General features: G+C 41.0%; 1 protein-coding gene across 6 annotated transcripts; it reads right to left on the minus strand.

The window, feature by feature from the left end:
- Positions 1 to 8528: 8528 nt before the first annotated feature.
- Positions 8529 to 50087, minus strand: SLC35B3 (solute carrier family 35 member B3). Of its 6 annotated transcripts, XR_007772564.1 has the most exons (12): positions 49902 to 49965; positions 38463 to 38744; positions 36350 to 36471; positions 33915 to 34069; positions 30753 to 30860; positions 21480 to 21577; positions 16817 to 16909; positions 16298 to 16409; positions 15985 to 16139; positions 12976 to 13114; positions 10786 to 10855; positions 9535 to 9550 (listed from the first exon to the last, which is right to left on the minus strand). XR_007772564.1 is itself a non-coding variant. In XM_050940148.1 (11 exons), the coding sequence occupies exons 3-11, from the start codon at positions 38661 to 38663 to the stop codon at positions 9400 to 9402; spliced, it is 1110 nt and encodes a 369-aa protein (XP_050796105.1). In that variant the 5' UTR covers positions 38664 to 38744; positions 41302 to 41370; positions 50008 to 50074; the 3' UTR covers positions 8529 to 9399. The 6 variants fall into 6 exon arrangements, 4 of the variants coding, with proteins under 4 accessions (XP_050796105.1, XP_050796107.1, XP_050796104.1 ...); XM_050940148.1 differs by lacking the exons at positions 12976 to 13114; positions 15985 to 16139; positions 49902 to 49965 and adding exons at positions 41302 to 41370; positions 50008 to 50074 and having other exon boundaries at positions 8529 to 9550; XR_007772562.1 differs by lacking the exon at positions 12976 to 13114 and having other exon boundaries at positions 9525 to 9550.
- Between the last annotated feature and the right edge of the window lie 22002 nt (positions 50088 to 72089).

Here is a 72089-nt window from a genome sequence, read left to right on the forward strand (position 1 = left end):
ACAGATTTGTTTCCCCATACAGCGATCAGATCCAGTATCTCCCGTACGGTCCATGCTGGAGCTCTTTTTGGATTTGGGACTGCATTGCCACCCGTGCTGATCAGAGCGCCACGCTGGGCAAACAGGAAATGAAAATCAAAATTTCGCAGGGCTTTTCCTGTTTACCTGGCCACTGCATCCGAGTTCAGATTGCTGTCCAGAGTGGTCACAGTGGTGCACTGTGGGATACCACCCAGAGGCCAATATTGTCGATTTGTGGCCACACTAACCCTAATCTGATATGGTAATACCGATTTTAGCGCTACTCCTCTTGTCGGGGAGGAGTAGAGAAATCGGTTTAAAGAGCCCTTTATATCGATATAAAGGGCCTCGTAGTGTGGACGGGTACAGCGTTAAATCTGTTTAACGCTGCTAAAATCGGTTTAAACGCGTAGTGTAGACCAAGCCTAAGTAGATAACACAGTAGGTGATGACAGACTAAATCTATGACGGTGTCTCAAAATGCTGAATGTGTGATATTTTGGAAGTTAACTTTTATAGATTTATACACACACACAAATGTTAGACTAATTAATACCGTGGCAGAACTGACATAGGAAGATGATGGAAGAAACAATTTAATGGTTATCAGTTACTTTAATACTTTTGACATATGAAGGTGCCCAGGAAATGCAGTAATTCAACCTCACATGGGAAAGCCATAGCAGATGTAATCTCTTTTGAGAGAATTGGACCCCAGTCCTGCAGTGGTGTCTGAGTGGACCTGTCTGCCTGGACTGTGCACAATCATATCAGATCTGATTGTAGAACCCAGGCCACCTGAGGTTTAGAATTTACTTTAATCCCATTTTATCTAGATGTAGTTTTTTAGGATTTGTCCATGTGTCTCAGATCTCCTCTACAGGGAAGTTCTGTGGTGAGAAGGTGGGAAATAGTTTCACTCATTTTATGCTTTGATTGTAAGCTTTTTCAGATAGGGGCCATCTTTGTTCTGTTTGTACATTGCTGCGCCCAATGCGGTTCTGCACCATGACTAAGGTGGTAGGTGCTAATGCAATACAAATAATAACCAGCTTTACTGACCTGAGATAAAATGCCATTTGATGAGTAGCATGCACATATGGGGGAATGTTCTAAAAAATAAGCCTTATATAAAGAACACTTGAAGGTGTGTAAATTTCTTTTCTCCACTTGCATTATAAAGCTCATTATAAAATAGTAATTCACTGAAGTGAATATTCTCTTAATGTCACTACACCATAGTATAAGTAGCATTCTGACTACAAGCCATGGAATTGAAACAGACCATGACTGGTGGCAAATTATGGGTTTCTCTCACTTTTGTGAAGTTTGCCCTTGCATAACTCAGTTATATACAGGGGATTAGTGAGTATTAAAACTTACATCTATGAAAATACCACCCCCCACCCAAACTCTTTAACTTGCTCTAGCAACTCTAAACGCATAACAAGATTAGTCTAAGAGAAAGTATTGCAAATTCCAGAACACCTATAATATAAAGCAAGCAATTCTTTAAAAAAAATTGACATTTTCTAATGTGCAGTCCACTAGCTCAATCTTGTATGAAACAGAGGAGAAAATTATTTACTTTGATTAATTCCATTAACACTACAAACCGTTACCAAATGGTGAAATTTCAGACAAAATGCTGATTATAAGAACATTAGTCACTGCAATCTATATCTTTTAATTTCAGTTAGAAATTGTGATTGGACTGATTTAAGATGTAGGAATGTATTGAGGATACAATTAATACTTGTACAGTAACTTTCATTTGAGGGCTCTTCTGACCTTTGTTAAAATTTCTTTATTATTCACATTTTACAGATGGAAAAATTGAGGCACAGATATAGAACCCAGTAAATCAGTAACACTAACCACCAGATTATAGTGAGGCAGAGAACACTACAGTTAAGATTTTATTAGCCTGGTTTCACTTACTAAAAAATTGCCTGAGAAATTCCTTTGGGACTCACCTCTTCCACTCTTGGTCTCCACCTAAAGGTTAAACATTTTCATCAAATCTGAGGGGAATCTATTCACCTGTTCTTGAGTTAAGGAAGACTGAAAACTTTTTTTTCAGAACTGGTAAAAAATTAAATACCTGGAAACTTCCCCTCTCCTTCACAAACTTGGCATGTGACTTGCCTTCATTGGGAAATAGCTGCTTAAGGCTGATGTAGAGAGGAAGGAAAAAGAGCTGTGACTGGAGGAAAAAATAATGCATCTGAACTTATTTCAAATCCTCTGATTGGCTCTTAATCACTATTCCATTAAATTTAAGATTGTCACCATCTCTAGGCTCCTTCTCTGTCCCACCCTGCTTATCCCTTGTCAATTTTCATGTTGCCTTCTACTCTCTCCTCTCTGCCACTGTTTCAGTCTCATCCACCTGTTTGTTAGCTCCTCAGGGCTTGTCTACATGATCACTTAGTTTGTGACAAACTGGGATGTAAATCAAAGTGGGGTAGATCAAAGCACACTAAGGAACTGTTAGTGTGCAGCAGCAGGGTCCACACAGATACTTAGTGCCCGGCAGATTTACATCCCAGTTTGCCACAAACTAAGTGTTCATGTAGACAAGCCCACATACGATCACCTCCATACCTTCTTTCATCCAGCCCCCTATGTATGACACAACCAGTCAATGTTGCGAGTCGAGTAGCTGGGAGTTTAAGAGAAACATCAAATATTGTGAGACTCTCAATAAAATTGAGAATTAGCAACAATATGACATATTTTTTTTTCCAGAGTGTTAACAAGCACGTGGACAAGGTTGATCCAGTTGATATGGTGTACTTAGACTGTCAGAAAGCCTTTGACAAGGTCGCACATCAAAGACTCTTATTAAAAGTAAGCAGTCATGGGATGAGAGGGAAGGTCCTCTCATGGATCACTAACTGGTTAAAAGATAAGTGTAGGAATAAATGGTCAGTTTTTTCATAATGGAAAGAGGTAAATAGCAGAGTCCCTCAAGGATCTGTACTGGGACCTATGCTCTTCAACATATTCATAAATGATCTGAGAAAGGGGATGAACAGGGAGGTGGCAAAGGTTGCAGATGATATAAAATTATTCAAGATAGCTAAGTCCAAAGCTGACTGTGAAAAGTTACAATGGGATCTCAACCCTAGGTGGACCAGCACGGCCTCCAAGACCACCCAACAGAACCTTGCTCCTAAAAGCTCTCTCACTGCATTTAAAAACAGCAACAAAAAAAAAAAACAAAAAGCCAGACAGAACTCATCCACAGAAGGACCAGCATAGTTCCAGAAACTTCCACACAAGACCACATCCCTAAAAAGGCCAGCACTGATACCTCCAAAACTGTCCTTTCTAAAAAGACCTGTGCTGTCCTAAAATCTGTAAGGGAAGACACTGTTATCGTACCGGAGATCACGCCTCAAGATCTGGCCGAAAGGAGTTCTCAACACTGGGAAGAAATGAAGCAACAGGCTAATTCCGCAACAATTTCTCAGCATGAGCCTGTGGAGATTGAGCAGTCAGAGGAACAACAGCCTTTGGCAAGGGCTGCTGCACCATGGCAAGCCACTTGGATGGAGATTTGGCAACAACAGCCTCCTTTGACTTAGACCTCCTTGTAGACTGACTCACTAAAAATCTGTCTGCAGAAATTGTATCTACGAGGAAGGGAACTCAGGAGAACACACTGACTGCTCACAGAACTCCTGCGCTGGGCCATCACATCATCATCATCAGAGAATCCAGGAGAAGGAACATCAGTTGCTGCTATGATCAAGCATTATCATCTAGCATCCAGAAACTCTACCGGTCAAACTGCCCTAAGGTTATGAGAGAGATCCTTGAGATGAGTCCTCATCTTGCTGCGGAATCCCGTCCGAGACACTATTCTTGTACTTCAAGGGTGTGTTTGACCGTGTAGCTCAGAATGAAGGGCAGCATCCAGGGTGCCTTCATCCTCTACCTTGAGTTGGCTACGCAGGGGACCTGGAACAAGACTTTACATCACGGGAAGAAATGACCAGACTTACAAAGATCAAAAACAGCCCCAGAAAAAGATGGCATTCACTATTATTTCCTTAAAAAATGAGATCTTGGTTGCCTGGTATTAATGCCATTTTCAACAAATGCAAACAGTTCTGCTGTACTTCCAGCTCCTGGAAGAAGTCTATGATGGTGTTCGTCTACAAGATAGGTGAGCAAGACGACCCTAGCAACTGGAGACCCATCTCTCTCTGTTCCACCATGTACAAACTGTACACCAACCAGCTGCCTAGCGGCTAGGACCAAGACTGGTCAGTGAATGGAGGGGCCATCAGCTCCATCCAGAAAGGCTTCATCTCATGCAAAGGCTGTTATGAACACAACTTTGTCCTTCTGACTGCCATTCACATGGCCAAGAGGGCACGGAAGCAATGTGCCATAGTGTAGCTCAACCTGGCTAATGCTTTTGGATCAATGCCCCACCAGCACACTTTTGCCATGCTGTGAGAGTTCGGGATGCCCTGAAAACTTTTGCCAACCTGTCCGGGAACTAGATGTCTGAAATGTCTATCTATAGTGGCATGAAGCAAGGCTGTCCCCTCAGCCCCATCATTTTCAACTTAGCCATGGAGCTGCTCATTCGAGCCATCTACAGCGGTCTAGGTGGTTTCAAACTCCTATGGCAATAGAGTGAATATCCTGGCCTATGCAATCTGATCCTGATTGCGGATGACCCTGAGAGTCTCCAACAAATGTGCAATGTCACGAGCGAGGCTGCCAACTGGATGAGATTCTGCTTCAATGCCAGGAAGTGTGTATTTCTGAATATCTGATAGTAGAAGGGACTCGGTCCAGGCAACACCGTTTCGGATGCAGGGTGAACCCATGATCTTCCTCGAGGATTAGCAAGCAAACCAACATCTCAGCATGCTCATGGGTTTCCGTGTCCAGCAGACACCAGAGGATACCATCGCAGAAATCCTACAAGATGTGGCAAGGATGGACTCCTCCCTAAGTTGGCAGAAGATCAATGCCTTGAACACCTTTCTGATCCCCCGTATTTCATTCATCTTAAGGGGATCTGCCATGGGGAAGGTACCTCTTAACAAAGCAGACAACACCATCAGGAAGCTAGTGAAGAAGTAGATATTTCTTCCTCAGAGGACCAGCAATGAACTGGTATACATCTCACACAGGCAGCGTGGCACCAATGTGCCTCATATGGGTGATGTGTGACATTGTAGTGATCATTCACGCCTTCTGACGTGCCCAGACACCACGGTTAGGAACACCGCGGAAAGTGCTATGCAAGATGCCACCAAGAGGCGAGTTGCAAGGATCTCCTCCAAGCAAGATATTGCCTCCTACCTGAGCGTCTCCCTGGAAGATGAATTTGGAAGGGGGAGGGGGACTTTGCTTCGCTCTGGACTCGTGCCCGCAATGCTCTGCGACGACTGGAGAAGCGTATCAGCTGCCACTGAATGTGGTGTGAGGAACGCCAGGAGCTAAGTCCTGGTGCCACTGGCACAAGTGAAGAACATGTAGCACACAATGATCACTCCAAGAACTAGAATCATGCTAGGGAGGACCTTTGAAAGATTCCATCCACTGCAGGACATAGAAAATCTGAAACAGAAGCCAGACCATGGGAAGGCTTTTGAGGTGACATGCAAGTGGGACGTCAGCAACCACTTTCTCCCCAGGGGCAGCTTCACCCGATTTTCCGACTGGAGGTTCATCCCCAGGGTTCAGCTCAACTGCATTCCACTCAACGGACCTGTCCGCCAAGGGAATCAGGACAAGCGATGCAGGAAGTGTGGCTATGTCAATGAGACACTACCCCATGTCCTGTGTAGCTGCAAGCTCCATTCCAGAGCCTGGCAGCTGTGCCACACCACCATCCAAGATTGCCTGCTCAGAGCCAGCCTGCCACCTGCAGGGAAAGTGGCTGTGAACTCTGCCATCCCCAGAATGGCCAGCCAATTGCGACAGGACATCATCATAATCACCAACGAGGACTGGAAGATCATGATGGATGTTACAGTTCCCTCTGAAAACAGGCCCACTGCCTTCTGCAATGCCTAATCTCAAAAGCTGGAAATACAGGCTCCTCTGGATGAAATCTTGAGAGCTGGGGCTATGAGGTTCAAACTCACGTGCTGATCATTGGAGCCCTGAACATACTGGACTCCAGTAAGGAGTCAGTGTTGAGAGACTGTGGAATTGGTCAATGCTAAGTTCAGCTGATGGGGCAACTCATGATGTTGGACACCATCAGGTGGTCAAGGGACATCTACCTAGAACATATCACTAGATGTCGGCAACACCAGGAGGGATGAGCTAGAGTGCTGTTGAGAAGCGCAGTCTGTAAAGTAACTCAAATACTTCCCGGATGGATTGTATTTTCTAATGGACAATCTACCCTAAATTCTCAATTATTGAGGGACAATCTTTACTCATTGATATATTTGCTTTCCACAAACAACTCTGTATAACTTTTCATTAGTAACTGGAGGCTAATATCTAAACTATTAAATTTATTCACCTACATTTGGGTTATTGCTGATTATGTACTATATGTATCTTATGACTCTTAAAACAAACATTGCATTGTGTATAATCTAAGCACTATACCCAGATGTGGAGAGACACAGGTTAAGAAAACAGTATTCTATAACTTTGACATTAACTGTAATATTTTTATATCTCAATATAGTCCGATTAGCAGAGTTGCAGCAAATCATCATAGTAGTTCCATGGTGAGAACTAGTGTACAGCAGTGATTGCCATTTTACGATGTACTAATGTTTACATCACAAACCCAAAAGATTTTGGAACAGTTCAATCTCTGCCCAAATTTTTTCTTTCATCCAATATATTTTTCCATCACAAATGAGAGTAGCCAGTACTGAGCAAGGGCATGCTTAACTGCTGAAAAGACTTTCCAGGACCTGATTTTTACATGACTGCATCCAATTTTTGTGGGTGCAAGTTTGGGCAAGTGAACATGCATGCAAAAAATGGAGACATAGCTTGAAAACGCCCCTTCGTGTCTCGGGGTCGGGGGGGCAGGGAGAAGGAAATGACAGGACCACAGCAAGGGGATGGCCAGCTCCTGGGAGAGGGAGGGGACAGCTAATGACCTTAAATGCTGGAGCTTAGCCCCTCCTTGTGCCTTCAAGTGCATGTGGGGGAGTGCCTCAGGAAAGGGACTTCTCTGCCATGCATTGGCCATTTGGGGAAGACAGGGGAGGGTTAGGGGAGCTGATGGGACATTAGACATTAATTTAAAGCCTCCCCAGACATCCAGGGGCCATCCTTCTGTGACTTCTGCACCATATTTCCTCCCTCTACTTGAGGTATATATTGAGATGTGTTTCCAAGATGCTGTGGGTCTAACACAGGGATCTCAAACTCAAATCACCACAAGGGCCACATGAGGACTAGTACATCGGCCCGAGGGCTGCAACACTGACACCTTTTCATACAACGATACAAAAGTATAGTAAAGAATGAAGAGTAATGTAGTCTGCTATTAAATGTCAATGTATTAACTTTATAAAAACTGTAATGTGAAGAGGGGTTTTAATAAAATAAACACCTATAACTATTCCTTACGTGGTCAGTAACACTGATGATGATCTACACTAACAGTCTATCAACATAGCTGTAATGGCAGGAACTTTTTAAAGTAACTATTCATACAAAACACGTTGCCACTTTTAACAAACATTCTTTCCAGCTACTCACAGCAAAGAATCATACATACTGAACTTCATACCTCAGACTGCTCATCTAGTCCATTAGGCCCTGCCTCTTCCCACCCCTATTCCAACTCCTTCTTCAAATCCCTGCCCCTGCCTCTTCCCAAGTGTGCCACACATCCCCACTCTTCCCGTCAGTGGGGGACGTGGTGTGCTCGGAGGGAGGAGGAAATGGGAGCTTGGCTGCCGGTGGAGTTGGCACCTATGGCAGGCTGCAGGAAATAACTCCGGGCCATGTGTTTGAGACCCCTGGCCTAACACATCACCTATTTTGGAGATCAGGAAGGAATTTTTCCTATTGGGCCAAACTGGTGGGGTCCAGAGGTGTTTTTTTTTCCTCTCATAGCTTTGTGGAGGCACAGTCCAGCATAAAAGGAATAAGAATAGGAATTTTAGTGTTTAGAAGGTAATAGGACTTTTTAGCTTATTGCAATGTATGACTAGTAAGAACCTTTTGCTGTAAGGACAAAGAGAGACCTGAAGTCTTTGCTGGGGGAGGGTGAGTGCGGGAAGGGAGGAAGAGAGGTGAGAGGATTCAGAAGTGAGGTGAATTATTGGTTTTATGGTGGGATCCTTTTAACTCCACTCTGGTCCCAATTTAACACTTGCTATGAGAGAGGGGATGGGCAGACAGCAATGGGTAGGGGTGTTGTTAGTTAAGTTTGTAGCTTGCCCCTTGAATCCAACCCTGTGCCTCTCATTTACCCACACCTCCTGATCAATAAGACCCTGTGTGTGCACTCTGTCCACTGAAAGAAAAATCTCACTGTCATCCACTCATGTTTGGAGTTAAAGCTTTAATTTGAGGACAGTAAAGAGAAATAATGTTTAATATATTAACCTGTGTGCTGTTAGAGAACTTACACTCACTGTTTTACACCAGTATAGTAAGCAGCAAACAACTCCTCTGATGGTGAGATAGTACTGCAAGCAGACACAGATCTTGGTACTTTTTTTCCCCCACATTGGGTTTAACAGCAATGTCTATGTGCACTTTTTAATAATTTTTAAAGCTGGATGATGGGGGAAAAATGGAAAAAAATCATGATTCTTTCAATCTCAAATTTAAAACATTAATCAGATTTTGGTTTCAACAGAAATGCCAATTACATTAACAAATGTATAATGTTGAGAATCTCATCAAGAACTTAAACTGAATTTTTATCTAAAATGAAAAATCATGACATACCTTATTCTCTCTCTTCCAACTTTAAAATTTCAATTTGGTCAATCAGTAACTGATTAGCTTCCATTAAGTGTTAATACAGTATTACTTTTAAATAATCCCAACCCAACAATAAAAACAAACAACCACTCATCTCAAATCAGCCAAATCTGACATGATAAAAATGCCCAAATTAATATGCCACTGTTCCCCATTTGGAGCATAGTTTTTCAGCAGTCTGCCAGGAGTTCCTTTCCTTCATTGGCTTGATAATGCCTTCTGACAATGGTATATAACACCTATGACGAATTCAAGTGCTCTGAAGAGAAGGCTCACAAAAAACTGTTCATGTCAAATCATCTGCAAGCAGACAATATGCCTTCAGCTCCTTTGGTTTTAGTAATGTTCCCTGTGGAAAGTGAACCAGTTGAAGACTGTTCCAATAAAAGAAGTCAGATTCAAAACATGGCATAAAACCACTGTCTACACAGTTTGTGACAACGTCCTTGTCTTTCTTTCTTCCACAGTTTTGTTCCAAAGACCTCGTAGTGAAGGCAGCTTGATTTTATCCATATTCTTACTGTAAACATTCAGAAATATACCCAGGACAACTAATAAACCTGACCAGACGTACCTGAATGGGGGAAAAGAGGAAAATAATCATAGTATTAACAGTTTATCTGTAGTGTGCCAATGATGTGCCTCACATTCTACAAAAAAATAAAGTCTCTGCCTCAAGAAATTGACAATCTAAAAGACGGTCTCCAGTGAGAGAGAAGTAAGTGGTAGGACCCAGCCAAGGTATTAGCTTAGCTCTTTATTATCCTCTCTCCTTCCTCTTAGCTAAGTAGACTGGAGAAGGACATTTATTTGACATAACCTGTCCACATATACTAAGCTATAATTAATTGTAATGGTTCTTAGCTATATGAATAAAATACCCTCAATCCGCAGTACATTCCCATGTTTACAGGAGCTATATTTTATGACTACTGCTCCTATATAGGGCTCTTTTCTCCATCATTACCTTGGATTGCCTGATTTCAGCACCTTTTTTTTGTTCCACTCATCAAAGTTGTTTGTTTACCATTAGGCTTTGTGATTTTTGTTTTTTTTTAATAAAGACTTCACCTCTTTCAGAGGGACTAAATTACATGTAAATATTTTGGGCATTCTTTGCTTTGCTTACATTCCTCCAATACAACTTGTTACAAAGTACAATGGCAATAAAGTTAAATGCTATTTTGTTTCAATCCAGAAGTAATTAGACTTGATGTAAATCATTTAGCCTTATTTATCAACATAAATCCTTTGGAAAGTATTCTAAAACCTTTTATTAAAAAGCTATGTCAATATTGCCAACAAACTTACAAGTTAATGGTCAAGATAATAGAAGGTTAGTTATAAAAAAGTATATTGGGTAAGATTTCAAAGTTGAACCTTATACAAGGAGAAAACTACATCATTTTATTGGAAAAAGTATAGTTCTTTAGCCTAAGTTTTCTCTACAGAGTAAGCCCCCAAGCAGCTAATTAACAAGTAAATGATAGATGTTACATAAGATTTTCTTAGACTACCAAATTCCTCCCCATCCCCCCAAAAACAACAAAAAACAAAACCATCACTTTCCGCCCACCCCCAATACGTACAAGGGATCTGTCCTCTAATGTTTTTGAGAAAAAATGAAATTATTCTCTCTGGCATAACAATCAACAAACCAGTCAATATTTACAACAACTTTCAAACATTTGTAGCAGAAAATCTTACTCAAATATTTTGATGGTGAACTGGTAATGTTGTTCAATTTCAGTGATCAAGAACCTGATTTTATGAAATACACAAGCCATAAAAGGAAAATTAGATACTTACTGGAATGTGAATGGCTTTGCAAAGAACAAAAAAGAAAGCACAATGGTCATTGCTTTTCTTCCTGTTGTTACTGCAGAAGAAAAACAATGGTTAACTCTAATTTGGATCTAGTTATAATCCAACTAAAGTTGTTATTAGGAGATATTAATAAACTAGGTAATTAAGGGCCTATCTATAGCAGGGATATTTGTAGTGGTAAGCTTCACCGGTGCAAACTGGTAGATGACTTGACCAGTGTCAAATAGTGTCAAGTATCAGAGGGGTAGCCGTGTTAGTCTGGATCTGTAAAAGCAGCAAAGAATCCTGTGGCACCTTATTTGACACCATCAGCTCAGGACTGAACAAAGACTGTGAATGGCTTGCCAACTACAGAACCAGTTTCTCCTCTCTTGGTTTTCACACCTCAACTTCTAGAACAGGGCCTCATCCTCCCTGATTGAACTGACCTCGTTATCTCTAGCTTGCTTGCTAGCATATATATACTGCCCCTGGAAATTTCCACCACATGCATCTGAAGAAGTGGGTATTCACCCACAAAAGCTCATGCTCCAAAACGTCTGTTAGTCTATAAGGTGCCACAGGATTCTTTGCTGCTTTTACAGTGTCAAATAGTGTTTGCACTGGGGGGTGTGGCTTCTCCTGGTTTGAAACTGGTGCACCACATCCACAGTGAGGTTTGCAATGATGCAGCAAAGCCAGTAAAGATATTCCTAGTACAGACACTCCCAAAGTAACCAGATTCATTTATCCCAATGCTCACTTTATTCTCACCAGATCATGGGCATCACGGGAATGTGATAAACCATCTTTGAAACTGTTGCCAGGAGAAATTGTGAACTAGATTATGTACATTTTTAAAACAAAATGAGGAGTTTAAACATGTTAATAAGATTTAGATATACTGTAACACTTACTATTACAATCTTACTTTATTTTGGACAGACTCTACCGACATAGATCCATGCTTTTGGTTTTATTTTGAAGGGCATAGGTATTTGCATCTTAACTTTTTTTGAAGATATTTAAAGTCTTATTTACATAACAGCAGGCCTCAGTACAGAGAAATAACTGGTCAGGACACCGAACGTGACAATGGATTTCAGAAGGTCACATGTACTACTTCACTAATCTCTGCCTACCTGCGATCTTGTCATTAAAGAAAATCTGAATTGTAGTTCATGTGGACATAATCCAATTAACAGATTTAGGTAAAGTTATAACCTGCTGGATTATGCCAAAATTAAACCCCAACTTCCATAAACTGCATTGAAATATCATATGAATTATCTGGTCTACATGGTCATGCTCTGACTGCATAACTGTTTATATAGTAGTCAAATATGAAACTACTCAACAATAACACTCATAGATGGTCTTAAATTTTTCCACAAGTGTTCTCTTAAAACTAGGATTAACATGGGCAGAATTATTCTCTTGTACCTTTGCTTTATCTTTACCTGATCTCAACTTTTTTTAGTAATTATCTTTACATTTTACGAAGTTTATGCGTATCAAATAAAATCATTTTCAATTAAGTGAAAAATGAAGGGAATAAAAAAGAAAATTGAGTTTTAATTAGAAAATAATTTAGATGAATAATTTAAAAATGGTTAAATTACACAAGTTTCTCAGTACTATTATTTCTGTTCTTTCACCAAATCAGTTATTAATTAAAATATTTATGTAACCATTTCCTTCTACATTAAGTGCCTTCTCTTTTTTCCAATTAAGTCTGATAATTTCTCATTCTGCTAATATAAATACAATTTTCATTAAATTCTTTTTTCCCCTCTTGCTCAATATGGGGGCAATCGGGGGGCAGTAACGAATGTGATGCTCTTCCAAGGCATGGTAAACATTTCCCCATTGCTACAGGCAAAGTAGAAAGGGCTAGGGTACTAAGACTGTCAAGGTCAGGCACAGGAATTCCTAGGAAGGTTTTACTATTCCACAGCATTCTTTAACATAGTAAAATACACTTTTAAAAAACTGTTTCAAGGCATGAAACAACTCTTCTCATCTGTGCTCATTTGAAATCAATGCATATAGCGAACTTGGTTAAAAAAGCAAAACTCAAACTACGACAGTGGCAAACTTGATTAAAATGCTTTACAATAAATTAGACAATTAATATTTTAGGTCAAAACTGTCCATAGTCTCCCTTCCACTACGGTAAATGAAGAACATTACCTTACAGAAACCAGCTTTTGAGGCAAGGGGAAGCAATAGCTCAGTGGTTTGAGCATTCGCCTGCTAAACCCAGGGTTGTGAGTTCAATCCTTGAGGGGGCCACTTAGGGATCTGGGGCAAAAATCAGTACTTGGTCCTGCTACTGAAGACAGAGGGCTGGACACAATGACCTTTCAAGGTCCCTTCCAGTTCCAGGAGATAGGTATATCTCCAATTATGTATTTATTAAGTTCCCTCGCATTCTCCTGCTTCCCCTTCCACCCCCACTTCCTTGTGACTGATGTTTGTATTTATAAAAAGGGGTAACCTAAGGAAGAAATGAGCCTGACAACTGTTTTTGACACACAGCTATTACAGCTATATAAACTACAGGAGGATCAGGGACACAATTTAGTCTTGTGAAATATATCCAAATGAAATTTTACCCTCTCGAAGTCTAACAATTCCCTTGTTTTAAACAGCTCTGGGTATGTCTGTGTCATAGTCAACTATGATAAGGAGCATTAATTTAAAAAGGATTTTGGAAATAAGGACATAGAAAGAGAAAAACCTGACTCTCTCCTGACTTCTTGAGTTGGAAACAACTTGATAAAGTCATTTCGAGACACCTTAATAAGGTCCTTTCTCCTCTTCCCATTCAAAACCAGAGACAACCTTGATATGCAAGCAGCTTCTATGATTGCTGACTTGCAAGGTCACAATAATACAGATTAATAATGTTCACTTAGAGATGTAATTTTGCTGTAGCTAGTTTTTTACATTAAAGTAACACTATGTGCTAAAATATTATGACCAGCTCCATGATGATGGCTGAATGAACACAGATGTAAACCACAGTAAATTAGTACAGATAATCACTAAATCATGGTCTGTCATACTTGCCATTATGGTAATACATTTGATTTTAGAAACAATGTAAAGCTTAAACAAATTATTGATAAGTAAATATACTACTCCTGACAGTGGAATCATCCTCCATTAAGTATGTTACGGAGACAAAACATTAATAGACTAAATCAGTGGTGTTCAACCTTTTTTTCATTTGCAGACCCCTAAAAAAAATTCCAAAATCAGGGGAGGACCCCTTTGGAAATCTGAAACATACTCTGTGGACCACAGGTTGAAAATCACTGGAATAAATTAATATTTCCCTATTGGAAAAAGTACTGGTGTCCAGTGTTTCATATAGGATCTGTTTAGCACTGATCATTTTTCATTAAACTGCAGTTCCTCTTCTCTGAGCAAGGGGAGGAAAAAAATTCATTGCTAGCACATTCCCTATGTCAGTTCCAAGACTGAGTTAAGACTGAACTATTTTTAGTGTGCACAACACCCTGTTCCCCTGCAAAGTTAATGCATAAGCAGGTGAGGTTCCTTGCTGCTGAGACACTAAGGGCTTAGTAACTTCAATATTTATGTAGATGGCAAATCTTCTGAGCTGGCTCAAGATTTTCATGCTCACCACACAACTATCTCAGATGGTTGACTACTCAACATATGTAGCTGGGCATATTCTTGATTATATTACTTGGGATGAAATCAGTGGTTGAGAGACTGGAATTTCTATCTAGGTCATGGATGTCTCATTGCCACAGATCCACTTGATACTTGTCAATCTGGGCACTGACCTGCGTATGGACACAGACTGCATGGGTGCTGCTAATATAGCTTCTCTTGCCAATGAGTGGAAGTGTCCATGCCATCTACAGATGATACTTTCAATACTACTGATTAATACTGTTGATGCTACAGATCATAAGATGTTGTGCCTTCGTACCTCGACAGGACAAGGGGGCCCTAGGGTGACTTTTTTTTCCTTTCTTGTGGAGCATTCCCAGAGAATGGTATTGGGTATCTTCTTTCCTGGGAACACTCCCTTCTTGAGTCCCACAGGATTCCATCTTGTCACCTCTCCTGTTCTTTGCATATATGTTACTCTTAGAAGCATTAGTAATTACTTAAGTACTTTCAGAATACTGATGACACAGCACAGTATAACAATGTCTTCTGATGTACCGGGTGCAGGCATGTGCCATACTAAGCATCTGGTAGTCCTTATATATGCTCCATTTTCTTTCTGGAACAAGATGGGAGTAACACTGCAAGGTTGGGCAAAGCATCTGCAAGACTAGACAAAGAGTTTATTTGCATCTTTGATAGAAGGTGGTGTCTGATACCTCCCAACACAGGTTGCATTCTAAATATACAGTAAGATTTCCATCTGCTATTAAGAAATCAAATAGCAACTTCCTTGGTTTGGAAGAGAGTGAACTGGTGGCAGGGTATTCAGCTTTGGAATTCACACACTCCCTTGGTTAAAAATAGCTTTTATCTGTTGACCAGCAGGGCATGCTACAAAGCCCAACTGTTCACACAGGCTTTTGTGGTGGATGTAGTAAGATGGAACTGATGAAGGTTGAAAGTTGAGTTGGTGTTGTGGGAAGGGAAGATATTGTTCTGACTTCTGCTTCTACCTGACTGCTTGCTGTTTAAATTTCTGAATGAAGGAGATGGACTGTTGGAATTATATTTATAGATGGCATTTTTAATGGCTGTCAAGGGTGCCTAGAGCACAGGACCAGCACTTATTTTGTATTTATAAAAAAAAAAAAAGCTACAAATCAAAGCTAATATAATAAAAGTTAGATAGGATAAGATGCCCTGTATCTCTGATCTAAATCCAGACATGTACAATTCAACATATCTTGTTATCCTAGTCAGATGACCAAGCAAGATTTCAGGGGTTGAAAATACATTTTTTTTTTCCCCACCAAACCTGCAATGTACAGCTACTATTGCCTTAACAGCATCTAATTATAAATGTCTGCAGGTTCAAGGCCTTAAACAGAGTGCACTACATAAATCTATTGAGAATATATGTAGAAAGGCTTCCTGGAATTTCTCAGAGGCTGTGATTTTATGTCTGGAAAGCATGATACTGCCTTTTGCACATCTGTGCCCCTTTTTATTTTAACACTTTTTTTCCTCCCTGTCCCAAATAAGTCTTACCTTTTTGCTTATATTTTGGTGTGTATTTCTGATTCCACAGATCTGTCAAGTGTATTGTTTATGTATCTAGCAGGGCTCCTGGTGTTCATATATTTGTGCACAAGCCCTTCTAGGTGAAGGCACTGGGTTAGAAAGAACCTTGGTTTCCAAATATACTGCAATAGAGAAGTCATGCTACATGAACTCAGGTAAATCAGCTCACAGAGTAGAAGCAAGAGAGAGCAAGAACAATTCTCACAAGCTTTGTCCTAAATGGGAAAGTAGGAGTAGATTGTTTTTATATTAATATACTAAATATGTAATTTGTTCATACCTGTTACAGCCAGAAGGGCACCGAAGATTTTAATCAACGCTAGAACAAAAGATATTCCAAAATATCCAGTCAGGGAAAAAAAGAATGCATAACCATAAGTCTGAACTGGATGCTGCAACAACAAAAAACCTGTTAGGACAATGCAAAACAAACCCTGAGGTGCTGAAAAATGAAATAAAATGATAGACTTTAATCAACTGCGTGAGCAATAATAAGATGTTCAACAATGCATTCATGCAGAGGTTCTTATTTAATTTTCATTAAATAATGGAAAAATAAGATTATGAACTCAGTTATGGCACTTTTTAAAATTCAGCTACTTTATTGATCAAGGACTAAAAAAAAAGATTAATTTGCAAGTTGGACAAGTTTACCTGTACTCCAGATCAGACAGTTATGTTAAGAGAACAGCAAGACTCGTCACACTATATTAACAATAATCTTTATAGTGAGGAGTCCTCAGTACATAGAAAACTATTTAAACGTTTTTATTTTAAAATGAGATTAATCAGTGTTTACCTTTGAACAAAATGTTACTGCAGGACTTAATCCGCTAGTGCATGTCAATCCCAATAAAATGTACACAAAACCTATTGAATAGGAATACAGAACCTGGAATAGTTAAAATAAAAATATTAGTTAGTCCTACTAAACAATTAAAGTAGGAAATTAAATGCTTTCCAATATATGGCTGTGTTAATATACTCCATTAATTCTAAATGCAGCACATAATATCCTCAAACATTAGTATTTAAGTAAATATATGAAAAGTGAGAGTGGGTAACAGGATCACGATTTTCCATTTTACCACTACCCCACACAAAATAAAATCTCTCAGATGCAGAAAGTCAGTTACTAATATCCTCAGACCAGCCCTAAAAGAGAAAGCGGATACTTCGAACTCAGAATTTCGTTGCTTAAGTAAAACTTTGAACAATTATAAATACATGCAGTTGTTTTAACTATTTTTAATTTACAAAACTCCAAGTAAATACACTTATAAATTACATAAACAAAACTACATTGTTAGCAAAAGCCAAGCATTCATAAATTTGGAAATGCCATAATTAAGGTTGCCCGTGCAACCTTAATTCAGTCTGCTTGAGCATGTTCATCATGACAGTCTTTAATTTACATGACCACATACTATTTTTTGTCCACAGAACCCATGCCTCATTCAGTGAGAAGGACAGTGATCACTAATATTTTTTTATTTTCGTCATTTGGGGTGTAGCACTTTGTACTCACTGCACATCGTCCGAACACTGCACTGAATATAGAATTAACTTACTCATGAGCTTTTCTACTATAATCTCATAGTATCTCGGATATTTACTGACATTAATAAGTTATCTTCACAAAACCCCTGTGAGATGAGATGGCATTTCCGCCCCCCTCTGCCCAGATCAGGAAACGAGAGACAGAGACTAAAGACCAAAATTATCAGAAGTGTCCACTAATTTTGGGAGATGGATTTCAGACACCAAGATCCTGATTTTTTCAGAGTACTTAATATTTTATGCATTTATAACACAGCTCCTACTTCTATTACAGTTGTGAGAGCTCAAACACTCCTTCAGATCTGGCCCTACACGTCTCCTGCTGGGCATCGAGAAAACATGTGACACACAATTAGTGGCCACTTGTGAATAGTTTGGTTTAAGCAACTTGCCCAGCATCATATAGGAACTATGTGGTGGAACTTGCAGTGGGAGGGTTACTATCTCCACAATGGAAATATTTCAATAAATTCGTGTATGTGTGGGAGGGCAGAGGCAACAACAGGAACTGGAGGGGCTGTGGTGCCCAGGATAGGCACCAAGGAGCAGGTCGGAACTTTCAGCATTCATATTCTCAATCTGGAGCCGGCTCCTTCCCTGTCCTGCCACGCCCCTGCCCACCAGGTGACAGATGCAGGGACAGAATCCAATTCTCCAGGGCAGCCTTAATCTGCCTTGACCATGAGACAATCCTTTCTCTTCCCACAATAATCCCCTGCTTCCTCAATGAATGAGGCAAATGTCCTACAGACAACCAATTCATACATTACACAATCTCAAACAATTCCCAAAGCATCGTCCAGTGTGTGCATAGAACAAGGCAGATGTCCTGTGGAAAAAACTAAATGCAATCAAAAAGATTTTATTATAATGTATACGTACTAAGAGGTTAGGTAAACTTAATTCTTGCATTTCCTAATTTTTGAGTACTTGACTTTGCAACCTTAATGTTCTTTTAACATCTTTTTTGGATGCCTCATCCTAAATTCTTTAAAAACTTAAAACATTAGAAAAACAAATTTCATCAGCATGTACAACCATATTGACCCCTTCCCCACAGTAAGACATCAGCACAATCCTCTACCACTGTAGCTAATGAAGGCTGTTATTTTGTATGTGGATCTACCACTACAAGCATCTATAGACATATATTTTGCCAGTGGGTTTCACAGCTATTTGTTAGACAGCAAAACAATGTGGAGACTATGGAATAATAGGTTCTATTCCAGATTTTGTAGGGAAGTGTGCTCTAGTAATTAGACCACTGCTACTATGACAAAGTATTAGGGAATCTTAACTATAGGCATCATTATCTTCACTGAATACAATTTGAAAAAACAAATGTAATTGAAGAAAAAAGGTTTTGCTTTATAAAATACGTATGGCAATATGTTATTGCAGCAAAACCGAAAAGTATACTAATTACAATGTCAAAGTCACAAAATTTTAATGATCAGTTTGAATAAAATGCATCAAACAGCAATATATTTTTTTAATGCGGTTAACTCCAAAAAAAGTGTCCATTTACTCTGGCCTTGTTCTCTACTATGAAAATTTTATTAATTCCACTAAGGGAAGAAAGCCTACAAGAGTTCTCAGAACCATATTTAATTAACATTTTCAATTTGACTTACAGATTAATGGGTTGGCTATTAATGTGTATTTATTGCCAACAAACATCAACTCTTTTTTTGAGCTCACGGGCATCAAAGTTACTTCACACTTTCACTTCACTAGTACTAGACATTTGTTGTTTTGATTAGCTGCAGATTCTTTCACTTGGTAGAACTTGTTCATATCCCTGGTGATTTTGTTTCCCCCTTTCTGCCATGGTCTTCCTATGTAGCAATAAGACAGTAAGTATATAAAATGGTAAAATTATTTGATTCTCAATACAAAACATTGGTAAAAATTATTCTTTCCTCAAATCTTGTTGGCACTTAGGAGGACAAGGATTTTAAAAAGAGCTGATTACTGCTTCAAAAAGCGATGAAGAGCTTCTGGGCTTCATATGCATTTCGAAATCCCATACTGCTCATTATTATAAAGGCATTTAATTTTCAAGCTCTGATTATTTTCTAAAGTAATTTCTAATGGGGTTAGTCACAGTGCCTCTGTTCTGTACTGAGGATAGACTACTAAACTCTGATGAGGTAAAGTTTTAATGGATGTGCTTCTATTGATATCTGCATATAATGTAAATTTTACCAAAGTTCAGAGGAGTTCTCCAATCATTTTAAACTTTTCAGTTGCATCTCCTGGTTCTTTTATTCTAAGCTTTGTGCATCCCAATTTGTATCTTTTGGGACTGAATAACATTTGTCAAGTCAATCTGAAGATTTTGTCACTGCTCTTTAGAAAATTAGCTCCATTTCAGAAGTTTTTTTTTGTTTTTTTTGTTTTTAAATAAAAAGGGTGTCAGTACCTTTGTGACAAGTCTCTTCTAACCCTGGTATTCTATGACAGGTTTCAGAGTAGCAGCCGTGTTAGTCTGTATCCGCAAAAACAACACGAGTACTTGTGGCACCTTAGAGACTAACACATTTATTTGAGCATGAAGTGGGCTGTAGCCCACGAAAGCTTATGCTCAAATAAATGTGTTAGTCTCTAAGGTGCCACAAGTACTCCTGTTCTTTTTGCAGTACCTTTGTGGTCTGTCACTTTTGATGTTTAGTCTGTTTTTTTACACTGCTTATGGAAAAGGTAGTTTAATTCAAAGTTCTGGATTTTTTTAAAATCAATTACAATGTTAAGTCCATTAGGATTCTGTCAAGTTTTTAGCAGCTCTGGACCAAACTGATTACAGCAGGTGTTACAAACTGCTTGTCTATATATGCGATACAAACATCAAATGTTGGACTGCTTTCCCATATTATCTGGGGCAATTATTCAGTAGTGTCAACTCACTGCCTAGTGTTTTTTTAGGGTTGATCTCTCCTATCTACATGCTCTCCCCATAAATGTAATTTGCCAATACAATTTCAGATTTCACTATTATGCTACTAGTCCCACAGTTGTGTTTTTCTTAGGTATATCTACAGCACTATAATATGGATGGTCACTAATGGCCAGATTTTTAAAGGTACAAGCTGCTGAATGAGATTTTTAAAAACATTAAAATGAATGGACAAAATACAAAATAATTCAAGCTATTGATTTCAGTTATACAGGAAGGATGCATAAACAAAGGATATGCTTCCTGTCTATACAAACATTAGACAAAAATAGGATAGAATTACTGCAACTTCAAAACTTGTTTCATTTAATAATGTACACAAATGTGTACCTTTGAAGGTAAAGAGTACAGCAGCACAAGCACTTTCTTTTTATATGCATGATAAAACAGATTAAGTTTTGGTTTGCCATTACATTATCAGTATATCCTGACTTTCGTAGAATCTCTCTTAAAAATAGGAGAAAATTCCAACTCCGTATGTATTGGTATAGTCTATGTCAGTGGTTCTCAACAGATGTAAGTGTACTCCTGGGGCTATGCAGAGGTCCTCCAGAGGGTACATCAACTCATCTAGATAGCTGCCTAATTTTACAACAGACTACATAAAAAGCACTAGCGAAGTCAATACAAACTAAAATTTCATACAATTTGTTTACACTGATCTATATAATACATTTCAGTGTATAAGTGCAATATTTATATTCCAATTGATTTATATTATAATTATATGGTAAAAAGGGGAAAGTAAGCGATTTTTCAGTAATAGTGTGCTGAGATGCCTTTGTATTTTTATCTCACATTTTGTAAGCAAGTAGTTTTTAAGTGCGGTGAAACTTGGGAGATAAACAAGACAAATCAGACTTCTGAAAGGAGTACAGGAGTCTGGAAAAGTTGAGAGCCACTGGTCTGCATGACAGAACACTAGATTAAAGAGTCATGTATTTACCATTTCTGAATTGGAACCATTGTGTAACTTCATAGCTTTTTCCTGCACATTTCCTATAACTGCATCTGCACAGAGAGCAAGGGATATAAGGACCACACCTTCAAAGAAAAGAAAAAAGGGAAAAACAAACAGTATTAATTAATAAGACAAACGCCATTCTACACTCACCCTATAGTGATAAGTGTAGTGTAGGATGCTAACTCAAACAATTTTCACTTTGCTTATACTGGTTTAGACCATAAGTTTTGGAAGGCAGGAATTGTCTTATTTTACACAGACCGGTACCACGGGGCAGCAAACCCTGATATAGGCATCTGGGCTCTCATGCATTACAAATAAGTAATAATGATTAAACTTTCAGATCAAATTGAATCTGAATATTTTTCATGTAAAATATAGTATGTCTTGTTGGAAAGAAAAGAAAAAGCAATGTCCAGTATATTTAATAAACACACAAAAAAGGGAAAACATGGAAATATTGACCAAACAACAAAAGCAAGAGGATTCACAGTGAAAGGTTTTCAGTTTTCTGAACTTACTTTATTTGCCTACGTGCTGTTCAGGTACAAGATGAATGCGTGTTTATGTATATGCTGCACTACTTGGCCACAACAAACTCACTGCATGGCAGGTAATGTTATCAGCTTAACAATAACAAAAATTAATAATTCTTTATCCATCACAAGTCAACTGATTTCCAAACTGATTCTTTCACTATTTTACCAACTAATATCTCTGACATTCCAGGAGTTAGGATTAATGCTGGATATTGTATGAAAACATGATGGAATCCCAGCTTTCATAAAAGTATAACATTAAATTAACTAGCAGCACACAAGATGTCAATAGTTAGTAATGTCTATATTCTATTGTTTCTCATACCATGACCATCATAATTGAATGGTGAGGGCAAAAACAGCAAACAAGTAGGTTAATCAGCATGACATTACTTAAGATTTCATATTTCACTGGCAGACATTTTGTTGGACCAGTACAAATACTTTAAGGAAGGAATAAACTTTTCCTATCAGAAAAATTATTGATCCTTGGGACTGTTTGAATTGGAAAACTTTTTAAGTTCCTAACTTCCTTAAAAATTTAGTTATAAAGTTGCCTCCATGCTACAATTTTGGGTCTTTGCCATTTTCTAACCACCAAGAAGCAAGCAGAAGGAGATGAATCTATAATCTATTTAATCAGGTATCTAGGGGCACTGTTACAACAATGGCACTGTATATGCGAAAAAACTTCTTTATAATTAGCAGCAGAAGCCAGAACAGGAGTAATAAGCCTGAAGAAACATCTGATGCCTGAGTGAAATACACTGATGGAAAAACAGGCCCTATGGGACTTACTTCATTAGTTTGTTTATAACTTATTGTTTTTGGGTTTTGTTTTTTTTTAAATAAAAACCACTTCTTTCTCCCTTAGCGAGAGGAGCACGTAGTATCTGGTCAAGGAAGTTTTGCGTCGGTCATATTTCCTACATTTTTACATCACTACCCATTATATGACTTTTAAACTATACTTATTCATATACTTTATTAGTCTGTAGCTTGAATCCGTTACAATGCCAATATGGGTGTACCACTATAAAATAAGATGATAGTGCATACTAGCCAGTTTAATCTAATAATTCAACAGTTTTATTTAAAGGCACAAAAGTCCAATCCATACTGACAGAATCTGAAAAAAGTTTTCTGAAAAAAACCCCAAACACCATAAAAGTGTTTTGATCTCACTTTACATTAATATAAATCAGCAATAACTGAAAGCAATGATGGTAAAACAGTAAGATCTGAACCTGGTCCAAAACCTTAAGACACAGCAGGGTACACACAATTTGAATCAAATGGACCATTTCCTTTGTACTTCACAGTTTTTTTTGTGGGGGTGGGTGGGGAGAGGAAATTTTGCGCACACACAAAAAATAAAAGAAGATTCTTTGCTATGTTAATCCATGCAAAGTTTCTAAACCACACATCTTGCATTTAAGAAAAAACACACACTCTTCCAAAACGGGTTATTTAAAGCTAATGAATAACTAACAAAATTATCTCCCAATTCAAATACTTTATAATGTATTTTAAAAGTCCACACTGCAGGTGATCAGCAGAACACACTAAAGTTACTCAGCCAAACACAATTATTGTAACATTAATTAAGCTATGGGCTAAACTGTGTCTCCCGCTGCAGATGTAGGCTTGAGGGGATGTGTGTGCAGGAAATTTTTATCCCATACTCCTTCCATGCAGAGACCAACCAGGATAAGGTTCCCATCACTGGAGATTGGATAGATAGTACTGCCAGTAGAGTGGCCAGAGGAGGAACAGTTTCTGTTGCACATAGGGGCGGCTCCAGGCACCAGCACATCAAGTGCGTGCTTGGGACAGCAAGCCATGGGCGGTGGTCTTCTGGTCTCTGTGAGGGCGGCAGTCAGGCTGCCTTCGGTGGCATGCCTGCGAGAGGTCTGCCGGTCCTGCGACTTCAGCGGAAATTCGGTGGCGGGTATGACGAAGGCGCGGGACCAGTGGACCTCCTGCAGGCATGCCACCACATCTGCGTTACCAGTGGACCTCCCGCAGGCGTGCCGCCGAAAACCACCTGACTGCTGTGCCTGGAACTCCACCAGAGAGGTCCTTTGGGGCCATCTGCCTGTCCCAAGACAGGATAAAGGAGGAGGGTTGGGCGTGGGGCTAGCAACTCCATCCCGTAAAAAATCAACCTGCTACAGAAACGCCAACAATAGAGACAACAGAGACTTTTACCCTGGAAAAAGAAGGGTCTTCAACTCAAAGATGCATGACGCTGGGTGGTAAATGCCGTGAGGAAGCCACTAAGCCGATTACCCTTCTTGCAACCAGGAGGATTACCATAGGCACATGGAACGTGAGGACCATGTACGAGTCAGGAAAGATGGCGCAGGTTGCAGCAGAGATGAGGAGCAACAACCTGACCCTATTAGGCATTAGCGAGACAAGATGGACGCAAGCGGGGCAGAGACGACTGTTGACAGGAGAGCTGTTGCTGTATTCAGGACATGAAGAGAGCGACGCACCCCACACACAGGGAGTAGGCTTCATGTTGTCCAAGCAGGCACAGAGAGCACTGATTGGTTGGGAGGCACATGGTCCCAGGATCATCACAGCATCCTTCAGAACTAAAATGAAGAGGATTAAGATGAATGTTGTTCAGTGCTACGCTCCAACTAATGACAGCGAAGAGGAGGACAAAGATTATTTTTACAACAGACTCCAGAAAATATTAGAGATTCTCCCAGACAAAGACATCATCATCCTTCTGGGAGACTTTAATGCCAAAATTGGACCTGACAACACAGGATATGAACAAGTCATGGGGACCCACGCTCTGGGAGAGATGACTGAGAATGGAGAGAGATTTGTGGATCTGTGTGCACTTAACAACCTGGTCATAGGAGGTAGCATCTTTCCTCACAAGCGGATCCACAAGAGTACCTGGGTATCACCAGCAGGCATGACAGAAAATCAGATCGATCATGTCTGCATTAGCAAGAAGTTCAGAAGATCCTTGCAGGACGTTAGAGTTAGAAGAGGAGCAGACGCGGCGTCCAACCATCACTTAGTGGTGGCCAGATTGAAGCTGAAGCTGAAAAAGAACTGAATAGACGCGTCAGACAGAAGAGTGAAGTACAACGTCAGCCTTCTGAAGGACCATAAGACCAAGGAAGTTTTGGACTGATGCTGAAGAATAAGTTTTCAGTATTACAGGATCGGTCTGAGGAAGAGGAAGACAGTGTACTAAACAGATGGCAGAAAGTGAGAGAGACACTTAGGTCAGTATGCCAGGAAGTGCTTGGAATTAAGAAACACCAGCAGAAAGAGTGGATCACTGCAGAGACCTTGATCAAGATAGACGACAGAAAGAAGAAGGCAGCAGTCAATAACAGCAGGACTAGAGCAGCAAAGGCCAAAGCTCAAAAAGAGTATGCTGAAGCCCATAGAGCAGTGAAGAGGAATATCAGGAAGGACAAGAGAGAGTATGTGAATGAACTGGCAGCAGAAGCAGAGCAGGCAGCATATAGCGGTAATATGAAACAGCTGTATGATACTACCAAGCGACTGTCTGGAAAGTTCAGCAAGCCAGAACGTCCCGTTAAAGACAAGCAGGGAAAGTCTATAACAGGAATAGAACAACAGATGAACAGATGGGCGGAGCACTTTGAGGACCTCCTGAACAGACCAGCACCACCAAATCCACCAGATATCAACCCAGCCAATGAGGACCTCCCAATTAATTGCAATAAACCAACCAGAGATGAGATCAGAAAAGCCATCACCATGATGAAGAACAGGAAGGCCGCTGGACCTGATGACATCCCAGCAGAGACCCTGAAAGCAGACCTGGATGCTTCAGTGGAAATGCTCTACCCCCTCTTTGAGAAGATATGGGAAGAAGAAGTGATTCCGGCAGACTGGAAAGAGGGGTATCTCATCAAAATCCCCAAGAAAGGAGATCTTAGCAACTGTGCCAATTATAGAGGAATCACACTCCTGTCGGTGCCAAGGAAGGTCTTCAACCGAGTCCTCTTAGAGAGAATGAAGGATGCTATCGATCCACAGCTACGAGATGAACAGGCAGGTTTCCGGCAGAATAGATCATGCACAGACCAGACAGTAACGCTTCGCATCATAGTCGAGCAGTCTATGGAGTGGAACTCCTCGTTGTACATCAACTTTGTTGATTATGAGAAAGCATTCGATAGTGTGGATCGAGAGACCCTCTGGAAGCTCCTTCGGCACTACGGCATCCCAGCAAAGGTGGTCAACCTGATCAAGAAGTCATATGACGGTATACACTGTAGAGTGATCCATGGAGGGCAGCTTACTAACAGCTTCCAGGTGCAAACTGGAGTCAGGCAAGGATGCTTGTTGTCACCATTTCTCTTTCTCCTCGTCATTGATTGGATTATGAGGACATCCACTTATGAGCGTAGGAACGGAATCCAGTGGACGTTGTGGACCCAGCTTGATGACCTGGACTTTGCTGACGACCTTGCACTCCTTTCGCCCAGTAAACAGCAGATGCAAGAGAAGACCAACGTAGTGGCAGCCACGTCATCACAGGTTGGCCTCAACATTCACAAGGACAAGACCAAGATCCTTAGGATTAACTCCATCAGCAATGACCAAGTCACACTGAATGGAAGCCCCCTGGAAGAAGTGCAGTCCTTCACCTACCTAGGTAGCATCATCGACCAGCAGGGTGGCACAGACGCAGACATCAAAGTAAGGATTGGTAAGGCAAGAGCAGCCTTCTTACAGCTCAAGAACATCTGGAGCTCCAGAGAGCTGTCTTTGGCAATAAAAATTCGACTGTTCAACTCCAATGTGAAATCAGTCCTACTGTATGGAGCTGAAACCTGGAGGACAACCAAAACCACCATCAGGAAGATCCATACCTTCATTAATAGCTGCCTCAGAAGGATTCTCAGATCCGCTGGCCAGACACCATCAGTAATATCCACCACCTGTCAACTCCCAGCAGAGGAAGAAATCAGAAGGAGAAGGTGGGGTTGGATAGGACATACACTACGTAAGCAGCCAGCTATCACCACCAGACAGGCACTGCGGTGGAATCCCCAAGGCAAGCGGAAAAGAGGCCGTCCAAGAAACACCTGGTGACGTGACCTTCAGGCTGATAGCAAAAAAATGGGCTATACCTGGAACCAGCTAGAGCGAATGGCCCAGGATAGAGGACTCTAGAGATCTGTGGTTGGCGGCTCATACCCTGATTGGGGTGACGGGCATGAGTGAGTGCTGTGCCTGGAGTGGCAAAATACATAGAGCCGCCCCTGACTGCACAGATGTATCATGATGTACCTCTTCCATGCATCCTCCCAGCCAGTCGCTCCAGAGATAAGACCTTTAAAAGGCACGATACTTCCAAGTGCTACTCAGTCAGACAATGCCAAGAGCCATTACTGAGCCCTAAATATCAATTCTACTTTTAAAATTTATTTCCTTTCTTGGTACAAGACTGCACTGGCAAAAGTCAACGTCCGTTTCCTTTGCTAACATCTTTAGTACATGAATGGAACACTGAGTGGGGTATGTTTCATTAAGTCTATTTGCTGCTTTTGCACAGCAATGCTTATCCTGGATTCCACTACTATTGAAGAGCCTTAAATCTAATATAAAAAATTCTGATGGCACAATATGGGCAAAATTGTTCATCCAGCTGATGCTTTAAATCCACTCAGGTTTTATGTTTGTAACGTTCATATCAGCAAAGACAGCAAAGATTACTTGTTCCGTTTAACCTCTCAGCATAGTTTTGCTTCCTTACGCAAGACTGTGACATGTAAATAGATTTGCCCTTCACAATGCGCACATTTAAAGAATTTTGATTAAATCCTGAATGTGAAAAGAAAAAAAGCTCCAGCCAGAATCATACTAGTTTGTGTGTAAATGCTTCTAACAAGTGCATTATAATAAACCACCAGGAGATAATGTGACATTATTATTTAGTGACTAGCAACTAGGCGATGTCATAAGACAAATGAATTCTTAGGAATTTGTCATTTTAAAGTTTCACTGCAGAGTAAAAAGTTAACATTGTTTTGAAAGCCTCAAGAGACTTAAGTCTATAGTTCACTTTTCTTTTCACTCTGATTGCATACATTTCAAATATCAATATATAGTCTGTTTCATAGAGGCACCTTTACAGTGCTTTTCTTCAGTTTGCTGTCCCTTTGCAGAGGAAAAAAAATTACATAAAATTATTCAAGGACAGGGTACATCAAATTACATAGTGAGAAAATTCTTAGGTTAATTCCACTGGCTTCAGTGGAGTTACTCTTGATTTATACTGGTGTAATTTCAAAAGTAAGCCCTTTTTAGGAAATATACTAAGCTGCCTCCTACCTCCATCTTTCAGCTAATAAAATAAAATATCCAGCTTCTAAACTGCAGAAACCCCACTTCATAGCTTCTATGACCTGGACAGATACAGGGTGGGAGGAAGGTGCAGAGAGGTAACTTGCTCAACTGACATAGCAGGTAAACAGCAAAGCAGGAAAGAACTCAGACCCAGTCTTCTGAAAGAAGACTCTCTTTTGAGCCCCAGTCCTGTGCCCTAGCCCTTCAAACTTGCCTTTCTTTATCCTTTTGTATTGTGTGTGTCAAGATAGATCTTTGGTTGAAATGGGTCCTAAATGCCTTAAAAAGGAAAAAAGAAGTGCTGTTTGTCGTCCTATATTGACAATACTCAAGGACTATATACAGAAGATGTATTTACATCAAATTACTGAAGGTGTTAGGACCAACATGGTCCTCAGTCCTTCAGTTTGTAGAGAGAGATTTTCACACAAATTCAAAAATAAAAATCTGACATTTTAAAATCTGATTTTAAAGAGTGCCATTTAAAAATAGCTTTTAATCATTAAAACTTCAGTAAGAACATATGCCCAGATGTGTTTTTCCTGGGATATACTTATTTGGTGGGTGCAAAAAGAACATACCCATATGTTGTAACCAAAACACATCTCTTTGTTCAACTACACATTTTGTCTCTTGTTCCACTATGTAGATGTATACAGTAGATCCTATAATTTAGATAGATAGCAAGTCATTTTTTTCCAGTTGTAACACCACTAAAGTGACACACATTATAAAGCCAACATAGCAAAACTATGACAAGACTAAATAACAATCTGAGTTCAGACATAAATCATAATCATAATCATAAATCATTACTTTTTGAGCACCGCTCAACACTAGATAGATAATATTTCTGAAAAGATAAGGTTTCTTCCCTAAAAAAGGGATCATTTTGTTTTGGGATCAACCAATGCTGGTATGAATGAAGGTTCCACAATGAATTGTCAAACAATTACTATGTCTCATCTGAATCTCCTGAAACAAAAACAGTTTCAAAATGGACAGCCCTAAATTTCTTCATTGTACATACATGTTACTATTACATTAACTCCAATGCCTTATTATATAGCACATAATTCATGGTTACTGCATGAAACACTTGAAATTTCATGATGTGGGCGTTAACTATGTGTAACATCAAACAGTCTTGCACTAGAACTGTTTTAATGTAATTGTTAAATTAGTAAAATATGAAGCAGTGTGTTTACATAATCCTGAGAACATATGTGCAGTTCCACTGTGAGGTATGCTTTTCACAGCTGTACTTTCTAGAAACTATGTGCAGTTTTAAGGTAGCAGCATGGAGGGTAACAGAAAGGCTGACAGACTTGCTGCACTCAAGGGATTTTAATGGTGATGGATATCAAAGTCTATAGTCCCATCCACTTTAAGATAGAATTTGAAGAGGCCCTACCTTTCTGTTGGAGATTGGTAATGCTGATTTCAAAGTTTGAAGCCCTGTAATACACCAGATGCAAACTAAAATGACTGCTTATTCAAATACATATATTCGAGATATTGTAGCTGAAGCACTGAATTAAAGTTGACTGTTTCCATTTAAAGAGCCTTTTTCAGTCACTTATAACTTTGTCAAACTTTCAACTTTCAGGGTGAAATTTTCCAGTTTGAGTGTCAGTGCAAAAATGGTTAAGCCATTTTTGCACTGAAAATAAACAAATTTGTCTTTATTTTAAAAAACTGATTTTTTTGTACAGTTCTAGTACCTCAGGGGAAAGAGGCAGAAACTTGAAGTTAGTCCCAAGGTTAGACCTGCTGTGCTTTTTGATGGTCCAGTGAAAGAAAGTTCCTTTTGATTTCGCTACTTTATACAAAAATGAATGCATGTGATGTTTTTCTTTTTAATTTTAGATAGGAATTTATGAATTATCATACCAGTTAAAGTATCTTCTGCTATTTCTAACTTACATGAAGAAATTTTATGTCAAGAACACTAGTTCTCACTGAGGACTAAATCTATAGCAAAGGTGAGGTAAAGAAAAAAGTTTCAATTACCAGCTGCAAGTAAGTCAGTCTGAAAGTTAACAAAACCCACTTTTTATTCTATTTAAAGTATTTCAAAACTGGTCAAATGGAATGTTATTAAACTTCTCAAGATATATTTACTTCTGTACTGAGATCCACCAGAGATATTTCAGATCCAGTGGTAATATCTGGGGAAGTTTTAAGTGCTTGAGAGCAAAGGCTTAGAATGATAGTCTCTCTTCTATTATAGCTGTAGTGCTGCTGGTAAAATGATATAACAAAATCTACCACCAAAGGCTCCCACTTGTATGCAATGCTCATTCTAGGCAAAATAACAATTATTAAACCATAAAGTCAAATGCTTCTTTACCTGTCAAGTTGAAATTTGGTGCGATTGTGCTGTCAGCTAAAGTAAACCATATTAGGCCAAGACTCATACACATTGCAGCAGACACATCTGCAATGTTATAACGTTTCCCTATACAAAAATACAAACAACAAAAAAATAAGGCCATGTAATAGTCTTAATTTTAACTCCCCTTTATTTAGGAGGGAATGGCAGACAAAGGAGAAAAAACTCCCATTCAGTATGCCACCAAAACATAGGGACCCAATGTTCTCCCTCCCAATAGCTGAGTAAAAGGACTGGCTGCAACTCTCTACGACAGCAGTTCTCAAAAACTTTTTCATAGAACACACCACATCTCCTCTGAGAAATCTTGTGGGCAATAGCTGTTACCATTCACAATGGCACAGGCCACATCTTCTCCCCTAAAGTGATTACACATCTCTTTGACAACTACAGTAACTCCCCACTTAACGTCCTCTCATTTAACATTATTTCAATCTTTATATTACAGAACATTACATTACAGAACATGCTCGTTTAAAGTTGTGCAATGCTCCGCTATAATGTCATCTGACCGCCGGCTTTGTCCACAGCTGGCAACCCCCACAACAGTTCCCCTACGCCCCTCCACCCCCAGCACCTCCCGCCTCCTGCTAGCGGCAATCAGCTGATTTGCGGCGTTCAGGAGGCTGGGGGGAGAGAGGAGGAGCAAGGATGCGGCACGCAGGCTCCCCCTCTCTTCCCTGCCTCCTGAATGCCGCAGGAGGCGGGGGGACAGGAGGAAGGTGCTGAGGCACGAGGTGCTAGGGGGAGGGGGCTGCCAGCCTGTTTAATACCTGTATTAAATTGCTTGTTTAAAACGTACATAATGCCTTTTGTCTGACAAAAAAAAAAAAAAAATTCCCTGGAACCTAATCCCTCCCCCAATTTACATTAATTCTTACGGGGACATTGGATTCGCTTAACATCGTTTTGCTTGAAGTCACATTTTTCAGGACCTTAACTACAACATTAAGTGAGAAGTTACTATACAACAATTACTTACATGGAAAAATAGATTTACAGATGTATTTTAGTTATCTTTAATGTAACATCACAGAGGGGAAAAAAGGAGAGCCAGTACCATCTGGTCAGACAGCTATCTGTAGAGCCCAGCAAAGGCTCAGACACTATTTCACTAGGAGGGTACTGAAGCACTGGAATGGGTTACTTAGGGAGATGGAGGAATCTCCATCCTTAGAGGTTTTTAAGGCCCGGCTTGACAAAGTCTTGGCTGGGATAATTTTAGCTGGGGTTGGTCCTGCTTTCAGCAGGGGGTTGGACTAGATGACCTCCTGAGGTCTCTTCCAATCCTGATATTCTATGAGTCTATGATTTGGGAACTGTTGCTCTAGAACTTAGCAATGCAGCCAGCTCTATTTTTGGGGGTCCTGAGAATAGCATTTGAATAACATATTCCACTCCTTCCCAGGGAGCTATGTGTACCATGTAAGCTGCCAGAAAAAAATTGTTTAACTCCCATTTTAAACTATGTTCTTAGCTTTCAAGAACCTAGCACTATATAATCCAAAGGCATTACAAAAACATTACCTACAGAGACCTGAATGCTCCAAATTTAAACAAGATTTAATCAGCGACAGACCTGAGCTGTTAATTGCACATACAATATTTTCTTTTTAGTATAAATTTGTATATTTGATCTTCTTTAAAAACTGTTTTTTTATTATTATTGCTTCAGTCTCAATACTGAAAAGTGTAAAGGTTCCACAGTAACTACAAGATAGAACTACAGTAATAGGATTATTACATTCTGGGCTCAGTTCTGTAGTCCTTTGCCACGTGGAGAATCTTAGGGTACATCTACACTGTGAGTGCCAGCAAGTGTCAGGACCCAAGTCAACAGATTTGGGTTTGCATAACAGCACTAAAAATAGCTGTGCAGAAACCCTCCCCCCTAGCCTTCAGAGCCTGAGCCACATCATCTACACAGTTACTAATTAGGAATGGCAATATACAAAAACCTGTAGGAGAGCACTTCAACCTCCCTGGCCACACTATAGCAGACCTTAGGGTGGCCATCCTGCAGCAAAAAAACTTCAGGACCAGACTTCAAAGAGAAACTGCTGAGCTTCAGTTCATTGCAAATTTGACACCATCAGCTCAGGATTGAACAAAGACTGTGAATGGCTTGCCAACTACAGAACCAGTTTCTCCTCTCTTAATTTTCACACCTCAACTGCTAGAACAGGGCCTCATCCTCCCTGATTGAACTGACCTCGTTATCTCTAGCTTGCTTGCTAGCATATATATACCTGCCCCTGGATATTTCCACCACATGCATCTGAAGAAGTGGGTATTCACCCACGAAAGCTCATGCTCCAAAACGTCTTTTAGTCTATAAGGTGCCACAGGATTCTTTGCTGCTTTTACAGATCCAGACTAACATGGCTACCCCTCTGATACAGTTACTTTAGTACCATAGTGTGAGCCTGAATCTGTTGACTCAGGCTTGCTGGCGCTTGCTGTACAGATGTACCCTTACTAACTTTGAATAGCAACAAATCTACAGATACAAGTGAGAATTTTTCATTCTATATTATGAGGATTATCAAAATATTAAAATATGCTGTGTATTTTATTTACATGCTCAGAGTTATGAGCTTCAGTCAGATTCATCATCCGGAACCTCTTCTGGTATATCATAGCATTAAATACAATTTTAGAGGCTAACCCTGTATTCTCTGAGCAACCTAAACCAGAGCTGGTTGGGAATTTCATTTTTTTTTGGGTCAAAATTGCTGATTTGTTGAAACCGAAACTTTCTGCAGGAAAAGGTCTCTTTTCACAAATTTCCCATTTCAAAAGATTTTTTAAATTTGTCAAAATATCCTATTTAGACATTTTCATCATGAGAAGTTCTGTTTTTTTGGGTTCAAAATTACACTGTTTAGAAATTTAAGTTAATTTATAGTAAAATATTTTGTTTAAAAAGGTCAATATTGAAATAAACTATTTTGATCCAAATCCAAGCCATATTTTATGGTCATTCCCCCCCGGACAGGAAAACTGTTTCCTGCCCAGCTCTAATGGAAGTTTTGGGTAAAGTCAATGGAATACAGGATTTGGCCCTTATGTGGTTATCTTCTAATAAGAAAAACATTTAATAGTAAGAACAGTGCATACCTTGTATAAAGACTCCTCCTATCATAACAGGAATCAGTTTACAGCACTTAAAGATGACTTGAGTAGGATAATTCAGATATCCTAGGGAGGTATTTGATAAACCCATAGTCCCTACAGTTAGAAAGGCTATTATCATGTAGGTTTTGCCTGGGATTCTGCAAAATATAAATGTATGAATCTTGGTATTATGAGCATATTGTATTTTTAATAAGTGAGACTTTCATACTGGGAGAAGCTAGAAGAAAGGATACACTAATAATAGAACTGGTGGAAAAATGGGTCAAACTTTCACTAAAATTTCATCTCTTCACTGAAATTAACAATTACTATAAAAACTGTTGCTTTAGTCTTCTATAGTGCCGTCAATTTAAGGATTACAAAGCATATCACAACTGTTAAAGGACTTAACACAGCCCGTCAGGAATTATCCCTATTTCACAGAAAAGAAACAGTCACAAAGGCGTTAAGAGTAGCAGCCGTGTTAGTCTGTATCCAGGGGGAAAAAAAGGAGGGGGGGAGTTAAGTGACTTATAAAAGAACACACTGGAAGCTGGGAACAATATCATATCTCCTGAATCTGTTTGTTCTTTAATTACCTTTCTCTCATGACTGTGTAACAATTCTTCTACCAACCACCTCCATTTTTAGTTGCTTGTAACTTTTTGAAATCTCTCTGTTTGATTATGAATTTCTTTGTGAAGTTTAAACAAAAAGCTTTCCCATTTCTGTGCAGAAAATGGGGAAAAAATACATACCCTGTTTCTTAAGTAATTCTGGTGCATTTTTATAACTCTGGAGAAATGGATGAAGACAGAAAGTTGAGATTTGGCCTTGAAATACCCTAACTGAGAAGTATTGAGAACTTTGAGTATTGTAGTGAATACTGCTTTTGATGTGGTGCGTTATCACCTGCTGACAATTACACTTTGTACATGCACATTTTAAACCATTATAGCATTAAGTTTGAAGTGAGCACCTAAAGCCATGCTGCACATACGCACGCAGCTAACTTAGCTGCATACAAAAAATTCAGTAAAGGGGAGCAGTGAATAAAGAGTAGTCTTGCTGGAACCCCTGCCTTATTCACAATATATTCTGTACCATTGTTATACGGACATTCCACCAGTTTTTACAGGTGGTTACTTTTTTTGTCAAAGATATTATTCTCTCTCTAAAAATAAGCTTAACAAATTAACAGTTCTGTGTAACCTGATAAATCTGACTTCATTTTAGAAATACCTCTAATTTAGAATGTCAGCATTTAAAATATAATGCATGTTTAATTGAAAAGTGTACCGTGAACAAAAATTTTATAGGATCTCAGCTGAGGATCACTATTGGTGGGAAGAACTGGGGAGGAAAATAACTCCTTTTTACTTTTAAAATTAAACAAGTGGACTGTTCTGAGATATATGAGAGAGAGAGAGAGAGAGTGTGTGTGTGTGTACATGCCAAATTTGGAGACTCAGTTCAGTCAGAAAATTGTGAAACAGATTTCAGTCCTGCTTTAAGTGCAAATTTCAACATAAATAACTATGGAGTCACTATCAATGCTTCCATAAATCGTATTTCATGAATTATTGGAAATAATTTGTGTAATGTGCATCTGAAAAAAAGGAAAAGTACCACGAAAAAAATTAAAGGTAAGCTAAATGAAAGGGGCTGGACTAAACAGCTGCATCTCCAACCAACCTCAAAGTTCCTAAGGTCCTGATCCTATAGAGACTTAAGCATCTGCTTAGCTTTAAGCATTGTGTGTTCTCCCACTGACTTCAACAGGAGTACTTACAGTTCTTAAAATTAAGCATATGCATGTCCATACTTTTTTACAGCATCAAGATCTAAACCTGAAACACTAGCCTTTTGCTTACATAGTATGGTATAGTACATACAATATAATACTAATGTACTTGTTTTGCAACCTCTGAAATAAATATATAAGCACAATAACGTAGTATATTAACCTGTACACTCAAATATGTAGCATCATATCCTGATATTCATTAACAGGGGAGTGTCAATTTAAAAGGTTCCTAACAAAGCATCAAGAATTAATAAAACTTTTCAACGTGAGAGAGAGTGAGTGAGTGTGTGTGTGTGTGTGTGTGTGTGTGTTTTAAGTCAACCATTGGTGCTTGTGTTCCATTTCACTATTACAACAGAAGTCAGGCATAATAAATAGGAACGAAGGACATGAGTATATGGTTGAAAACAAATAGTGATGTATATCTTCAATTGCAAATCCACTCTTCAAATCATACAACATTTTATCTTATCACTATTCATACAAATCTACTCAATTATCTGTGAAATAACAGCAAATATTCATATACGAATTATGGAAGTCAGATTTATCAAACTGATTGCCTCATCAAAACTTTCTAACTTAGCATAACTTAAATGTGTTAAAGGATACATCACTGAAAAATACATACCGTCTCCTTTTATCCTGAATAAGCTGCAGTTCTATTAGTCCAAAAATGGAATAAAATCCAAATTGCACTAAAGTAAGGTACCAACCAAAGGGCTTAAAACCCTCCACTGAAAATATCAGTTCCTATAAAAACAAAACACACACACATACTAACTGTTAAATAAAACTTAATTAGCAGACCTATTTTCTCAGTGTGAATATGCAATTCTCATGCTTTTAAGTTACAAAGCAATAAGTAGAGAGGACATGCAGTATACATAGCTTCCAACATTGGAGAGGCAGCATTTAAAGACTGAAAAAAGAGGGCCACATTTATTGCTGGTGTCATTCCACTGTATTAAAGTGATTCATCAGTGATTGGCATTTGGCCCATAAACATTCATCTCAAATTAGAGAGAGCTTCATGGCTGCTTTTAACTTGGTTTTCAATTCATTTTACTCAGTATTTGACTGTTTCTAGACAGCACTCTCAAATGACTCATAAAAGATTAAGTACACATTGTTAACATTAACTTAGTCAATTTGTCTTTTAAATGGTAATTCTAATTTGTTAGGAATCTACAGACATTTAAAACAAGAGAGTCTTATGTTATGACAAAACATACACACTGTCGAAAGAATTATGCAGATGCATCCATTTTAGCCAGAGCTGGCAGCAAGACTCATAGTTAAGACTGATACCTTCCATTATAAGACCCTGTTTTCAATTACTAATAACTTTGCCAAATTTAACTATTGGGGCTGCAACTTTCCATGTCAGGTGTTGCCTTAGACTGTTTTTAAGTTTCAGCAAAAGTTTTCCTATCATTTCTGAGCATAAGATTGGGGAAAATGTTTTGCCACTGTTTAAAAAAACCCAAAACTATTATTTTGGAGAGAAGTTCTAACACCTTCACACTTCGGAGCAGGAATTAAAAATATACAGTCAGAGTTTAAGGCCAGGAGGGACCACCAGATCATCTGTCTGACCTAGAGTATATCAGAGGCCATCTACATCATCCCCAGCACCCACATACTAAATCCCACAACTGAAATGAGACCAAAGTATTACAGCCTATAAAACACTAGACTATTATGTGCCACAGGCAGAAAACAGGAGGGACAAGGGAGCACAAATACTTGAGCCCCCCATAAGGGCAGGGAAATGAAGTAAGATATAGAAGATAATCCTGGCAAGTAACCCAAACCCCCACACTGCAGGGGACAGCAAGAGACCCCTAAGGTCACTGTCAATCTGACCTGGGGAAAAATTCCTTCCCAACCCCACATACGGTAACCAGTGAGACCCTGAGCATATGAACAAGAACCAGCCAGGCAAGCACCTAAGAGAGAAGGGTTGGTGTCACCTCAGAGCCCAGTTTCAGCTTGCCTAATGTCCTATCTCCAGCTGTGGCCATTCCTGATGCTTCAGAGGAAGGAGATTTAACAAACAAAAGACCATCCTCCCTGGAGTCAGGTTGGCAGATGGAGGACAGGAGCAGAAAGGTATGTAACCACTAGAGAACATTCATCTACAGAAGCTGGAATAAAAACTCAGGATACAGGAGTCATAAAAATCCTCTGCTGTCCTGAAAACAGCTGTGAAGCCCACTGGCACAGCATGCATCTCATCCCACTCTAGTGAATGTGCAGAAAGGATAACAGTCTAGTAATAGCTAGCTGAAGTGGCAGAAGTCCATACTGTAGACCTAAAGGTTTCAACCCTGATGTGACCCATGTGGAGGTCATTATGGTCCCATACAATGCAACTTTTGTTATTTCAATTTGTTTTTGTAAAAACTTAAAAAAAAAAATCACATGAAATTTTTTACATTAAAGATGCAAAGTCATGCACTCAAAAGATACGGAAAGAAAAGAATTAAGGTAGTACAAGCAACTCAAGTTAGGTCCTCTTCTGTAGATGCATTATGATACAGTTTTTAATTATATGGTCATGTACTATTTTTTCCCCAACTTCAGTGTCTGACTTTGTGATCTTCATGTTTTTTAATGTAGTTTTTTTTTAAAATGTATAGATTAGGACAGATTTTTAGACCAATCAAGCTACACATTCTTCAACATTATTCAACCAAATAAACAGAGGTACTAGCATAAAACACAAATACAGGATTTACCTGTAAATATCCATAGATTAGATAAAACATAAAAACTCCAGAAACACAAATAAAAAACTGAGTGGGTTTGTTAAATTTGCTGAGATTCACACCAAGAACGATTATGTCATCTACTGATTTGATATGAGGTGACATGGCTTGCGATTTGGAAGGTATGCTGATCGAAATATATTTCCTTGAGGAGTTGAATTTCAGATCCATGTTTCCTAGTTCGCTGCATTCGGTGTCAAAGGAATCTTCTCCTTTTTCTTCCTCTCTCTTTCTGTATTCTTTCTTTGGAAACTGAAAGAAACCGTAAAAGTGAGAGGCCACATGAGTATGGAATTCCAAACTTAAAACAGTATACAAATATGAAACTTAATAAAATTGCTTCACACAAAAAATTGCACAGGGAAATATTTTCTAACTCAACTTCAATACTTAATGGGAATTCCTAAAAATCACAACAGTGCAGTACATGTGTCTCCCCTATGATACTACTTCCTGCATAACAGATCTAATGCAAGAGGTAGAATCAGTGATAACATTATGGCACTAGTGGTTAAGAATTAGTGCATGAGTACTTTATAAGGAGGCTTGGTCTGCACTTGCAAATGCTGTTGGCACACCCCTGACCAATGTAGCTATGCTGATATAGCTGTGTCTACACTAGGGATTATGTTGACGGAAGAATGCTTCCCTTACCTAGCTACTGTCGTTTGGGGAGGTGGTGTTTCTGCACTAACAAAAAAACCCTTCTGTCAGTGTAGGTTGTATGTACACTATGGGGCTATGTTAGTATAGCCTCCGTAGTTTAGACATACACAGAGGCCTGGTCTACACTACGAGTTTATTTCGAATTTAGCAGCGTTAAACCGAATTAACCCTGCACCCGTCCACACAACGAAGCCCTATATTTTGATATAAAGGGCTCTTAATATCGATATCTGTACTCCACCCTGACGAGGGGAGTAGCACTGAAATCGGTATTGCCATTTCAAATTAGGGTTAGTGTGGCCGCAATTCAACGGTATTGGCCTCCGGGAGCTATCCCACAGTGCACCATTGTGACCGCTCTGGACAGCAATCTGAACTCGGATGCACTGGCCAGGTAGACAGGAAAAGTCCCGCGAACTTTTGAATTTCATTTCCTGTTTGCCCAGCGTGGAGCGCTGATCAGTACAGGTGACCATGCAGTCCCAGAATTAAAAAAGAGCTCCAGCATGGACCATATGGGAGATACTGAATCTAATCTCTGTATGGGGAGATGAATCTGTTCTAGTAGAACTCCGTTCCAATAGACGAAATGCTAAAACATTTGAAAAAATCTCCAAGGCTATGAGGGACAGAGGCCACAACAGGAACTCGACACAGTACTGCATGAAACTTAAGGAGCTGAGACAAGCGTACCAGAAAGCCAAAGAATGAAATGGATGCTCATGGAGGGAGAGGCAACTGATGACTGTAGGTATCCCACTGTTCCTGCACTCTCCGAAAACCATTTGAATTCTTGGCCGAGCTCCCAAAGCCTGAAGGGTCAAAAACATTGTCACGGGTGGTTCAGGGTATATGTCGTCGCCCCTCCCCTTCCCCCCTCCGTGAAAGCAAAGGGAAAAAAATCCTCTCGCCTTTTTTCAACGTCACTGTATGTCTACTGGATGCTGCTGGCAGACGTAGTGCTGCAGCGCTACGCAGCAGCATCCCCTTCCCTTCTCTTGCCTTGCGGACGGCAGATGATGCAGTATGATGGATATCCATCATTGTCGTCCCGTGAGTGCTCCTGGCTGGCCTCGAGTCGCTGAGCAAAAATGGGAATGACTCCCGGTCATTCTTTTCTTTAAGTTTTGTCTCCTGGAGATTCACTCGGGCCTAGAATATCATAGCAGCTGGAGGCTGCCCTGCCCTGCCCTCCCCTCCCCCCTTTAATTTCTGCTTGCAGAGGCAATAGTTAGTGTTGTTTCTTATTCATGCATTTTTTATTACTTCATCACACAAATGGGGGGATAATTGCCATGGCAGCCCAGGAGGGGTGGGGGAGGAGGGAAGCAATGGGTGGGGTTCTTGCAGGGGCACCCCCTAGAATGGCATGCAGCTCATTATTTCTGCTGGATGTCTGAGGCTCTGACTCGGAGCGGCCGTTTGCCTCTTGGGTTCTTTAATAGGCTTGCCTAACATCCTAGGCAGGACTGACTCTCCCTTTAGACAAAACTTAAAGAAGAGAATGACCTGGGGAGTCATTCCCAATTTTGTCCATGCACCCCGGCCGACCTCACCGAGGCCGGCCAGGAGCACCCATGACAGCAGCAGACGGTACAGTATGACTGGTAACCATCATTGTCAACTTGCAAGGTAGCAGACGGTACAGTTGAGCTGGTAACCGTCTTTGCTAACTTGCAAAAGGCAAGGGGATGCTGCTGTGTAGCGCTGCGGTACCGCGTCTGTTAGCAACATCCAGTAGACATATGGTGACTGTGAAAAAAGGCTGAATGGGCTCCATAGTTGCCGTGCTACGGCATCTGCCCAGGCAATCCAGGGAAAAGGGTGCGAAATAGTTGTCTGCCTTTGCTTTCACAGAGGGAGGATTGAGTGACGACATTTACCCAGAATCACCCACAACACTGTTTTTGCCCCATCATGCATTGGTATCTCAACCCAGAATTCCAATGGGCAGGGGAGACTGCAGGAACTATGGGATAGCTACCCACAGTGCAATGCTCCAACAATCGACAGTAGCCTCGATATATGGACGCATATCGCTGAACTAATGTGCTTAGTGTGGCCGTCTGCACTTAACATTATACAATCTGTTTCCAAAAATCGGTTTCTGTAAAATCGGAATAATCCCGTAGCGTAGACATACCCAGAGATGGAAAAGCTGATCTGGACAAATATTAAGTCTGACTTTTCATTAGTATATTTTACTTCTTTTCTGAAACATAAAAAAAATTAAACACCCTTTATAATCTTTCAAAAATAGTTTGCTTAAAGTGGGGATTGGTCCTTCTATTGCGTACAGAAAGCAATGGTGCACAAACTTGTCACATCAGTGTCACAGTGCTGTGGTTAAGCATTCAGCCCAAGGCCAAACCCAGCCCTCTTATACCAATGTTCACTGGCATGAAAACAGACTATGTTGCCATGGGATGATCCCATTACTTCTATCACACTGAAAGTACTAGTGCAGAGGTACTATGATTATGGCCAGGCTACTTTATTTGCATGGCATAGTGTACCACACTCAATACATCCATTTCTAAATGCAGAGCCTAACTGTGAAAGTGGAACAAATCTTTCCCTCTACCCTTTGTTTCCAACTCTCACTTTTGCTTGAGATTACTTGTTGGATGTTCAGGAAAAAGGGTGTGCAGACTAGGAAAAAAAAATCTTAATGACTGTCCAGGAACATCAAGGTCTCAAATCTGGTCACATGACAAGAATATGGTGGTCTCAAAGTTTGATAACCACTATCAGTCACATGCATTCATCTCCAATTGTAGGATGAGGTATAACTGGATGAGTACAGCTAAAGAGAAGGAATTTAGCAGAGTATGGGAGTGGGCAGGCAATCATCCATTTTTTTCACTTCCGTGAAGTATGTGATAACTGATGTTTGAGGCTAATTTTGCATTTTTCAGCCTCAGGCTAACTCCATTGGTCAATTGCTGCTTCCAGTCAATTGCTGCACTTTTTAAGTGCAGGTCACAGCTAGTTCAGTCCGCTGTCACTAATTAAATTTTTATTTATCTAGACTGGTGTTTTGGTTATTCCAGCCCAATGGTATTTTTTCTCACCGGAGTATCTACCAAAATCCACCAGCCCAATGCTCCTTTATGGCAATCTTGTATCCTGCTAAAGGAAGCTGAATGAGACTTCCTCCAGGAGTCAGTCAATACTGCTAATTTAACTCCACAGACCAATAATTAAAGCCTTATGAGACCTAATATCTTCACCAGAGGAGGAATAGTGTGCTATATTGTAGTACTCAGTCTAAACTTCATGCCCAGACAGCAATTTAGTGTGAAGGCATTTATAAACTAATATGCACAGCCACTGTCTTACAGTCACTCTCTCTTCCTCCTATTGTACATCTGTCAAGGTTCCTTCCCCACTCTGAACTTTAGGGTACAAAGGTGGGGACTTGCATGGACACTTCTAAGCTTAATTACTAGCTTAGATCTGGTAACTCTGCCACCATTCAGAAATTTCAGTGTCTGGATCACTTCTTGTCCCCCCTAAAACCTTCCCCTCCCTGGGCAGCCTTGAGAGGCTTCACCAATTCCCTGGTGAACACAGATCCAAACCCCTTGGATCTTAAAACAAGGAGAAATTAACCATCCCCTCCTCCTTTCCCCCACCAATTCCTGGTGAGTCCAGATCCAATCCCCTTGGATCTTAAAACAAGGAAAAATCAATCAGGTTCTTAAAAAGAAAGCTTTTAATTAGAGAAGAAATGTAAAAAATCATCTCTGTAAAACCAGGATGGAAAATACTTTACAGGGTAATCAAATTCATATAGCCCAGAGGAACCCCCTTTAGCCTTAGGTTCAAAGTTACAGCAAACGGAGGTAAAATCCTCTCAGCAAAAAAGGACATTTACAAGTTGAGAAAACAAAAATAAAACTAATCTGCCTTGCCTGGCTGTTACTTACAATTTTGAAACATGAGAGACTGGTTTAGAAAGATTTGGAGAGCCTGGATTGATGTCTGGTCTCTCTTAGTCCCAAGAGCAAACAACCCCCAAAACAAAGAGCACAAACAAAGACTTCCCTCCACCAAGATTCGAAAGTATCTTGTCTCCTCTGGTCAGGTGTCAGCCACGTTTACTGAGTTTCTTAACCCTTTACAGGTAAAAGAGGCATTAAACCTTAACTATCTGTTTATGACAACATCTCTCTTGCTTTCCCCCCCTCCAACACCAGTACAGTACAACAATCTTTGTGGATAAGGGGGAAGCCTTTCTGCAGTGAGGAGCAGCAGGCATTAGCTAAAAGTAAGGAGTCTCGTTCTATCTAAATGACACCAAAACAATATAATATCAGGTTGTTAAGAAAGCATTCTAGCCCTAAGGAAGTATAGCACAAACAGTGACCAGATAAACAGACAGACATAAAGACGTGTAAAGGAAAACTTTTCAAGATAATACACCGTCTGGCAGAACCACTTATCAGCAGTTACAGTTGGGAAATCTATACTTCCCCTTTGTTTGACCTTTAATTGGTTCTGTCCTTTGTTTGTTGCGTAACTGATTTAGCAAAACTGAAACTGACTCTAGTATGTAAAAGGTAGTGTGCTAAGACTGGCAAAGAACATTATTTCATAATACTTTAGTTTAAATGATTGGTTAAGGTATAGAGAAGCAGAACTTAAGTTTGACTATATAAACTGGGCTCCAAGAAGAAATTCTTTGGAACTGAATTCCGGAACACAGCCCAAGATCAAAGCTGCCAAACTCAATACCCTGCATGACCATTCTGTGCAGAAGTTGGAGCCACAGACTATCCGATTCCGACTGACCATCGGGAAGAGATCACCAGCTTTATCAGGAGTGGTCAGCACTGTATACTTGGCGCATGTGTTCTGTTCATCAACTGCTAATAAATTCAAGTTAAGGATTTACTGTGTAAAGGCTCTTTTGCTGGAAAAAGGTCCAGCCAACCTGAAGAGGGTTACGCCCTGAGCCCACAGAAGAGTAGAGGTGGGTGCCCTAGATTGTGCAGGTAACAATGTGAGATATCTCAACTTTAGTATGGCTTATGATACTGTCTCATATGACCTTATAAACAAATTAGGGAAATAGAGCCTAGATGAACCTACTATAAGGTGGGTACACAAACGCTTGGAAAACTGTACTCAGGGTAGTTATCAATGGTTCAGTCAAGCTGGAAGGGCATATTGAGTGGGATAAGTCCTCCGTCTGGTTCTTTGCAATATCTTCACAAATGATTTGGATAATGGCATAGAGTATACATGTATACAATTTGCAGATGGTACCAAGTGGGGAGGGGATGCAAGCACTGTGGAGGACAGGATTAGAATTCAAAATGATCTCGACAAATTTGAGAAATGGTCTGATATAGGATGAAATTCAATAAGGACAAATGCAAAATACTACACTTAAGAAGAAATACTCATTTACAAAATGGGAAATGATTGCTTAGGAAGGAGCACTGCAGAAGAAGGTCTTGGAGGTTAAAGTGGATCACAAACTAATGAGTCACCAATGTAATACCATTGTGCACGCGCACACACACAAAAAAAGCAAACATTATTCGGGGATGCATTAGTAGGAGTTTTGTAAGCAAGACACAAGAAGTAATTCTTCTACTCTACTCAGCATTGATAAGGCCTCAACTGGAGTACTGGCTCCAGTTCTGGGCACTACACTTCAGGAAAGATGTGGATGAATTGGACGAAGTCAAAAGGAGAGCAACAAAAATGATTCAAAGTCAAGAAAACATGACCTACAAGAAAATATTGAAAAATTGGGTTTGTTTAGTTTGGGGACGAGAATACTGAGATGTGAAGTAACAGTCTTCAAGTATGTACAAGGTTATTATAAAGAGAAGGGTAACAATTGTTCTTATCCATGGAGGGCAGGAAAAGAAGTAATGGGCTTAAATTGAAAAAAAGGAGATTTAGGTTAGATATTAGGAAACAATTTACCTAGAGCAGGGGTTCTCAAACTGTGGGACGGGACCCCAAAGTGGGTCACGACCCTGTTTTAATGGGGTTGCCATGGCTGGTTTTAGACTTGCTGGGGTCCAGGGCCAAAGCCTGAGCCCTACCACCTGGGGCCAAAGCCAAGGCAAGGAATTCAGCCCTGAGCTGCGGGGCTCAGGCTTTGGTTTCAGCTTCAGCCCTGGGTGGTGGAGTTCAGATTACAAACCCCTTGCCTGGGACTGAAGCCCCGGGTTTCGGCGTTATCTACCCCTGCATGGGGTGGTGAGGCTTGAGCTTTGGCCTCCTCCACCCAGGGTGGCAGTGCTCAGGCAGGCTGAGGCTTCAGTCCCACCTCCTGGGGTTGTGTAGTAATTTTTATTGTCAGAAGGGAGTTGCAGTGCAATGAAGTTTGAGAACTGCTGACCTAGTGGTTGTGGAATCTCTGTCACTTGAGGTTTTTAAGAACAGGTTAGACAAACACCTGTTAGGGACAGTTTAGATCAGGGGTAGGCAACCTATGGCACGGGTGCCGAAGGCAGCACACGAGCTGATTTTCAGTGGCACTCACACTGCCTGGGTCCTGGCCACTGGTCCAGGGGGCTCTGCATTTTAATTTAATGTTAAATGAAGCTTCTTAAACATTTTGAAATCTTATTTACTTTACATACAACAATATTATAATTATAGACCTTCCAAAAACATTAATATATTACGGCATGCAAAACCTTAAATTAAAGAGAATAAATGAAGACTTGGCACACCACTGCTGAAAGGTTCTTATCCCTGGTTTAGATAAGAATTAGTTCTACCTCACTGTAGGAGCTGGACTAGATGACCTGTTGAGATCTCTTCCAGTCCTACATTTCCAAGGATTCAATATGTGTACATAGCCCTTTCCTAGCAAGAGCTGCCAAACTAATCCCACTTGGATTCACTGCCCTGCACAAACTGGACCATAGAGGAGGTGATGTGTCCAGACAAAGACAGGATACTAGACTAGTTCAAGAAGTCCAATTTTCAATGTATGTCTCTTTTCCCTAAGTCTCTCAGCAAGCAGTGGAGGACTACACAAATGTCTACTTTTGTACAGAAAGATTCCTTTCTGGCCCAATCCAACAGAGCCATGACTAATCACATTTACTGCTACTATTCAGGCATGTGCCGCACGATGTTAAAGAGGATCAGAACAAGCATGATTCTGCCTTAGGAGAATTTCAGAAGTGCAGGAGGGACCATAAGAAAGATGACTTTCTGCAAATCTCATGTCAGCCATAAAGTTTATAACAATACAGAAACTACATCCTTTACCACTGCTTTAGATATTAACATCAATTACACTAGCAGAGAAACAGAACCCTGAAATTAGGTCACAAAAAGTAATTAGAAGGAGCTGATTTAAAAATATTTTATTTTCTAATAATTTAAGGCAGTATTCTGTTAGTGAGTTTGGATTTAAAGATTAATACTATTTTAAAATAGTATTAATCAACCATAATATTAGTACCTGGATAGAACAAACTTTCATGAAGGATACCAGAGTTACAGTGAGAAAGCGTTTGTTCTGCTCACATACAGTATTAGTTAAAAGAAGATTGTGTAAAACTTCCTTTTCTGTGTTGTTTGCTTGTTTGTTTTCATAAAGGAATATTCTACAGTGTTCTGTGTTGTTTGTTTTCATAAAGGAATATTCTACAGTGCCTAACATTAAGCTGAGAAACAGTAAATGTAGTAAATATTTGAAACATTCTCTATCAAATACTATTATTATAGACAACAGGACTCTTCTGAAATATATTTCTCTGAAAGCATGCACAGCAACTGTTTTTCTATGCAAAATGTCAGAGGTGTCATTTTTCATCATCTACTCAAAATACTCAAAGTAACTGATCCACCTTATGAAGTGCAATTTTACAAGAGCCACTTACAAGCTTAAGAGGTGCTTACTCCTGGGGGAAATCTGAACCCCTGCATGCATACAGGATTCATGTCCCTTGCAGAATTCTTTACTTATTTACAGAAAAATGACTTCTGATGGGGAAGCAAAGGAAAGCCACAAGAACGGTCATGCACTTCTCCTCAGCAGCACAGGCGTGTTGTTCTGGGTGCCCAGCACAGCCGATGGAGAAGTAAATCACGGCACGGGAGGGGGAGGGCAGGCGCCAGGCTACAGATGCCATGGCCGATGGTTTTTACCCTGTGCTAGGCTGAGCTGCTAGTCCCAACTGGGCTGGGAAGGATGGGACTTCCTCTTCCCCTGCAGAGTGGTTGGGGCCAGGAGAAACCTTTCCCTGCTGCAGGAAGCTCTCTCTGTTCCCCACCCTCATTGCTCCTCAGCAGCAGAGGAGAGGGTCACTGTACAGGGAGCTGCTCCCTCATCTGCCCAATCCCTGTGCGTTCGGACTCCCACCCCATCAAGTCTCACCCCCTCACCAAGCCCCTCCCCCTGCATCCTTACCCCCACCCTAGCCCCCAGACCACCCCACTGAGCCTCAACCAGCTGCACCCAGATCTCTCTACCCCACTGAGCCTCAACAAACTGCACATAGACCCTCACACCTTGACCCTCCTTAATGAGCCCAAACCACCTTCACCTGGACCCCTCACAGAGTCCCATTCCCCCTGCACCTGGAACCCCCAACAAGCCCCATAGCATCCAGATCTCCCCCACATGGATCCCCCCCACTGAGCCACCAACACCCAGACAGTCCCACACATAACCCTCTCATCCACACCTGGATTTCCACACCCCATCCCCTCCACACTTAGATCCTACCAGGCTGAACCTGCTTGCCCAACACCTGGATCAGGGCAAGCCTGCAAGACTCTGTCCCTCTCGCTCACTGTCTTGGTGCACCTGGAACAGAGGGGCAGGACTGGCCTTTGGGCTGTGTCAGGGTCTGGTGCAGCCTCATCACTGAGTCTGTGTCCTCGGAGTGGAAGGCGGGCAGCTGTAAGGTGGTCTCCTAACTCTGTGGGGGCCTGCGTTCTCCATTTAAATGCTGGAGTCTCCACATTTATTGTAAAATAAAATATGCAGAAATTTAAAATATAGTGTGCAGAATTTTAATTTTTTGGCACAGAATTCTCTCAGGAGTAAAAGCTTTCCCAAACAACAAGTTCAACATTCAATTTTTTGACTCTTCATTTTATTTAAAATGAGAGAAATGCTTCCTCTTGCAAAAACGGTTTGCTAAAATAAAATATCATCAAGCAAGTTTTTGCCAGGAGCAAAGCTGAGCTAAACCTAAAAATAAGAGAGACTTTAAACTAAGCTCCAGTGCATAATTAACATTAGCAACTGTAGTTATTGCATCTGACGAAGTGGGTATTCACTCACGAAAGCTTATGCTCCAATACATGCTAGTCTATAAGGTTCCATAGGACTCTTTGTTGCTTTGTACAGATTCAGACTAATATGGCTACCCCTCTGATACTTGTAGTTACTGAGAAACACATGCCTGAAGCACCTATTGAAAATCAAAATCAAAACAGAAGTGATGTTTTTTCCCCTATATCTATGCAGGCAGGTGGGAAGACGACATTTTTATCTTCTCTGTGTCTTGGTGGATCAGAAAGAGGGGGGCAGCATCCCATTTTTGAATGTGTCTATCTTAAAGGGACAGTAGAGACACAAGGTGAGTGAGGTAATCTCTCTTACTGGACTATCTTCTGTTTACTGTTGTGGTCCCTTCTGACCCTATGATTCTGTTGGTGAGAGAGAGAAGCCTTTAAGGCACTTAGAGCTCTTCTTTAGCTCTATGGCTCAAAAGCTTGTCTCTCTCACCAACAAAAGCTGATCCAACAAAAGACATACCTCACCCACCTTGTCTCTCTAAAATCCTGGGACCGACATGGCTACAACAACACTGCACTAAAAGGACACTGTCAGCTGGATACTTAGGCTATGTCTACACTACTACTTATGCTGCTCAGATGTGTGAATGTACCACCCCCTTGAGCAACATAAATTACACCAGCATAAGTGCTAATGCACACAGTGCTTTGTCGGCAGGTGAGCCATACCCACTGACATAGCTACTGTTGCTCATTGGGGGTCGATTAATGATGTCAGTGGGAGAGCTCTCTCCCACTTGCATAGAGCAGCTACAGGAGAGATCTTAATAGTGGTCGAGCTGCACAGGTACAGCTGTGAGTATCTAGTGTAGACATAGCTGTAGTTGATTACAGAAAAAAACTGTGAAGCAGATTCAGGTAATATACCTGCCTCCACTCCCCTCCTGTCTGTGTATGTTTTAAGTCACAGGTTCCTCATTCTTCAAAATGTTTTTTCTCTCCCTTGCTGCTATGTGAAGATGTACACAGAGCAGAAGAAACTGCCTGACTTTATAGGGGAAAAAACACTGAAACTCATATGCAAAGTGGAGTCAAATCCAGAAAGTACCCGAGGAAACAAAAACACTTATTGCCTCCAATTTCTTTTAGTTCCAATACGGGGGGGCGGCACTTGTGGCACACGGGCAGATGAAACCTTTACAGACGCGGTGCAACGCCTGTACCGAGAGACCCGCTCCGGGGCACGGCCAGGCCAGCGCCCCCGACCCCACCCCAGCAGGAAGCTCAGTAACTGGCCGGGCAGCAGCAGCGCCACCTCTGTGGGGTGGGAGGTGTCACCTGGGAACGCTGCTGCGGGCGCCCGACGCTGGGACGCCGGAGGGCCCCGGACCCGGCCGCATCTCAGTGCGCTCGGGCTCGTCCCGCTCAGCCTGGCCCCGGGGGGCAACGGCCCAGCGGACCCCCCACCCCAGACGGAGCCGCGCCCCTTCTCCCGCCGCGTCTCACCGCCACCGCTCCTCTCATGGCCCCCAGCTACCGGCTCCGGCCCGCGCCGCTTCCGGGAGGCGGCCCGGCCCGGCCCCGCCCACGCCCGGGGGGAGGGGACCAGTACCTGCTGGGGAGGGGGCGCGGCGGCTCCTCGCCTCTTCCTCTGCCTGCCGCCGCTCTCCCTGCGGCGCCGAAAATGGCGGGGGCTGGTATCTGTGTGCGAGCGCCGAGCGCATCGAGCCACTGGGATCCGTCTGCTCGGCGCTCTCCTGCCGGGCCTGGGCCCCGTGTCGTTGTCCCTGGCCCAGCCGGCGCAGGAGGGGAGCCCCCCCTGCCCGCTCACGGGGGGAGTCGGGGGACCCTCCGGCAGAGGAGAGCCACGCACAGGGGAGCCCCCATAGAGGAGATCTCAGAGTAGGGAACCCCGCAGAACAGGAGCGCACCGCACACATACAGGGGACCCCATCTAGGAACCCCTCCAGAAGAGGAGACCCCTCACCCCATATAGGGACACCCCACCTAAGAGGGGCAGCCCCACCCAGGACATCCTGTATAGGAACACCCTCAAGAAGAGGAGACCTTTATGTTGGGGGGGGGGCAGGCCCCGAATAATTGGTAATATGGCATGGGGTTAAAAGTTTATAGTCTCAGGCCAGCCATTGCCCTCGAAGTACCCCTTAGATTAATCAATATGTTCCTTTAAAGTTAGCAAGAGTACATGTAATCATTTATCATTTTCTTTTGTTCTTTTGTTTATGATATAAAATGTAATCGAGCAAAGGGGGGGCTCTGTAGTGTGGGTAAAGGATATAGTTTAATTAAAGGATCCGGTACTTAATGAATTGTAAATGATGAATTGCGGCACCTGTAAGCATCTTTGTAAACAAGTGGGGTATATAAGGTGGGGAAAAGGATAGTGATTCGTGCATGATCTGAGATTTTAGATCTCCTTGCACCTTATTTGACTCAGATAAAGATACTTGCTTCTCCACTCCGGTGTGGTCACTGGGGATACGCACACCGGGCAAACGAACCCCAACTGTTGCACCCCCTGCAACATTTACACCTGGAGGGACCCCCAGATAGGAACCCCCTAGAGAGGTGACCCCACAGATGGGGGAACCCCATATAGGAACACCCACCAGGTGAGTAGACCCGCACACACACACAAACGGGGAGGGGAGTGCCCTTGCATTGTACCTAGATGCACAGCTTGGTTGCTGGCTGCTTCGCACCCGGGGTTATCTGTGCATTGAGTGACCAGACAGCAAGTGTGAAAAATTGGGACGGGAGGGCAGGGCCGCCTGGGGGGGGGGAGGCAAGAGGGGAATTTGCCCCAGGCCCCGGATGCGGGGCCCCCACGAGAGTTTTTCGGGGCCCCTGGAGCGGGGTCCTTCACTTGCTCCCGGGGGCCCGGAGCTTCTTCCGCTCCCGGTCTTTGCTGGTGGGGGGGACCTTCCGCTCCGGGACCCGCCGCCGAAGTGCCCCGAAGACCTGCGGCAGGAGTCCCCAGCCACCGAATTACCACCGAAGAGCGGGCTGCACTTCGGCGGCGGGTCCCGCTTCAGCGGTAATTCGCCAGCGGAGGGCCCCCGCCACTGGTCTTCGGGGCGCTTCAGCGGTGGGTCCCGGAACAGAAGGGCCCCCTGCTGCTGAACAGGGCCGGCTCTAGACATTTCACTGCGCGGGGGGTGCCCTGCTGCTTGCCGGTCCTGCAGCTCCAGTGGACCTCCCGCAGGCATGCCTGCGGATGCTCCACCGGAGCCGCCTGCCGCCAACGGCCCCAGGCCCCTGGAATCCTCTGGGCAGCCCTGCGAGGGGGTGGGGGAGTAATAGGCACCTATGTAAGATAAAGTCCCAAATATCGGGACTGTCCCTATCAAATCTGGTCACCCTATCTGTGCAGGATCCTCAGACCCTTGCTCTTGCTGTGCCTCCACATGCAGCTCCCTCCAGCTTTGTCTGGACTAGAGAGGCAAGGGGTGGTTTGCTTGTTTTTGTTTTTCAATTGAGATCCACCTCCTTGTATAATCCCAGCGTAGGTTCAATTTAGTGTAGCGAGTTAAGGTGAATATATATGATGGGGAGGCCTAGAGTTTATTGCACCCAGTTAGGTACTGAGTTTACAAACACCAGTCTTAACAAACCGCCAACTGTATGAACCATTTTTCCAAACTGCAGGAGGGGGAATATCCCATAATAAAAGTGATATTGATGAGGAACACGTTGACAGTGCATCAGAAATTGCTTCGCAATGGTGTGCAGGATGAAAATTATGCAATGCTGGGTATGGTACTGCAAATTCTGCACTGTACCTACTGTAATTTTCACTTTAATGAATTTCTTGATCCCCAATTAGTTCATAAAATAGAGCGGTGGTTCTCAAAGTTTTGAACTGGTGACCCCTTTCACATAGCAAGCCTCTGAGTGTAACCCCCCTTATAAATTAAAAATACTTGTTTATATATTTAACACCATTATAAATGCTGGGGGCAAAGTGGGGTTTGGGGTGGAGACTGATAGCTTGTGACCCCCTATGCAATAACCTCGCGACCCCCTGAGGGGTCCCGCCCCCCAGTTTTAGAGCCCTTGAAATAGAGGGTCTGCTGTAAAACTACCATTACATCCATGTTTCCTTCTTTAGACTAGTATTTGACTATAGCTATTGTAAAACCTCCCTTTTCTGGCAAAGACATACCCCTAGCATAGGTGCAGAGTAACATCTTCAGATCAGTTCTAGCATACAGCTTAAGCAGGTGTTAACCCTGTATCTATGGTAGAAAAAATGTCTAGTTTAAGCTTAGATTTTGCTAGCACTTTAGCTAAAACCTACTTGAATTTAGCTACTTTTCCTAGAAAGAAAAGATGGGTGAGGTAATATCTTTTATTGGACCATCTTCTTACTAGTCAAAGACAAGCTTTCAAGCTCCCTGGAGCTCTTCAGGTCACCAACAGACATTAACCCAGTAAAAGATATTATCTCATCTACCTTGTCTCTCTCATATCCCGAGACCAACACGGCTACAACAACACAGAAAAAAAAGTCAAAACAGCCAGGCTCTTTAGCTGAGAGGTGTTGTTGGAGGAGGAAAGAAGCCTCAGCTGTGGCTTTTTAAAGCTAATGGGGAATAGATTATATCTCCTGATTGAAAAGTTGTGTTAACCTAACATCATGTATCACTAAAACAGCTAGTCAACACAGTGATCTCATCTTGTGCCCCTTTTCCTCTATTTATCTGGCTTTGAACTGTGAGCTCCTGATGGTGAGACTGGGTCTTGTCTTACTGTGTGTAAATATGCTGTGGATGCCACCAGAAATAAATAATAACTCTGAGACTCCTACAGAGCTTTGAAGGTGAGGATGAGAGAAAACGTTAAGTTACTTACTACCTAACTGCCACAGGCTCAGCTGTTTTTCAGGAAAGTTAAAGCAGTATTTTGTTATTATTAACAAGATTTTTTTTTCCCCTTGAGATTTGAATACATTGAAGAGAGGCAGAGGATTCTGTTACAGATAATAGATCACAAACATGAGGCTGTTTTTACAAAAGTCACAAGATGTAATTAGCTGTTCAGAGAGCATTAGACGTCTCTGCTATTACATGAAACAAAAAACAATAAAGCAACAAAAACTTTGAAAAACAGTTTAATGAAGGTACCAAAAGGCAAACAAATGAGCACATACATTTAAGGCTACAGCATCCTAAAACAAACAAAACAACAAATAAATACCTGCTTAGAAGAATGACCTTAGTCACAAAAAAGCAAAACAAGATAGCTAGAAACACTGTCACCGGGAAATATGGATTAGATAGAATTACTTTAAAATGAATACACTAAGTAAATATTAATAATCCATATAAAGATTGGATTCTGCAGGAGGTCTGTGACAATGTGCTATTTTATCTTAAAAACAAACAAGGCTGGTTTTTACTGGCTGAAAGAAAGAGATGTTGCTAGTTACACACAATACAGTGGAGTTGCATCTTACACGGAGGTTAGGTTCTAAAGTCAGCGCGTGAGGCAAAAATCGTGTATAGTCAAAATTACCCTTGAAAATTCCTTAAAGCGCCCATAAAATACAGTATACTGTACATGGTTTTGTGTACAATATACAACCCTGTACAGTAATATATAAATGTATAATGTATACAGTAATGTACAGTATATAATAAAGAGTACATATGCAAAATATAATTTTACAGTACTGTATTTTTAATTACAGGCAGTAATTACAGGGGGTCATCAGGACTTGATGTTGATCCAGGAGACAGAGGTGACGGAGAGCTTGGGTGATGGAAAGCAAGTCGTAGATGAAGTGGTTGGCTCTGGTTCAGCTCGAGAAGTTGATTGCGTAGGCTCATCTGCTGCTGGTTGTTTTTCCTTGAAAAACATGGTGATTGGCAACTGTTGCTGTTGTCTCTTGAGCTGTTCAAACATTTCTTGATACCGTTTCAAATCGTCCATAATACTATGTGTGATTTTGAGGCTTCATTCCAGAGAGGGATCGTATTCAGAAATTAAATCATTCAAGTGTTTCGCTGCTTGGAACACTTCAGCAAATTTATGAAGATTCCAACTTGCTGACTCTTCCTGTTCATCGTCATCATCTTTGTCTTCTGTAGACGATTTTATTAGTTCCTCTAACTCTTCGTTAGTCAATGTTTCTCTATGGCTCTCAATTAATTCTTCAATTTCTTCCTCAAGGATGTCGATGAAGCCATCACCACCCACTTGCCTGGCCACCTGAACAATGCATCTCACTTCTTTGTCAATGGTCGGGAAACACTTAAAATCATTCACACATTCTTTCCATAGGTTTCGCCAACATGCATTGACTGTTTCAGGCTTGATTGCATCCATTGTCTGTTTAATATAAGTAATGCAATCAGCAATGTTGAAGGACTCCCAACACTCCATCACATTAAGATTGGGATCAGCATCCATAGCGCTACGTATCCGTGAGAACGTAAGCCTCATGTATGTGGCCTTGAAACAGCGAATCACACCTTGGTCGAGAGGTTGGAGGATGGAGGTGGTATTGCGGGGGAGAAAAACATCTTCAACATTGTTATGTGCAAACCGGAGTGCTGCAGGGTGTCCAGGAGCATTGTCTATGATCAGCAACACTTTAAAGTCAAGTCCTTTCTCTTTGAAGTACCGCTTGACCTCCGGAATGAAACACTTGTGGAACCAATCCTGAAATAATGCTGCCATCACCCAAGCCTATTTATTTAATTGCCAGAACATGGGCAGGAGATTTTTGTTCTTGCCTTTTAGGGCACGGGGATTTGCAGCCCTGTAGAGCAAGCCCAGCTTTATTAAATGCCCAGCCGCATTGCCACAAAACAACACAGTCACACGGTCTTTAGCTGCCTTTAAGCCAGGGGCTTGTCTTTCTGATTTTGAAATGTAAGTGCGGTTGGGCATTTTTTTCCAGAAGAGTCCAGTCTTGTCAGCATTAAAAACTTGTTCTGGAAGATAGCCCTTTTCTTCTATGATTTTCTTTAATTGTTTGGGGTAGGCTTTTGCTGCCTCTTCATTGGCAGATGCAGCTTCACCAGTAGTCTGCACTTTTTTGAGGTTGAAGTGGTTCCTAAAACTGTTAAGCCAACGTTGGTTGGCTTTGAATTCCTTCTCATCAGAAGGCTGTCCCTCTTCGGCGGAAGGTTTGAACAGCGCGTAGAGGCTAAGAGCCTTTTCTCACAACGTGTTGCCATCGATAGGCACACGTTTACTGTTCATGTCTTCCAGCCAAAAGTTTAATGCCTTTTCAGTCTTCACTAAAGACTCATCACATACCTGGCTTGTCACTCTAGCAGTTATTGGAGCACTTGATGCCATGGCTTGATGAATTTCTCTGTCTTGAATCTTGATATGCACGGATGCTAGGTTCGTTGCGGCCATATTTACGCGCCATGTTGGAGACCGACATACTGTCTCTCAGTAAGTCCAACACAGCCAGTTTTTCCTCCAGCGTTGGAACAGATCACAGTTTCTTCAGTTGAGCACCAGATGAAGTAGTTGGCTTGCATTTAGGGGCCATGTTGTGTGAAAAATATGTATCTTTAAACACTAGAATCACACTCAGCGTGGCTAGATGTTCACACTATGAGAGGCACGCGGGAAGTGAGACCGACTGAGGGAACAGCAGATTCACGTCTCCCATCTCACGCTCACTCCGGGGCATATGCTCATTGAGTGGAATGGTGGGTGGAATTGCCAGCAATATTTACAGGTACCTTGTTGTTTTTCTTTTTTTTGCCGAGTGTTTATAGTTGAATTCACGTAAGTTAAATGCGTGTATGATGTGATTCACCTGTAGCTACTTTTAGGCTAAAGTTGTTGAGCTATGCCAGATTTAAAGGATTGGCTCCAGAAAGCATGGGGGGGGGGGAAAGTTGATATAAGGCAAACCTGTTTTGGGCATAGATTATTAGGAACCAGTGAGTTAAAGAGAATACAAGGTAATTTGGGTGTTGTTCATGTTAAATAAAATGTTTTAATTAATGCTGTCTCCAAAGTTATTATTGCTTCACAGGAGGGAGTCCTAAAAGTTTCATGAAGACAGCATTGGTAACCCTAGGCATTCGGAAAAAAAACCAAAAACTAAAATTGACTTGAAAATCATGAGATTTAAAAATAATAAATTCTGAATTTTTTTTATTTGTTTGCTGGTGTTGGAGCATTTAGGGTTTACTTTTTCAAGCTTTTCTCTGCAAGCATGAGGGTTTATTTATTTTAATGGAAGGTGAGATTCCCAGTTAAGATAATTCCAGCAAACTCCCAAAATCACAAGATTTGTGATAACCTTAAGAGAGTTGGTAACATGGTAAAGAGCAGGGAATTACAGAATACGTGAATAGCAAATATACATATAAAGTTATTACTGAATTTGTGTTTAAACAGTGTTTATTAGTAATTGTTTTACAGAGGATCACATAGTCTTCTCCTTTGCCATAGAAAGCTATGCAACATTCAAGAAACAAGGATCAGGCATCTGATTTAACATCTTCATTTATCTTTCACCTTAGTTGTTTATCCTCTTTGGGATTCAAAGCTGCACAAAACCTTGCAGGCTAGGCTTACTACAACCAGAATAATCAGGTTTTTTTAGAACAAGTTTAATGAAAAATGAAAAGATGGAGCGAGACTAATAAGAGTTACAAAATCCCCCCATTTGGCAATTTTTAATGGGATTGTCTCTCTCTTTTTTTTTTGGTAACCCCTTTGGAAGAAACCTGAAACATTCGAGGATCTGTGCTTTGTCCACATTGTTACGTCTTGTGTGCTGATTGCTCAAATATCAGTTATATGTAGGCATTCTTTGTCTATAGAGTATTTTATGACCTTTTAGCCATAATTGCAAGGTTGTGCACCAAGATGAATTCACAATAAGAGAGAGGTGGACTCTGGCCAAATACCCTTGTAGCCTCGGGGAAGGTTCAGTGACTTCAGCAGTGTTAAAACAGAAGAACTTCCCAAATGCATGGAATGTCTAACAAACGTGCTGATCTGATATAATTAATTTAAGCATATGAGAGCTGTTAAGGATTTGCAACAAACTGGGCGATTGATGAAATTGGGGTATGTATTGCTGGAGATGGAAGCAAAAGCCTTATGGAGGATTGAAGAGCATTATTAAAAGCATTGTAGGTGATATGAAAGTGGAAGAGAGCACACAAGTCTTTTCCCTTTACTTATTTCTATGCTTTTCAGATATTGGGTGGATGCTGTGTGACCTGACTCAACCGTAACTGTTATTAAAGTGATATAGTAGTAGTATAGAGGCTTTTGTTTGCTAGTTTACTAGTTGCTGCAGTGTTGCATGGAATATGTCTCTGAGCTGTCAATCTACAGTAGCAAACTGATTTGAGAAAGAGATACGGTGTACATTTTCAAATGTGTGAAATTAATTTGGTTTTAGAAATTATGTAGCTAACTGCTGTACTGCTTGGAAAATCTTTTTCTAATTTTTTATATTTAAAATGTTATTTTAAAGGCTTTTTTCCGCCTTTGAATCAAACAAGTCTAATAAATCCATGCATATTTTATGTGGAACTGGTAGTGCCCCCCACCCTCCCACCCTCAGTTATGGTTGCCTCACACTTTGTACTATAAGACTCCAAAGATTTAATCTTTATTGATCATGCTTTATCCAGGGGGTGCAGGTGCTGAGCAAGGAGACTGAGATATGCTCTCAATTCTCCCGCCTTTGCCAGTCATGCAGCATGGGAGAGGAAACTCTCACTCACTTGCAGAGGGGACAAGAGCCAGACCTAGGATGAGTGACAGATTGGGAGAAGAAAGCTGTGGGGGGTAGTCTGGGAGCTGGTGGAGCAGGTTGTGGGGGAAAAACTGGGAGTGGCTGGGCTGAGATGAGAAGCCTTGATGAGGCTGGAGACTGGGACTGGTTAGGCCAGGAGGCTCGGGTTGGAACTAGGAGCCTGGTGCAGAAGGGGGAGATTGGGATGAGGAGGGATGCATAGGCAAACTAAATTCTGGTATTTCCTAACTTTTGAGTGTTTGATTTTGCCGTCTTAACATTCTTTTAATGTAGATTTTAGACCAAAATGTACAAATTAGGCTGCTTGTTCATTGTCATATAAGAACAAACCTTCATTGCCCTGTCTATCTTTTAGGAACATGCTATTTTGTCACTCTAACATTTCACCCAAACTGGAAATTGTAAGGTAAAATAGGCATATGCTGGACGACGTTCTCTTTAAATGGAGTCTAAATATGAACCACAAGTAGGATGTTTGTTATTGATCTCACAGATGTTTTTGCTGTCTGCAGTATGAACACAGATATAGAGTAATGATAAAGCCAGAAAGCAAATTACATTTTCTCTTATAGTTTTTTAAAATGAAGTTAGGGTTTATGAAAGTCACTGTATTCACACCTCTGGAGAGCAAAGTTCTCTTTTTATCCATAAAATGGATATTGTACAGCACAAGCAGCGGCAGTGGAAGCATTAAAGCTCTGCAAGTTCCCACATTGTCAACCAGTGTGCCTCATTCCTGGCTTCGAAATGCTAACTCAAGAGATATGTGGGTAGCTCAGTCTCTGTGCATGTTCGTTTCTTGGTCTCGCTGCTCAAATTGCTAGCAAGGGTGCCAACGGAGAAGGCGGCGTTAGTGATATGAATTTTGGTCCACTAGGATTAGGACAGAGCAGGGGTCAGCAACCTCTGGCACGCAGCTTGCCAGAGTAAGCACCCTGGTGGGCCAAGCCAGTTTGTTTACCTGCCGCATCGGCAGGTTCGGCTGATCGCGGCTCCCATGGACATGGTTCTATGCTGTTGATGGGTTCTGTTCAATAACAATCTGAAGCAGTGCGGAGTGACGCATGTTCATTTTCATTATCTGAGTTAGATGCCACCAGCAGAAGATTAATATTCTTTTTTGATGGTTTAGGTTCTGTAATATCTGCATCAGAGTGTTGCTCTTTTAAGACTTCTGAAAGCAAGCTCCACACCTCGTCCCTCAGATTCTGGAAGGCACTTCAGATTATTAAACCTTGGGTTGAGTGCTGTAGCTATCTTTAGAAATCTCACATTGATACCTTCTTTGCATTTTGTGAAATCTGTAGTGAAAGTGTTCTTAAAATGAACAACATGCTGGGTCATCATCTGAGACTGCTATAACATGATATATATGGCAGAATGTGGGTAAAAAGCAGGGGACATGCAATTCCCCCCCACCCAAGGAGTTCAGTCACAAATTGAATTAATACATTTTTTTTTTTTTTAACAAATGTCATCAGCATGGAAGCATGTCCTCTGGCATGGTGGCTGAAGCATGAAGGGGTATACAAATGTTTAGCATATCTGGCATGTAAATACCTTGCAATGCCAGTGTGATAACTGAAGTGGAGGGTAGCTCCCTTATGGACACCCAGCTAGCCAGTTAGCTGTAAGGGTTAACAAGCCCACAGGTAAAAGAAAAGGAGTGGGCACCTGACCAAAAGAGCCAATGGGAAGGTAGAACTTTTTAAAATGAGGAAAGAAACTTTTACTTTGCCTGTTGTTCTTTGGGCTGCAGGGACACAGAGCAGCAGTGCTATAAGCAGGAATGCAGTATAAGGTTTGAACCAGGTATGAAAAAGTATCTTCCATGCTTAGAAGAAATTATTTGGATATGGAATGTTTAGTTAGACACAGTCAGGTTTATTTCTTATTTTGGCTTGTGGATCTCCTCTGTGCTAACCTCAGATGCTTTTGTTTGCTTGTAACCCTTATGCTGAACCCCCAAGAAATCTATTTTGGGTGCTTAATTTTTGGAATTGCTCTTTTAAAATCTAACAAAGCCTAAGTTCCAGATGTATTTTTTTCCTTTTTGTTTTTAATAAAATTTACCTTTTTTAAAAGAAGATTGGGTTTTTGGTGTCCTAAGAGGTTTGTGCTTGGTTGTTTGATTAGCTGATAGCCACAGCTAATTTCCTTTGTTTTCTTTCTCAACTCTTCTCCTGAGGGACAGTGAAAGGGCTTGAGGGTACCTCACAGGGAATAATTCCCAAGTGTTCCTTCCTCGGTCCAAAGGGGGTTTTTTGCATTTGGGTGGTCGCAGCATTTACCAAGCCAAGGTCAGAGAAAAGCTGTAACCTTGTGAGTTTAATACAAGCCTGGAGTGGCAAGTATTAATTTTAAAATCCTTGTGGGCCCCCCACCTTCTGTACTTAGAGTGACAGAGTCAGGATTCAGCCTTGACAGCCAGCTACAAAAGTGCCATGCAGATGCCTGTTCTCACATTCTGGTGACATTGTAAATAAGAAGAGGGCAGCATTATCTCCTGTAAATGTAAACAAACTTGTTTGTCTTAGAGACTGGCTGAACAAGAAGTAGGACTGAGTAGACTTGTAGGCTCTGAAGTTTTACATTGTTTTGGTTTTGAGTGCAGTTATGTAACAAAAAAAAATCTGTAAGTTGCACTTTCACACAAAGAGATTGTACTACAGTACTTGTATGAAGTGAAATGAAAAATACTATTTTGTTTACAAATATTTGCACTGCGAAAATGATAAACAAAAATAATATACACTTTGATTTCAGTTACAACACAGAATATAATGTATATGAAAATGTAGAAAAACATTCAAAATATTACAACATTTCAACTGGTATTCTATTGTTTAACAGTGCGATTAAAACTGTGATTAATCAATAGCCCTAGTTTGTTGATTTTTCTCAACCATAGGCAAATGAATCCCATTGTTTGGTAGACTATGAGTAACATGACATGCTTAGGATACAGAATAATGTCTCTGTTAAACATTAAAGGAGATAAATATCTACTCTGTGCCTGCAGAAGTTATCCATTTAATATAGTTTTTTTTTCTGATCTATTAAAAAAGTGGGCCTGATAAAAGTAGCAACAAAGTTTTCCAACTGGTTCATCAATAATATTTGCAGTGCCAGTCAGGGAAAAATATTTGATATCTTTTGTTGTCTTTCAGTTTAAAGCACAAAATAACATCACTCTAATTAGGCTGATCCTTAAACTCAATATTGTGTTTATCAACTCTTAATATTTATGTTATTTCAAAATCTACGGTGTTGGTTAAGAATTGATGTGCATAAATAAGGATAGAGACTGGGAGGCTTAATAAGCGTAAACACAATTTAATTTACCACATTGTTCTCTCTAGAAGAAATGTGTGAGATACAACATACTAAGTGTGCAATCTTTATATAATTTGTACTGTAGTTTTAGACTGAATGCAAGAAGACTGGCTTTTATGCAACTGTTAAATTAACATTTTTATCAACCTATAAATTTGGTCTGATCCAGCTTCTGTTGGATTCAGTGTCAGATGGATTGAGCCCAGAAACTGGTTAGACAGCACAAGAAGGAAATTTGCCTCAATACATAGCAAGGGAGCACAAGACCTACTTTTAATATCATGTTATTGAAGATTATTTAATGCAGTACCATTCACACTCTTTTTTTCCTACAAACTTACAAAAATATTTACTAATGTTAGCACTGGAAGTGGGTACTGCAGAATTGAAAACAAAATGGGTAAAGCACATATAAAACATGTTTGGTGACAATTTTTGCTAGTAATGTTTATTAAATTAGGAACTCATGCTTACTCATGCTAATTTAGATATCACAGTATTATTTGATTAAAAATAGGCTGCAAAATGCCTGTTTTTTAGGCTTCTGTAGTGTATAATATATGCTTAATCTGTTTCTAACAGTTTGTCACTTTATCCTTGAACCATTTTTCTCAGCCTATTTTTTAACATTTAAAATGTGTTCCTTATAATACTGACTTTGGCTGTATTAGAAACTAAATTACAGTTTTAATAGTACAAAAAGCTATATGATTATATAGTATCTTGTTTAAAATGTATCATAGAGCACTTTAAATTCAAGGAAAGGCTAATGCATTTAGAACTGTAAAGTTAAATTAAAGTTCTGGCACTCAGACTTTACAAAGTACAGTAACACTGAATTTAAAGTGATTTATAAACATTTAAAGGAGTACCTAACCAGATAATTTACTAAATTTTGATGGATCTCCAAAATTACACGTGCATTGTCTGTACACTGTCACTTGTGCACACAAATGATAGGCCATATAAATATAAAGACCTATCTTTTTGCACAAACAGCGTAGTTTTTTCACAGACTGGGATTGCACATGCACATTTTGTCATTTATGTGCAATAATTGTGTGGGAAAATTTGAACTCACAATGATTTGCATAAGTAAAATTGCCATGTATAAAGAGAGGCCAAATTGAGATCACTTTGAAAATATGGCCTAGTGTTTAAAGAGACATCAATCAGTTTCATTTCCAGATTCGACCTTTAAGTCAGCTGTGTTTATTTGTAAGTGCTTCTGGGCAGGGACTATGCCCTAGATTTGGCTCTGTTACCCAGTGAAAATCCAGAGTAAGTCCATCAGAACTAATGAAAACTGGTTGTTTAGCATGGACCTTGAGGTACTCTGATGCCGTGGGGATGAGAACAGTATAAAAGCCGATAGTTAGGTAGACCGGTTTCTCCTTAAAAAATCTCACATGGCTATAGTCGTATCCTTTGCAATGGTGTGGTGCCCTCCAGGAAGTTCCATTGTACAGGTGGGCAAAATTTTTTGACTGAATTTTTTTTTGTTGAAAAATGCAGATTTGGTGACACCAAAACATTTCACACATTTGTGTCTGTTTTGTCAAATTGTTCTTTTGTACCAAACAAAAAAAATCTGAAAAAATAAAAATATTTTGTTTCAACATTTTCATGATGAAACTTTCTTTTTTTCATTTCAAAATGGCTTTTCATTTGGAAACTTCTTTTAATTAAAAAATGTAAGGGAAAGAAAAAAACTTGAAATCAAAATGAAATGTTCAGTTTTGGCTGAACATTTCATTTGACCTGAAATGATTTTACTTTTTGATTTTCTGAAAATGTTTAAATTATTTTTTTTTCAGTGTGACCTGAATGTTTTTGGAGGACTTCTTGAAACTCACAACAAACTGAAAAAAATCACTTATTCACCCAGTTCTACTCCATATCTGAGTGCAATCTGAACTCCAGCCTAGCTCAGAAGAGCTAAAGAGCTGATGAACCTCTTCATCCTTTCCTGAAAGGTAGGAAGATTTGGGGAGGCCAAATGAATGGGAATGGTGTATATCATAGACCTAAAACAGAAAGGATCAGTGTAGGTGCATAGTTGGGGGTCGCAGAACTGGAAAGGAGAAGCATAGTAGAACTGGGTGAGGGAGCCTGACAGAAAAGAGTTGGCAGGTCTAGAGCTAGTTGAACATGTTCATTGACTGGACCAAAATGTTTAGTTGAATCTATGTATACAGTCTTGTTATTGTAGCCTTGTTGGTTCCCAGGGTGCTAGAGAGAAAAGGTGGGTGAGGTAATCTCTTTTATTGGACAACTTTGCTAGACACCAAAAATCGTGGACTAAATAGAGATGTATAGTTTGTTTCAACAATCTATAACCAACTAACAACCCCATCTCCCAGCTGCCTTTCCCACCCTTACTTTCCTTTCTCCCCTAGGACTGGAGAAGTGTAAAAGGTCCATTTCACCTTGAATGGTCCCTTGAAATATGTATTAACTACTAGACTGCAATTAAACACCTGTGGCTGGCCTGTGTTAGCTGACTCAGGCTTGCAAGGCTCAGGCTACGGGGCTGTTCAATTGCAGTGTAGACATTTGGGCTGGGGCTGAAGCTGAAGCCTGGGTTCTGGGACCACGCGAGGGGGAGGATCACAGAACCCAGACACCAGCCTAAGCCTGAGCATCTAGGAAGCAATTTTTAGCCTCGCAGCCCGAACCCAAATCAGCGGAGCTGGGCCAGCTGTGGCTGTGCTGTGAGTCTTTTACTCAAGTGTAGACATACTTTCTGAGTGTGTTTCTCAGAAGAGTTCTGTGTAAGCTTGAAAGCTTGTCTCTCTCACCAACAGTAGTTGGTCCAATAAAAGATATTGCCTCACCACCTTGTCTAGCTGAACTATTGCAGATTTAATAAAACTTTCCCCAAAACACAGGTGTTCCATGGTCCATGGCTGAGGCGGGAAACTTTCCAGCCTCCGGACCCACAGCTGAGCCAGGACTCATGGCTGGCAGACTCCCCATTCTGTGACACGAGCACTGAGATCCCTGGTTGGAGCTGGGACCTTAGGGGCTGTTAGCCTCCGTGGCAGCATGCCAGCTCCTGGATCCCAGGCTGGAACAGGCAGTTGTGACCTCAAAAACCTCTTCAGGCCAACTGGCAGAGGGGCCCCCATACTGTAACTCACATCAGGCCTGACACACTCATTGCCCCAACACACTGTTGTTATAATACATATCTCAGAGATATCATGTAACGTATCATATGTAAACTGGTGACATGCTGGTACCAAAAATCACTGCTTGATGTATGTACGAGCTGGGTACAGACAGATACAGATGTGTGCGGGAAATATGTTTTTAAAATGCATTTGGAAGGCAGAGCATAAAACCCAGTCTGCCCAAGATACAGGAATGTCCATGTACCTGTTTGAGCACTTTGGTCACTGGCAGAATACAATGGAAGTACATTTATGTATAAGTAAGGTTAAGATTTTGTCATGATTATTTTTAGTAAAAGTCACGGACAGGTTGCAGGCAATAAACAAAAATTCACAGAAGTGCATGATCTACCCCTGACTTTTACTGAAAATAATGGGCTGGGGGCTGCTGATTGCTGGGGGAGGGGAAACCGAAGCCTGAGCACTGCAGTGGGGGGCTCTAGACCCTGCCATCATGGGGGCTGACAGCTCCATCTCCATCTCTATCCCCTGACTCTACTGCTGTGGTGCGGGATGAAGTTGAAGAAGTCACAGAGGTTTGTTAAAGTCATGGAATCAGTGACTTCTGTGACTAAATTGTATCCTTATATATAAGGTAAATTAAGCCGCCAAGCTAAATGATCTGCGGAGATAACTGTTTAACAGTCATCCCGGGTATCAGAATCTGCACCCCAAGAAGCCTTCCTGGCTCTTGAGGCAGAGACAATGAACTTGGAGTGATAAAAGGGGAGCAAAAAGACTTTGTAGGTATCCATCACTATAGTCCCAAGAGAGTACAGCGTCCTTTGAACCTACGAAAGCTGGAGTCTATTGGCTGAAAAGGCAAGAGCTGTTGGGAACTTGATGGAGGTGAGAAACCTGCTTAAATAAAGATTGTAACTAGCTTAAAAATTAAGTTTCAGTCACCTAAAAGCATGTTTTGTTTTGTTTTTTGTTTGTCAGCATACCTGTTGTTCTTATTCTTGCTTAGTATCCCTCAAATCTCTGTTCTTTGTTAGTAAACTTATTCTGGTTTTATTTACAAACCATCTCTGTGCTATGTATTTAAGTGGAGTGAGAGTCCTCTGCTAAACCAACAGGCTTGTGTGTGTTCTCTTTCTTTGGAGGCACCAATCTTGATTGTTTCTGTGTGTCAGTGAAAGGGGCTGGACACTGCAGAGAGACATCTCTGGGGAACTAGGGAATTAGTGTTCACCAATTTTTACCTATGTGATGCAGATTAAAGGGGAAGGTGAGTGTTACAAAATTGTGAACTCTTGTACAAAGTATACCCTGTGAAGTGTCACTGGAACGGTTGTAATCCGCTAAGTAGTAGTATCCTCTTTGGATGTGTGGAGCATCATTTTATAGGAAGTTATGAAACTTTGCTATGTGTTTTGTATCTCAAAAACGTTGTGAGGTTGAGGAATGCCCACAGGTTAACTCTTCAGAGATCACAAATGGTAAACAAGGGTGAAGACACCTCAGATGGCAAGTCGCAGATGGGTGCAAGCAAAGATTTGCAAGGGACGACTCATGGGAGCTGCACAAAGGGCCAAATGCACCTCCAGCAGGGTCAAGTGCCCCCAGCAGCTGGCCTGGGCAGGGAGAGGGAAGGGCGAGCCAGAGCCTGAAGGGAAGAGGTGGGGCCAGAGCCTCTCCTCTTCCAGCCATGCTGCCTGGGACGCTGCTCTGTGAGCGCAGTGGCTGACTGAGAGAGCGCCTGGCTTTGGCAGCAGAAGGTTGTCCCCCACCCTGGCTCAGCTTCTGGGAACAGTAGCTGAACAAGCTGGAACCCTCCCACCCCTCTGGCATGCTCAGAGTTGGCTCCTGTCCCCCCAAAGCTGAGCCTCGGCAGGGAGCGGGCTGCCACTGCCACTGTTCCCTGGCCAGGCTCAGCTTCTGGGGACAGGAGCCAACTCTGAGCATGCCATGAAGGGCGGGAGTTTGGGGGTGGGGCAAAGGGGTTCAAGACATAAAAGAGAATAGTAAAGGCTCCTGGCCACCTCTTTCCTATGCATCTCTGGACTGGTGAATTCTAACAAAGTGAGATTATGAACAAAATGACTGAGGTCCCCAAACTATTTGAGCAACTCAGAGAAACTCATAGAAAACTAGCAGATTTAACATCCCTGTTATTATTTTGGACTATATGCTCTGATCCAACTGTAATGTATTTTATCTGCTTTAACGATTTAATAACACTAATTTATTCTTTGTTTCTAAAGGATTGTCTACAGCGTTGTCTTTGGTGAGATCTGAACTATATTTTGACCTGGGGTAAGTGACTGGTCTTTTGGGACTGGAAGAACCTAATGTGTGGTGAATTTTGGTTTTAATAACCTTTCATCATAAAGTCCAGTTAGTCTGGGTGGTAATATGGGCTGGAGGGTCTAAGGAGACTGCCTGTGGCTCTGTGTTAAGCTAGTATAGCGATCCAGGAGCATACCTTTGTGGCTTGTTTTGGTTAAATCTGTTTATAGAACAAAGCACTAGTGTGGGAGCATCTGCCCAGTTTTTGTCAGTCTGACTTGAAATTGACTCTCTCACTGTGATTCACACCGGACAGTATAACAACTTGTAAGGCAAGCTTTAGAGTTCAGAAGAGTTTGCTAGTAAGGCAGACAGGCGTGTCAGGGAGCTGACATGCAGCTTGTCAACAACAAAACTCAGTTGCTGAGGCAAAGAATGGTAACATAGTGGTTCACAATTCTGGGTGTCCTGACCATGATGTCACAGCAGGGTTCTGCTCCACAGGAAAAGCAATGGCTGGAGCCAGATCTCTAGAGCCTGGTAGACTCCCTGCTTCTGAGAAGGGCTCTTGCCAACCCCTTGAGCCCTTGCTGAAGCGGGGAGCCTAGCAGCCTGAGAGCTGGGAAGAACCTAAGTGAAATTGACACTCTCAGTTTCAGGTTCCTGTTCAATGAATGTCAATTTCACCTTTTTTCAGGATAACCTTATTTCAGTGTTTCTGAAACAACATTTTCAAGGATTACTATCTCACTGAGAATGAAAGCAAATGAGAAAATACTGAAACTTCAGGCAACCTGAAATCTTTGAGTTTCAGCAAGCTCTAGGAAGGTGATACACTATTTCTTAAAGGGAAAGGTGATAAGATTGGTGTGTTGGTATCAAGAGGGCTTGGAAGGGAAGAGAAGATTCAGTACATGTCTGGGTGTGAAAGGGGAGGGAAAACCTGTTTGGCCTGCTGGTTTGTAGCTTTAAGGGGGGAAAAAGGGGAGGTTCATGTAGGTCTTGAGAGAAGAACCCTTCATTTTTCTTTAGTGATATTTCCAGAAGCATCCAGTTATTATGTGTTATGTGTATTGAGATTTGTTCATCCACGTTCATTTGAAATCAGCTTCCAAAGTTTCTGTAGCTCATCCATCACTACCTTTTAATTTGGCTTAAAACTGTATTGATGTCACTTTTACATTTCATAGATTCTAGCACTGGAAGGGACCTTGAGAGGTCCTCATGGCAGGACCAAATACTGTCTAGACTATCCCTGATAGACATTTATCTAATCTACTCTTAAATATCTCCAGAGGTGGAGATTCCACAACCTCCCTAGGCAGTTTATTCCAGTGTTTAACCACCCTGACGGTTAGGAACTTTTTCTAATGTCCAACCTAAATTTCCCTTGCTGCAGTTTAAGCCCATTGCTTCTTGCTCTATCCTTAGAGGCTAAGGTGAACAAGTTTTCTCCCTCCTCCTCATGACACCCTTTTAGATACCTGAAAACTGCTATCATGTCCCCTCTCAGTCTTCTCTTTTCCAAACTAAACAAACTCAGTTCTTTCAGCCTTCCTTCGTAGGTCATGTTCTCAAGACCTTTAATCATTCTTGTTGCTCTTCTCTAGACCCACTCTAATTTCTCCACATCTTTCTTGAAATGCAGTGCCCAGAACTGGACACAATACTCCAATTGAGGCCTAACCAGTGCAGAGTAGAGCGGAAGAATGACTTCTCGTGTCTTGCTCACAACACACCTGTTAATGCATCCCAGAATCATGTTTGCATTTTTTGCAACAGCATCACACTGTTGACTCATATTTAGCTTGTGGTCCACTATAACCTCTACATCCCTTTCTGCCGTACTCCTTCCTAGACAGTCTCTTCCCATTCAGTGTGTGTGAAACTGATTGTTCCTTCCTAAGTGGAGCACTTTGCATTTGTCTTTATTAAACCTCATCCTTTTTACCTCAGGCCATTTCTCCTATTTGTCCAGATCATTTTGAATTATGACCCTATCTTCCAAAGCAGTTGCAATCCCTCCCAGTTTGGTATCATCTGCAAACTTAATAAGCGTACTTTCTATGTCAATATCTAAGTTGTTGATGAAGATATTGAACAGAGCCGGGCCCAAAACAGACCCTTGCAGAATCCCACTTATTATACCTTTCCAGCAGGATTGGGAACCATTAATAATTACTCTCTGAGTACAGTTATCCAACCAGTTATGCACCCACCTTATAGTAGCCCCATCTAAGTTGTGTTTGCTTAGTTTATTGATAAGAATATAATGCGAGACCATATCAAATGCCTTACTAAAGTCTAGGTATATCACATCCACCACTTCTCCCTTAGCCACAAGACTCTTTAGCTATCAAAGAAAGCTATCAGATTTGCTTGACATGATTTGTTCTTTACAAATTCATGCTGGCTATTCCCTATCACCTTACTACTTCCAACTATTTTCAGATGATTTCCTTAATTACTTGCTGGCACAGAAGTTAAACTAACTGGTCTGTAGTTTCCTGGGCTGTTTTTATTTCCCTTTTTATAGATGGGCACTATATTTGCCCTTTTCCAGTCTTCTGGAATCTCTCCTGTCTCCTATGAATTTCCAAAGATAATAGCTAGAGGCGCAGATACCTCCTCTATTAGCTCCCTGAGTATTCTAGGATGCATTTCATCAGGCCCTGGTGACTTGCAGGCATCTAACTTCTCTAAGTAATTTTTAACTTGTTCTTTTTTTATTTTATCTTCTAAACCTACCCCCTTCCCATTAGCATTCACTATGTTAGGCATTCCTTCAGACCTCTTGGTGAAGACCAAAACAAAGAAGTCATTAAGCATCTCTGCCATTTCCAAGTTTCCTGTTACTGTTTCTCCTCAATGAGCAGTGGGCCTACCCTATCCTTGGTCTTTCTCTTCCTTCTAATGTATTGATAAAAAGTCGTCTTGTTTCCCTTTATTCCTGTAGCTAGTTTGAGCTCATTTTTTGCCTTTGCCTTTCTAATCTTGCCGCTGCATTCCTGTGTTGTTTGTCTATATTCATCCTTTGTAAGTTGTCCTAGTTTCCCTTTTTTATGAGACTCCTTTTTATTTTTTAGATCATGCAAGTTCTCATGGTTTCTTCTGCTGAATTAGTTAATCACTTGGGTCAAGAAACTTTCCACACTGTGCTAATATGCTGGAGAAAATAGAAATTGCTGGGAATTAGAGTAGTCACAATTGCAATTAATACCAATATACTGTATTTATTACTAAATAAACAGAAAGTAAAGACTTGGTGCAATATGTATTCTGATTTGTTTTGAAGGCATAAAACAATTGCTAAAGATGCAATAACATAATGTAGTTAAAGGAAACAGACATGTTACTCCTGGGCAGTGTTGGAAATGAACACTCATTTCATTTATTTTAAATTCATGGGTATTTTTATGATACTCTTTACAGTGGTTTCTGAATGCCTAACAAACATGAATGAATTAATCCTTACAACACTCATGTGAGGTGGGGAAGAATTATTATCTCCATGAAACCCATAAGGTGTTTAATTCCTATTTTGCTTCAGACTTCACTAAAAGGTTAATGGTGACCAGATACTTAACACAATTAATATTAACAACCAGGGGGAAGGAACACAAGCAAAAGTAGGGACAAACATTTTAAAGAATAGTTAGGTAAGTTATATGTATTCAAGTTGGCAGGGCCTGATGAAATTCATCATAGGGTACTTTAGGAAATAGCTGAAGCAATCTCATGACTGTTCGCAATGATCTTTGAGATCTTCAGGAGAATGGAGAAGAGCAAATATAGTAACTATCTTTAAAAAGGGAAACAAAGACGACCTGGGAAACTATAGACCTGTCAATCTAACTTTGATATGTGGAAAGATATCGGAACTAATTATTAAACAATCAGTTTATAAGCACAGAGAGGATGATAGGGTTATGAGAAATAGCCAGCATGGATTTGTCAAAAACAAATAATCTCAAACCAACCTACTTTCCTTCTTTGGCAGGGTTACTGGCCAACTGGGTAGGGTGGAAACAGTTAACATGATATGTCTTGATTTAAGTAAGGCTGTTGACACATTCCCACCAGGGCAGGCTCCAAGCCACAGCGCGCCAAGTGCATGCTTGTGGCGGTACACCGCAGGGGGCGCTCTGCCGGTTGCTGGGAGGGCAGCAGGTGGCTCCGGTGGACCTGCCGCAGGCATACCTGTGGAGGGTCCGCTGGTCCCGCGGCTTTGGTAGACCTGCCGCAGGCGTTTCTGCGGACGGTCCGCTGGTCCCGTGGACCTCCCACAGACACGACTGCGGCAGCTCCACCGGAGCCGCGGGACCATCGGACCCTCTGCAGGAATGCCTGCGGGAGGTCCACCGGAGCTGCGGGACCGGTGAGCAGCAGAGCGCCCCCCATGATGTGCCGCCCTGGTTGGGGCAGCGAAATTGCTAGAGCCGGCCCTGATTCCCACATGACATTCTCATAAGCAAACCAGGGAAATGTGGTCTAGATGAAATTACTATACGGTGGGTATACAGTTGGTTGAAAGTCAGTATTCAGAGCATAGTTATCAATGGTTTTCGGTCAAACTGGTAGGGTGTATTTAGTGGGGTCACACAGGGATCTGTCCTGGGTCTGGAACTTGTCAATATTTTCATTCATGACTTGGATAATGGAGTGGAGAGTATGCTTATAAAATTTGCAGTTGACACCAAACTGGGAGGGAGTACAAGCATTTTGGAGGGAAGGATTAGAATTCAAACTGACCTTGACAAGTGATCTGAAATCAACAAGATGAAATTCAATGAAGACAAGTGCAAAGTATTTCACTTAGAGAAAGGAAAAATCAAATGCACAAGTGAAAAATGGGGAGTAACTGGCTAAGCAGTAGTACTGCTGAAAAGGATATGGAAGTTGTAGTGTATCACAAATATTATGAGTTGTTGGGATTTGGTGGTTCCCAGTGAGTCTGATGCTGGGTAGAAATCATGGGACTTCGATCCAATGCGATTCAATTCAATAAAGCTTTATTTAACATGTGCACAAAGAGACCCCTGGTACAAAGAATCAGGCAGAGTCCCTCCAGCCAGGAGCCCCTCCCCTCGCTACTTTATAGCACATGGTGCTTATATAACAAGTTATATAACAACTTACATAACATGAACCTTTAACCAGTCAGAGTTAAACAAA

Source organism: Gopherus flavomarginatus, chromosome 2, assembly GCF_025201925.1.
Source record: "Gopherus flavomarginatus isolate rGopFla2 chromosome 2, rGopFla2.mat.asm, whole genome shotgun sequence".
NCBI lineage: Eukaryota > Metazoa > Chordata > Testudines > Testudinidae > Gopherus > Gopherus flavomarginatus.

What these genes read in the sequence shown, in the direction of transcription:
- SLC35B3 (XM_050940147.1), bottom strand. An exon ending in ATTCAGGATAAAAGGAGACG is followed by an intron (nt 34,070 to 36,349) that starts GTATGTATTTTT and finishes TATATTTTGCAG; the next exon opens with AATCCCAGGCAAAACCTACA. An exon ending in CAGTAACATTTTGTTCAAAG is followed by an intron (nt 16,410 to 16,816) that starts GTAAACACTGAT and finishes TTGTTGTTGCAG; the next exon opens with CATCCAGTTCAGACTTATGG.